The 72,089-nt window shown below is 45.5% G+C and overlaps 1 protein-coding gene and 1 long non-coding RNA gene across 3 annotated transcripts; one reads left to right on the top strand and one right to left on the bottom strand.

Moving 5' to 3' along the window:
* The first annotated feature begins 34,889 nt into the window (after positions 1–34,889).
* Positions 34,890–55,321, top strand: LOC123154189 (uncharacterized). Of its 2 annotated transcripts, none has more exons than XM_044572973.1 (7): positions 34,890–35,145; positions 35,540–35,855; positions 36,659–36,744; positions 53,723–53,869; positions 54,413–54,536; positions 54,669–54,958; positions 55,050–55,321. In XM_044572973.1, the coding sequence occupies exons 2-7, from the start codon at positions 35,660–35,662 to the stop codon at positions 55,140–55,142; spliced, it is 936 nt and encodes a 311-aa protein (XP_044428908.1). In that variant the 5' UTR covers positions 34,890–35,145; positions 35,540–35,659; the 3' UTR covers positions 55,143–55,321. The 2 variants fall into 2 exon arrangements, with proteins under 2 accessions (XP_044428908.1, XP_044428907.1); XM_044572972.1 differs by having other exon boundaries at positions 35,009–35,242.
* A 1,472-nt stretch (positions 55,322–56,793) lies between these two features.
* LOC123154190 (uncharacterized) lies at positions 56,794–60,408 on the bottom strand. Its single transcript, XR_006476714.1, has 2 exons — positions 59,439–60,408; positions 56,794–59,195 (listed from the first exon to the last, which is right to left on the bottom strand). It is a non-coding gene; the product is annotated as an uncharacterized lncRNA (long non-coding RNA).
* Between the last annotated feature and the right edge of the window lie 11,681 nt (positions 60,409–72,089).

Raw genomic sequence — 72,089 nt, 5'->3', positions numbered from 1 at the left:
ATTGGTGATGGAGGATGGTTGATGATGACGATGGCAATGGATTCCCCTCTCCGGAGCCCCGAACGGACTCCAGATCAGCCCTCCCGAGAGGCTTTAGGACTTGGCGGCGGCTCCATATCCTAAAACGCGATGAATCCTTCTCTCTGATTTTTTTCTCCCCGAAACCAAATATATAGAGTTGGAGTTGAGGTCGGAGGAGCTCCAGGGGGCCCACGAGGTAGGGGGCGCGCCCCCCACCCTTGTGAACAGGTGGTGGGCCCCCTGGCCTTCATCTTTTGCAAGTATTTTTTATTATTTTCGAAAAGTTGTTTCGTGAAGTTTCAGGTCATTCCGAGAACTTTTGTTTCTGCACATAAATAACACCATGGTAATTCTGCTGAAAACAGCGTTAGTCCGGGTTAATTCCATTCAAATCATGCAAGTTAGAGTACAAAACAAGGGCAAAAGTGTTTGGAAAAGTAGATACGACGGAGACGTATCACTTTTCATAATAAACATTTGAACTTCGTTGTTACTTATATTTGAATTTCTAAGTATTGTTTAGAAATGGTTAAACATACAAAACAAAATTTGAACTCTAACTTCTAAGTATTGTTTAGAAATGGTTAAACATACAAAACAAAATTATGGTTTTTTCCATTTTTCTAGATGTCACTATGTTACATCTTTTGAACTTTTGATTTTTTTTGTCGCGACATTCTATTCATTTTTTGCTTTTGGTGAAATGGCCTAGGCGGTCCCTTTTTCCCATTTGATGAATTTCTTCTGTGTGTGGTACACGTGAACTTCGAAATTTCTAAAACATGAACTTCGCGTGCTATTGAAAATCAAAAAAATTATGCACAAAAAAACACATACACCTCACGTGCTACATGCACGACCAACACATACACTTCCTAGAAATGGAAATAATTTAAGACAAAAAAACCTAGGACAACAGCAGCAACTAATCTTTCTCAGAAATCTTTTTCCTCTTGCACATAAGCTGAACTGCAGTAGCAGCGCACCAACAACAGTTCGACAGTGCCTGAGAGGACGCTACGGACAGCAGCTCGCTGCTGGGAGAAGGTTTGTCGCTGCGGGGGAAGAGGGAGGTCGGGAGGAACAGGACGGTGACCAGAGTTTTTCAGCAAACAAACACCAGAGGAGGCAGATGGGCTGAGAGGCTCAGTATCAGCATTCTGTACAGGAGATGGTAAAGGCGACGTGCTGCTGCTGGTGGCTGGCGACGCAGTAGTTCGGCAGCACTCTGGTCGGAGGGCCGCGTGCAAGATCCGTCTCCCAACCGCCTCTCTCCTCTCTGCCGGATGTGGCCACCAAGCAGCAGGTCGTGCCCTCCTCTTGCTGCAGGTCGAGCACTCCTCGAGGTGCAGGTGGACGACAAGAGAGAGAGGAGCAGTCCACGGCGATGGTTGGGCGCAGTCCACGGCAACCACAGCGCCCGCGGAGGTCATCCCTAGCCTGGTCCGACCGGGATCTTGCCAGATTCAAGTGTGCAGGCGGTCACGGGGGTGGCAGTTGCGGCGGTGGCATGCTGGATGTGGCAGCCACGGCGATGCGAGGGTTGGTGGAGACGGTGACGCGCAGGGTCCGGGGCGGCGCCGACGAGCTGGGGTGCGTGGTGGCGGCGGCGCGTGGGGTCAGGGGCGGCGGCGGCGCGTGGGGTCAAGGGCGGCGGCGTCGCGTTGGGTCAGGGGCTGCGACGCGCGGGCTTAGTAGCGGCGGTGGTGCGAGGGATAAGGGGGGCGGCAGCGGCGCGTCGGGTCAGCGGCGGCGGCGGCGGTGCGAGGGTTCGGGGGCGGGCCCGCTATCGCTTGGGAGGGGGTTCGGGATCCAGGGGAGGGCGAGAGGTGCGGGAGGTGGGACAGTTGGTTGGGATTTTTTTCTTCTACGTGATCTCAGGAACAGCTAATCCGGCCCTTATAGGGCGCGCCGTGATCCAAATAGCTATTCTAATCCCGGGATTAGAATAGTGCTACTCTCTCTCTCTCTCTCTATATATATATATATATATATATATATATACACACACACACACACACACACACACACATAAACACTATTCGGATCACGGGATCAGAATAATATTCTGACCACAACATGAACTTCCCGAGTAATGTGCCTGACCTTCCCCGAGTACTAGGTTGAACTTCAGCTAAAAGGTGTCCAAATGGGGCTTGCGATACACCGTTGGAAAGCTATGGACATCAGTATCATGACCCAAGTTAAATTTTTGGCAAAATGTAAGCGGTTTAAGAGCAATTTTGAAAACCGTTTTTTTCTTCATACAAAAAACGTGAACCGTATTTTCGATCGCATTTTTAAACCGTTTATTAGAATGAGGCAAATAATATGGCATTGGAAAGCTGCTGAAAAACCGCTCCTTCCACATGTTGAAAGTTTTCTCTAATTCCCTACGGTTAAACATTAATTCGGAAAATCATAGAATTTCGCAAATGGAACACCCGAGTTTGTATTTTCGATGCCATTTCTAAACGGCTAATCCAATTGAGGCAAATAATATGGCGTTGTAAAGCTTATGAAAATGCGCTACTTATTCATGTTAAAAGTTTTTCCTAATTTTGAACGGTTTAAAAGTAATTTAGAAAACGGTACAAGTTCCACCGAGTTCGTATTTTCGAGCTAATTTTTTAACCGTATGTCCAAATGCAGCAAATGATATGGCGTTGGAAATCTTGAAGAAATGCGAAACTTTTTTGTATATATTGTTTCTCCTAATTCATTACGGTTTTATGTCAGTTTTGAAGATGGCTAAAAACGTATTTTTGTCGTAATTTCTACAAACTTTATCGGAATGGGGCAAATAATATACCGGTGAAAAGCTACGGAAAATTTGAAACTTTTTCATGTTGATGGTTTTCTGTGATTCCTTGCCGTTTTCAAGTAATTTCAAAAATGGCGAGATCGTTCATTTTGCCTTTATCGCGAAAGAGATTCTTCGAAAATGCACCGCGTGAAGAACCTGAACTTCTCAACATGTCTACTTGAACTTCACTCTGTTTTTCATGTGCTTTTTTGCCCGTAGCTCTCCATCCACTGCTCGTAGCTCTCCATCCACTCACCGGAATTGATCAAGTGATATACCGATGGAAAGTTGTTGTAAACACGCAACTTTCCTGTGTTGATCATTTTTTCATACTCGCTACGGTTTTAATAGTTTTTCATTTGAAATTCATTCAGTGTAGTAGTTGAACTTCCTGCTGTTGTCACGTTGAACTTCTGTGACGTATTTTCGTTTGTAATTTTCTCATCCATTCGTTAGTGTTGCACAAATGATATTTCTTTTGTTCAAACCTCTCTCACAATAATTTTTTTAACTTCCTTTGACCGAGGACTTGAACTTATAACAACAACAAAATTGGACCTTGCCTTTTAATTCATTTGTCTCATATTAAACACACACCATGCAGTACATGAACTTTTTCCATTTTTATAATTTGAATTTTGTATTTTCTTTTTTAAAATCAAATTGCTCCCAAATAATAACTGAACTTCTTTGTGGATTGAGAGAATTATTTTAAAGCGCAAAAAACAATTTTTTTTTGTGTTTTTGAACATGGAAATACAAGGTGAACCTCTCTCGCAAAAAAATTTGAACTTCCTCGGACAGAGCACTTGAACTTCAAGCAACATTTTTTTAGCCTTTGATTTTTCATTCTTTTTCTTTCATACAAAATGCACACTATGTAGTACGTGAACTTCTGGCAGTTATCAACCTGAGCTTCTCTCGGTTACGTGAAAATATCTGAGTTTTTTATGAATACTAATCTGAATTTCTTAATCATTTTTTAATAAATTCTCAAGCGCTCTATTTTTAAAAGTTGAACTTATTGTTATTTTATTTTTGAAGTTCTTGTGTCCATTCTTTAATAACGAGGTAAATCTGAGTTTTCTATAATCATCGAACTTATTCATCTTTTTAATATGGACTTCCTGGTTTTTTCTTAATCTTTTGTATGAAATTTTAAAGCGCACTATTTTTAAAAGTTGAACTTCTTGTTATTTAATTTTTGAACTTCTTATTTCCATTCTTCAATAACAAGGAAAATATGAGTTTTCTATAATCACCGAACTTCTCCATCTTTTTAAATTGGACTTCCTGGTTTATTTCTTTTAGTAACGAAAAAAAATCCTACTTTTTGATAGACATCGAGCCGTTCTATTTTTAAATTTTAACTTCTAGGTTTATTTTAAGAGAGAAAATATTTGTTATAAAATTGTTTGAGATGCTTTTTTAATGACCTTCTTTGGGTTTGTAACAAGCATTGAACCAGTTGCACCGCACCAATGACATTAAAACTCAGATTTTAGTGACGATTTTAAAAGTTTTTCATCTGAAATTCATTCAGTATAGTAGGTGAACTTCCTGCTGTTTTCATGTTGAACTTTTGTGACGTATTTTCGTTTGTACTTTTCTAATCCATTCGTCAGTGTTGCACAAATGATATTCCTTTTGTACAAACCTCTCTCACAATAATTTTTTGAGGACTTGAACTTATAACAATAAAAGATTTGGACATTGCCTTTTTATCCTTTTTTTAATACAAAATGCACACGGTGTAGTACGTGAATTTCAAGCAATTATCAATCTAAACTTCTCCCGATTATGTAAAAATATCTGAGTTTTTTATAGACATTGAACCGCTCTACCCTTTTTTTGAACTTCATTGTGTATTTTTTAGAAATGTGAAAAATTAGAGGTTTTTTTAGAAACATCAAACTTCTTCGTTATTTGAAATTGAACTTATTGGTTTCATTCTTTAGTAACTAGAAAAATCCATTTTTTCAAATAAATATCAAACTGCTCCGCCTTTTTCAATTGAACTTCTTAGTTTTATTCACTAGTAACGTGAAATTTTGTGTTTTTTATATAAATTGAACTACTCCGTTTTTTTTTCTAAATTGAACTTCTTGGTTTTAATCTTTAGCATTGGGGAAAATCTGAATTTTTATAAACATTAAACAACGTCAATTTTTTAAATTTTGGACTTCTTGGTGTTATTCATTAGTAACGGGAAAAGTACTATGTATGTAACAAATATTGAATTGCTCAATTATTTAAATTTGAATTTCTAGGTCTTATTTTTAAAAGAAGGAAAATTTTGTTTTTATAAACTTTTTGAACTGCTCGATTTTTTCAATTTGACCTTCTTGATATTGTAATAAACATTGAACTTCCCGAATTTAAATTTGAACCTCTAGGTGTTTTTGTATAACAGCAAAATTCCATTTTCTCTATAAATTTTGGAAACGATGAAATCAAGCGTTCTGTTTTCATCGCCAAAACAGAGTGTTCAGAGGTGCACTGCGTGCAGAAGTTGAACTTCTGGGCATGTCAATTTGAACTTCACTCTTTTTTTCGTGTGTCGTTTTTTGCCCGTAACTCCACACCCACCCACCGGAATTGAGCAAATGATATACCGATGGAAAGCTGTTGAAAACACACAACTTTCCCATGTTGGTCATTTTTTCATACGCGCGATGGTTCACAAGATTTTTTTGAATACTCCCTCCGGTCCTTTTTACTCTGCATATTAGGTTCGACCGAAGTCAATCTCATCCAACTTTGACCAAGTTTATACAAAAAATTATAGACATTCACATAACAACACCAATATCATTAGATTCATCTTGGAATATATTTTCATATTATATTTATTACATATTATAGATGCTAATAATTTTTAATATAAATTTGGTCAAACTTAGCAAAGTTTAACTTTCGGCAAATCCAATGTGCAGAGTAAAAAGGACCGCAGGGAGTATGTAAAAATATGTTTAGTAACGAGGAAATCCATGGGGTGAATCTATACAAACAAGTAGGTGTCTCTTTTTTCTTTTCCCATTATTTTCAAACTCTCCGGTTTATTGAATTTGAACTTCTAGAGTTAACATTTTATGGGTGAGGCTCTGTTAACAATTATTGCTCTAACGCTCTACGCCATTTAACACACAAACTTTTGTGATGGTTTTTCGATAGTTATATTTATACTTTTCATTTTTCCTTTATTTTTTTAAACATCTCATGTTCTTTTGCATAGCAAATCATTTGTTTTGGTAAATTAACTTCAATATCCTTTTTTTCAAGCATCCCAAACTTATGTGAATTCCTAAATTGATATTTATATTTATACTGTTAGTAGTGCAGGCACAGGAGAAGTAGAACTTTCTCCCCCACTCTATGTAGCATTATCACAACCGTAGAAAAAACAAGTTTCTAGCTACCAGAGGGCCTTGCAAAAAAAGGTTACAGTCCTACAATATTTGCATAAAATAGAAACATTGGCCTGCATCCATTCTAAGTTGCAGAACAGTCTGAACTTCTGTATTTTTATGACTGAATTTTCTGGGAGATACACACTAAAAAATATAAATGCTCCAATATAGTACAACTTGATCATACAAAAAACTGGGACATTGTAATGCTAATTACAATCATTTGCTAGTATCATTGTTTAATAAAAAGTAGTGCATAAAGCTAGTAGGTCGGAAGGCCGAGGCTAATTTTTTTCACACAGCTCACACTTACGATGGAAGAAGAGAAGAGGAACTTGACAAAACCTTTGTTCAGAAGAAAAGTCAAGTTTGACTAGAGAAGAAATGGAAGAAATGGGACACCGTTGAAGTAGTATTACTGTTTCCCACGAATGAAAAACGAAAGTAGTAGAAGTAGTGTTACTACATGGAGGATGCAGGGTGCAGCGGGGGATAAGGATGCAGAAATTTTATCCTTTCGCTTCTCTAGACTCAACACCATTTCCTTGTTTTTGTTTCTCTCCTTTTCCAGTCTACATGTTGGCAAAGCCTCCACCACTGCGCTATGCTATCCAGCGTAACCACCACAATCACAGCATCTCAATATTTCTTCGGGGCGGAGCAAGAGTTCATGTTCAGAGATGTTTGACCTCTAGACGATTGCATGCAGGCAATTAAATTCAAGTATGTGTTGCAATTCAGGTCTAGAGATGAAAACTGTGCTTGTATCGCACAAGAGGAAGGCCAGAGAATTGCACAAAGGAGGAGACCTGTCCAGAGGGCACCCTGTTGTGCTCGTCACCGTTCTGATGCAGAACAGGTCGTCGGGATGGGAGCCCACCCCCATCTCTTGGATCGGAGGCCGCTCTCTGTAGCAGCCCTTTGCAGTAGCCGCCCCAAGGATGAACCTTCCTCGGGAAGGTCGTAGTGGGCCTCACCAGGAGGTCGATTCGGCCGGAGACGCAGGGGCGGGGCTACTTGTGTGGAGGTTGGTGACGACGATGGATGGGCCGACGACCAGCATCTGTGGCCTGCCATGGAACTCCCTATTTAAAGTGAAAATCTAGTTATTCCCGTAGCACCCATGGCCCGTCATGGAACTCCTGATCATGCATTGCAGTGGTTGGTAGTAGGAGGAGGTGTAGGAAGAGCTGAGTAGCACATAGATGGTGTCCCATGAAGGATCTACACAAGCGAGCGGGTGAGGAGGCACTGCTCACGGAGACGACGTTGGACTGCAGGACGGTTGTTGTTGGACGTTGCAGGGGCGCAGTGCTAGGAAGCAGAGGCCACTGTAGGGGATCATGGACAGGGGATTGGGAGAGTGGGGCTCGCCGGCCCTAGGTGGATCCGCGCGCGTGGATGGTCGTGGTAACTGGAACCGCGCCGGCGCCGCGAGGAGGCAGTAGTGGTTACCGGATCCTCGGTGGCGGCTTGCGGGAGCAGGCGATGGTGGCCGGATCTAAGGTGTTGGCGAGCAGGGTAGGTGGCGACGGAGTCTCCTGTTGCGGACAAGCGGCAGAGGCGTCGCCGGTCGACGGCGGTTGGTGGCGGCGGCAGTCGGCGGCGGTTAGTGGCGAGGCCGTGGCGGTGTCTCCGGTCGGCGGTTGGGGGCGGGATGGTGGCGCGTCGCCAGTTGGGGGTGGATGCGTGTGTTGTGCGGGGAGTAGGGGATCGGGGTGGGTAGTTTTAGGATCGGACCTTTTTTTTGTTTCAGCTAGTTCTGGAGGATCCTGTCGGCTTCTATACAGGGCGTGTCATGATCCAAATAGTTATTCTAATCCTGATATTAGAATAGTGTTATTATATATATATATATATATATAAACACTATTCTGATCACGGGATCAGAATAATATTCTGATCACAACATGAAGTTTCCGAGTAACGCGTCTGACCTTCCCGAATACTAGGTTGAACTTCAGCTAAAAGGTGTTTAAATGGGGCTTGCGATAAACCGTTGGAAAGCTATGGACATCAGTATCATGACCCAAGTTAAATTTTTGGCAAAATGTAAGCGGTTTAAGAGCAGTTTTGAAAAACATTTTTTCTTCATACAAAAAACGTGAATCATATTTTCGATCGCATTTTTAAACCGTTTATCGGAATGAGGCAAATAATATGGCGTTGGAAAGCTGCTGAAAAACCGCTCCTTCCACATGTTGAAAGTTTTCTCTAATTCCCTACGGTTAAACATTAATTCGGAAAATCGTAGAATTTCGCAAATGGAACACCTGAGTTTGTATTTTCGATGCCATTTCTAAAAAGCTAATCCAATTGAGGCAAATAATATGGCGTTGGAAAGCTTATGAAAATGCGCTACTTATTCATGTTAAAAGTTTTTTTTCTAATTTTGATCGGTTTAAAAGTAATTTAGAAAACGGTACAGGTTCCACCGAGTTCGTATTTTAGAGCTAATTTTTTAACCGTACGTCCAAATGCAGCAAATGATATGGGTTGGAAAGCTTGAAGAAATGCGAAACTTTTTTGTATATACTGTTTCTCCTACTTCATTACAGTTTTATGTTAGTTTTGAAAATGGCTAAAAACGTACTTTTGCCGTAATTTCTACAAACTTTATCGGAATTGGGCAAATAATATACCGCTAAAAAGCTATGGAAAATTCGAAACTTTTTCATGTTGATGGTTTTCTGTGATTCCTTGCCGTTTTCAAATAATTTCGAAAATGGCGAGATCGTTCGTTCTGCCTTTATCGTGAAACAGATTCTTCGAAAATGCACCGCGTGAAGAACCTGAACTTCTCGACATGTCTATTTGAACTTCACTCTGTTTTTGATGTGCTTTTTTTGCTCATACCTCTCCATCCACTGCTTGTAGCTCTCCATCCACTCACCGGAATTGAGCAAGTGATATACCGATGGAAAGCTGTTGTAAACACGCAACTTTCCCGTGTTGATCGTTTTTTCATACTCACGACAATTTTAAAAGTTTTTCATCTCAAATTCATTCACTATAGTAGTCGAACTTCGTGTTTTTTCACGTTGAACTTCTGTGACGTATTTTCGTTTTTAATTTTCCCATCCATTTCGTCAGTGTGACACAAATGATATTCTCTTTATACAAACCTCTCTCACAATATTTTTTTTAACTTTCTTCGACCGAGGACTTGAATTTACACAAATGATATTCCTGTTGTTTTCAAATAAATTAGAGAAATGACGAGATCATGATTTATGCCTTCATTGCGAATGGAAACACACTGCGTGAAGTAGTTGAACTTCTCGGGCATGTTTGTTTTAACCCTCACTCTGTTTTTGACATGTTGTTTTTTGCACTACATGAAGTAGTTGAACTTCTCGGGCATGTCTATTTGAACTTCACTCTGTTTCACTTTATTGTATTTTTCTTATATGAAATACACATCATGTAGTACATGAACTTTCGGTTGTTATCACTTTGAACTTCTCTCTGGTTTGAGAGAATTATTTTAAAACACAAAAAACAACATATTTTTTATGTATTTTGGACATCTAAATACACGTCGAGCACTTGAGCTTCTAGCAACCTTTTTTCGTTTATGAGTTGTTTTTAAAAGTGCAAAAAATGGCGTTGTGTTTTTTATTTTTTGAACAGGTAAATCCTAGGTTTTAATAAACTCCAAACTTCTCTGTTATTTCAATATGAACTTCACCTTTTTATATTTTGAGTAAAGAATTGTATTCGATTTTTATACGGGAAAAATTAAACATGGAAATATAAGGTGAACCTCTCTCACAAGATTTTTGAACTTCCCCGGACAGAACACTTGAACTTCTTTCAACAAACCTTTTAAACTTTTATTTTTCTATACTTTTAGTCTCACCGGAAATGCATTCCTTGCAGTAATTGAACTTCTCGTTGTTTCACTATGAACTTCTGCCACATTTTTGTGTATACGTCGAATTACACGCAATTGAAGGCTGGACGTCATTTTTGCCATTTTTAAAACATGTAATTGGAGGTCGGACATCCCGTTATGAACCGTGCATGGAGGTGCACGTGAACTTCTTGCAACAAATCTGAGTTTTTTTTATATACTTCGAACTTCTCTGCTATTTTAATTTCAACCTCTTAGTCATATTCTTAGAAAGGAAATATGTTTTTAAATAAGCATCACACATTCTTTTTAAAAATTGAACTTCATTGTTTTATTTTTCATAGAAACGGTAATAATTTGAGTTTCCCATATACATCGAATTACTCCTCTTTTTTAGTTTGAACTTCATCATTTTTATTCTTTAGTAACAATGAAAATCTGAGTTTTTTTATAAATATCGAACTTCTCTATTTTTGTAATTTGGACTTCTTGGTTTATTCTTTCAGTGACGGCAAAATCTTAGTTTAGTTCCGTATTTAAATTTGAACTTCTAGAGTTTTTTTAGAAATGCTGATAATCCTGTTTTTTATGATTTTTTGATCTGCTCTATGTTTAAAATTCAAACTTCTTATTTTTTATTACAAGCGGTGAAATATTTGTTTCAAATTGCTCTCTTATTTTTGTACTATTGTATTTTTTTTGTCTGAACTTCTTATGTTCTTCCCGTCAACAGATTCAAATTTTCCATTTTTTATACATTGAAATATTGCTTTATTTTATTTTGAACTTCTTGATTCCATTTTTTAATAACGAGGAAAATCATAGCTTATATAATTATCAAACTTCTCTATATTTTTAATTTGGACTTCTTGGTTTTATTTCTTGGTAGTAGAAAAAAATTCTAGTCTTGTAATAAACATCAAACCACTTTAATAACAGAACATTTCGTAGGATTTTTGCAAAGAGTAAAATCTAAGTTTTTATAAACATCATACCACTCCATTTTTTAAATTTGGACTTCTTGGTTTTAGAGAATAAGTAAAGTTTGAACTACTCATTTTATTAAAGTTGAACTTCTGAGTTTTCTTTTTTGTTATGATTGGGGAAAATAAAAACTAAACATTTTTCGCACACATCTAACCATTTTTGTATTTGATAAATTTTTTACATGAGACCATCCGAATTTATTCATGTACAAACTTTATTTTTGCATTTCATATTTTGACCTTTTTGGAAATATCTTATATGAACATTCTGTGGGCATTTTTAACGCACTTATGGACGTGCACTTTTCAAGAACTATTCATTTTGGACTCTCACGCACGATGAAATATAACTACAATGATGTGGGTGTTTTTATTTAATTTTAGAGGGTGCTTGGATACAAGGGACTATTTTTAGTCTGACTAAAAATAGTCTCTTTTAGAGGCTAAAGTTCCAAGCACCCCTGACTAAAGAGAGGCTAGGACTAGTCTTGAGGCTAAAATCTTTTAGTCATGGGAAACCTACTAAAATATGTATTAGCTCTCTCTCTCCTCATTTAATTCCTCTCCTTAGTTCTGGATTGGAGGGTTTGGAGGATAATAAATGCTCAATAACTAGATTTTAGTCTCTTTAGTACTTGGATCCAAGCATGGGTGAGACTAGCAAGTTTTAGTCCCACTACTTTTAGTCATGGGACTAAAACGTATCCAAGCATGCTCTTAATGCTTTGAAATATCTTTTTCTTTTAGGTAAAATAAGAAACAACAATTTAACGTGGCTCACAGTTGCTTTTTTTACTTTGTATATCTTGGATGTATTTCTAGAACAAAAATCATAGTTGCTTTAACTTTTAATAATATTCCTTCGCCTTTTTCTTGATGGGAGACGTACTTACATACATTTTGTTTTGAACAAACAATTCATGAACTACCTCAAACTTGACCTTCTCGAACACAATTTCTTGGCCTTATGAAAATAAATAAAAAATAGAAAAATACATGGTTGTACAAGCATAAAAAATAGATTGATTTCTTTGTATTCTCTTTTATATGCCTATAGAAATACTCATCATACCCTAGGGGCGATGCACATGTTTCTAAGATCGCAGAAACGCCGAAAAATAAAAATTGGTCGGTCCATCTAACCCCTCCGAGCGGCCCACCCTCCCTCCCGCACCACCTCTCCCCCGATCCTCCCGACCACCTCTGTAACGATGACATAACGAGGATGGAAAATGATATATCTATAGGAAGACCATCTGCAGAAAAGCCACATCGTAATCTTTAACCATGGACAACAAGTTCAAACACAAAATCAAGGACTATAGTAGCTAAACTCTCGCAGAAATCTCTCTCTAGCATTCTAGTTGAACTTGAACAGTAGCGCACCAACATTAGCTAGAGGGCGAGGCAGGACACAACAACAGCAGCTAGCAGCGACCAGCAAATGGAGGCTGGGTCGTGACGGTGGCACTGAGATGGAGGAGGTGCAGGGCATGGCAGGCAAAAATAGCTATGATTGAATAGTCTTAATTAGGTAGGTAGGCGTTACAAGAAAAAATAGCAAGTACATCAAGTTTTAGTGCATCTTTCACACACAGATGTGCAACAAAATTGGCATTCCTTCTTATATAGATGAACTTGAACCCCTGGAAACTTGTGAGATATGAATGCATCTCTCGAAAGCCATTGACCGCCTCAGAAAAAGACTTGGAATCCTTTGACATCATGCATCAAACTTGGCCTTCAGTCCTAATAATATTATTTCATAATCCTTTCTCAATCACGATCAACATGGTTGTCCCTGCGAGCCAACTATCAACTTTAATATTATGAAAATACTAGATTTTGGCAAATGTGTATGAGCTACTGAAGAAATTGAAGATAGTTGCAAACAATATACGAGCTACAACCTAACAATTTGCAAGCACTTGAGTGAAGGCAACACCTTTGTTCTTCTTGAACTTCTCACTTTTCTTATTCTGAACTTGATGTTGTTATTTATTTTTGCAACTGCCAGTGCCGGGAGGCCGGCTTCCTCCGTCAGGTAGCCGCGTCCACCTCCTCACAGGATAGCGAGCAGGGGAGGAAGGAGAGATAGACCTGGCAGCAAGCGGGGGAGGGGTCGGAGTAGCGCTACGTCAGGGATGCAGGGTGAACTTGAACCTGAAGTACAGAACACACATGAAAAACACTCTTAAGTAATCCAAGCCATATCAATTAGCAAGCAAGGACTAAGCTAGAAAGGAAAACGAACACACAAAACTAGTACTGGTGCACTAAGACATTTTAGCCAACTTTTTGCGTGCACACACAAAAACTAGAGAAGTGGAGAGTGAAGAAGCAGAGAGGAGGCACAATGGGTAGGGAACCTGCAGTGCTGCATCCGCATTCAGGGATGGGCCGGGGATGAAGGAGCTTGCTGGAGCAGCACCCAGCACCCCGTGCACGCAAAATTGGAGCTGGTTGAGATGATATGCGTCCTGGAAGAGTCGCCCTACTGTTGTGGCACGACTTGGTGTTAGACTATGTATAGCTTCTGTACCTATGTACGTATATGGTACATATTGTAACACAACCATTATATATAATGAGATAAGCCACCCCTAGAGGGTTGTGCTGGTTCCCCAAAACTTATTGTCTTACATGGTATCACGCTAGGTTACGATCGCTTCCGCTTCTAAACCCTAATACCCGCACCGCCGCCGCAGCCGCCGCCGCCTTCACCGCCGCCGCCGCGCCACCGATCGCGCCGCCGCCATGTCGAGCGCCGCCACCACCGGTTCCACTGCTGCGGGCTTCCTCCCGGCCTCTCTTGCGGCTCTGCTCAACCTCCCGCTCGATGCCGTCTCTGTTCCGGCTCCGATCGGGACAAGGAGCATCGGCTCCGTCTTCTCCACGCCGCCGGCGCCCTCGCTTGGGCGTGACCTCGTGGTCCACACCGCGGCGCTGCCGTCCGCTGCGGACTCCGCAGGCGTCGTCCCGCCGCTCCTGCCGCAAGCGGATCACACTGCCCCGCTGGCGGGGTTGGCGGCGTCCGCCCCGGCCGCGGGCCTTGCGGCGTCCGCACCGGCCGCGAGCTTTGCGGCGCCCGCCCTGGCTGCGGTCCCGCCTCCTCCCGCATCGGCTTCGGTGCCTCCGGCTGCCTCCATGGTGTTTGCACCCCAGGCAGCCTCCTCGATGGGATTGTCTTCGCCGCCGCCGTTTCACTTCGGTCATCTCATCACCATCAAGCTCTCCGCCGACAACTACATCTTCTGGCCTGCGCAGGTTCTCCCGCTCTTGGGGAGTCACTACCTGCTAGGCTACATCGACGGATCGCTTCCCTGCCCACCCGCGCTAGTAGACAGCGTGCACGGTCCGGTCTACAATCCGGCCCATCGCGTCTGGACGGGGCAGGACCAGGCGAACCTCTCCTCCATCCAGGGGTCGCTCTCGCCGGCAGTTGTCGGCCTTGTTGTCTTCGCGAAGACGTCTCATGAGGCCTGGACCATCCTTGAGCGCACCTTTGCAGCGCAGTCCCAGGCTCGTGTCTCTGCACTCCGTCGTCAGCTTGGAGAGTGTCAGAAGCCTAACTCCACTGCCACTGAGTTCTACAACAAGGTCAAGGGCCTCGCCGACACATTGGCCTCCATTGGACAGCCCCTCACCGACTCCGAGTTCAACTCGTTTATTGTCAATGGTCTTGATGAGGAGTATGATGCCTTAGTCGAGATCATCAACGAGCGGGGCAACTCGACACCCATGCCGGCACACGAGGTTTTCTCTCGGCTCCTTCTCACTGAGCAACAGGTCGAGACTCGCCGCACCAGGGGCACTGGCTCCCTCTCGGCCAACGCCGCCACCAAGGGTGGCCGCTCTTCTTCATCACCCCGGTCTCCCTTGGGGCTGCCACCGTCGCCCGCCTTGGCCCCCCCACCTACTGCGACCTTACCGGGGGCTGGCGGTCCACGTGTGTGTCAGCTTTGTGGCCGCGATGGGCACTGGGCCTCCAAGTGTCATAAGCGCTTCCAGCGAAGCTTCCTTGGTCTTGGCAATGACGGCAAAGATACACGCAACAATGCCCGTCAGGTCACCATGGCTGATCGTCCCGCGCCGCAGAAGCAACAGGGACACACTCAGTCCTACTCCATCGATCCACACTGGTACATGGATTCTGGGGCGACAGAGCATCTAACCAGCGAGATGGGGAAGCTTCACACTCGTGAACCCTATCATGGCTCCGACAAGATCCACACCGCCAATGGAGCAGGTATGCACATCTCTCATATTGGTCAAGCATCTCTTCTCACTAGACATGCCAATAGGAGTCTTCAGCTTCGCAATGTTCTTCGAGTTCCATCTGTGACCCGTAATCTTCTTTCAGTTCCTAAACTCACACGTGATAATAATGTGCTTTGTGAATTTCACCCTTTTGATCTTTTTATTAAGGATCGGGGCACGAGGGACATTCTTCTTAGTGGGCGGTTGTGCCAGGGCCTCTACCGTCTGGAGCATCCTGGTGTCGCTCGTGTTTTCAGTGGAGTTCGGGTCTCTCCGTCACAGTGGCATGCTCGTCTTGGTCACCTGGCCACACCTATTGTCCGTCATATTTTGCGTCGTCATGAGCTTCCTAGTTTGTCTAGTAATAAAGATGTAGCAGTGTGTGATGCTTGTCAGCAGGGGAAGAGTCATCAACTTCCTTTTTCGGAGTCCAGTCGTGAGGTGAAACATCCTTTAGAACTTGTGTTTTCAGATGTATGGGGTCCTGCTCAGACTTCTGTCAGTGGTCATAATTACTATATCAGTTTCGTTGATGCTTATAGTCGCTTTACCTGGCTTTACCTTATTAAACGCAAATCTGATGTGTTTGATATTTTTGTTCAGTTTCAAAAACATGTTGAACGTCTTCTCAAGCACAAAATTGTTCATGTCCAGTCAGACTGGGGGGGGGGCGAGTATCGCAACCTCAACTCTTTCTTTCAGTCGCTTGGGATAGCTCATCGTTTAGCATGTCCACATACACATCAGCAGAATGGTTCAGTCGAACGTAAGCATCGTCATATTGTTGAAGCTGGTCTTACTCTTTTGGCCCATGCATCTGTTCCGTTTCGGTTTTGGAGTGATGCTTTCACCACTGCATGCTTTCTCATCAACCGTACTCCTACTCGTGTTTCAAACATGAAGACTCCCATTGAGGTTCTCCTTAATGAACAACCTGATTATACCTTTCTCAAGGTATTTGGGTGTGCTTGCTGGCCGCATCTTCGTCCATATAACAAGCGCAAGCTTGAGTTTCGTTCTAAGAAGTGTGTTTTTCTTGGCTATAGCTCTCTTCATAAAGGTTACAAATGTCTTCATGTTCCCACTAATCATGTCTATACACCTCGGGACGTCGTGTTTGATGAGCATGTTTTTCCCTTTGCCAACCTTCCTGTGTCCACTATCGAACCACCATCCCTGCATTCATCCTCTGTTGCTTCTGACCAATTTGATGATGTTGCATACTCTCCTTTGCTGTTACCTAACCATGGTGCAGGAACCGGACGTGGAGCTCGTTTGGAGCTGTTGGAGGATTCACCATCATCATCGTCGTCTTCTGGTGGGCACGTCGATCGCCCTATGTTGCATGGCATCGATTCGCGTGCCCATGCATGGTCACCCGACGAGCCCGTCGCGCCGAGCATCTCCACTGCTCGGTCCGTTTCGCCAGCGGCCGCCGAGTCGCCCGCGGCTCGGCCCGTCACGCCGTCTTCGCCTGCGGCTCGGCCCGTCACGCCGTCTTCGCCCGCGGCTCGGGTCCTCACGTCGCCTTCATCAGCGGATCGGCCCGCGACATCGGCCGCGCCACGGCCCACTATGCCGAGCTCGCCATCGGCCCGGTCTGTGATGCCGGAGTCGCCAGCTGCTTCGTCTGCTCTGCCGGTTTCGCCGGTGGGTCGGCCTTCTTCGCCAACCGAGTCCGAGGCTACCGTGACTGGCTCCTCGTCACCGGCTGACTCGTCAACGTCGCCGTCCTCCAGCCCGTTGCAGGCTGCTCCGTCGACCTCGGTGGTTCCTGTGTCCCGACCACATACACGCAGTCGCAGTGGCATTTTCAAACCTAAGGAACGTAAGGATGGTACGGTTGCTTGGTTGGCTGCTTGTTTGGCTGCTGCTGTTGCGGATCCATCTTCTGAGCCTCGCTCATATCAGGCTGCCCTGCGCATTCCACATTGGCGAGAGGCTATGGAGCAGGAGTTTCATGCTCTTCTTCGTAACAAGACATGGACTCTCGTTCCTCCACCACCACGGGTAAATGTTATTGACTCAAAATGGGTATTCAAAGTGAAGAAGCATTCAGATGGATCTATTGAGCGTTACAAAGCGCGACTTGTTGCTCGCGGTTTTCGGCAGCATCATGGTCTTGACTATGAGGACACCTTCAGTCCTGTCGTCAAGCCTACCACTATTCGGCTTCTTCTCTCCATTGCTGTTTCTCGTGGTTGGTCACTTCGTCAACTTGATGTGCAGAATGCTTTTCTACATGGATTTTTGGAGGAAGAGGTTTATATGAAACAGCCGCCTGGTTTCTCTGATCCTGATCGTCCTGACTATATCTGTCGTCTTTCCAAAGCACTATATGGTTTGAAGCAAGCTCCTCGTGCCTGGCATGCCCGTCTTGCCTCTGCCCTTCGTGCTCATGGGTTTGTGCCGTCTACTGCTGACACTTCGTTATTTCTTCTACAGAAGCCAGAAGTCACTATGTATCTTTTGGTATATGTTGATGATATTATCCTTGTCAGCTCTTCTCAGTATGCTGCTGATGCTCTTGTCTGCTCTCTTGGTGCTGATTTTGCGGTCAAAGATCTTGGGAAGCTTCACTACTTTCTTGGAGTTGAGGTCACTTCTCGTGCTACTGGTCTTGTCCTTACGCAGAAGAAGTACTCCTTGGAGTTGTTACAGAGAGCTGGCATGCTGAAGTGCAAACCGACCACCACACCCATGTCGTCTACCGACAAGATAACAGCTGTTGATGGTGAGCTTTTGTCTCCTGCGGATGCCACAGAGTACAGGAGCATTGTTTGTGGACTTCAGTACTTGACGATCACGAGACCAGATATCTCTTATGCTGTTAACAGGGTTTGTCAGTATCTTCAGGCTCCCAGAGATACTCATTGGGCTGCTGTTAAACGCATTCTTCGTTATGTTCAGTTCACCCTGACATTTGGTATGCATATTCGGCCGACTTCCTCTCGGGTCCTTTCGGCCTTCTCTGATGCAGATTGGGCTGGTAGCCCAGATGACAGGCGATCCACGGGGGGTTATGCAGTATTCTTTGGCTCTAATTTGATCGCCTGGAGTGCTCGGAAACAGGCTACTGTGTCACGTAGCAGTACTGAAGCTGAGTACAAGGCTGTGGCTAATGCTACTGCAGAGATTATTTGGGTGCAGTCTTTGCTTCAGGAGTTGGGTTTGTCTCAACCACAGCCTCCTATTCTTTGGTGTGATAACATCGGTGCTACATACCTTTCTGCAATCCAGTATTTCATGCCCGAATGAAACACATTGAAGTTGACTATCACTTTGTACGGGAACGTGTATCACAGAAGCAACTCCAGATCAAGTTTATCTCATCTAAGGATCAACTTGCAGACATCTTCACTAAGCCTTTACCGCTGCCACAATTTGAGGCTTGTAGGCGCAATCTTACCCTTCTCAGTTCTTTAGAAAGTGGCTAAGATTGAGGGAGGGTGTTAGACTATGTATAGCTTCTGTACCTATGTACGTATATGGTACATATTGTAACACAACCATTATATATAATGAGATAAGCCACCCCTAGAGGGTTGTGCTGGTTCCCCAAAACTTATTGTCTTACACTTGGACTGCAGCGACCCACACAATTTTTGTTGATGCATACACAAGGGAGGAGATGAGCTTCGATTAGCGTCAATTAGCGCGCACACATCTCGCGAGCACAGCGACCCCAATCCCGGGAGTGGTGGCCCGACAGCGGTGAACAGCTAGTGCTTTGCAGGCCGGGTCCCCGCGGCGGCACACTATGGGGTTCTTGCGGGAGGATGCAAGGCCGGTCCCCTCCTCACAAGGTAGTGCCCTGCCAGGAGCCATGGCTGTGACAGGGATGAGCAAGATGTTGAGATCCATCTTACCTCACACGACAGTGGCGAATGACTGCAACTGGAGTCATTGGACTGCAATGGTGGGGTTGAGCTGGAGGATGCAATGGCGGCGGCGACATGCACATCAGTGCCGAGCAAAATAGTGTGCCCATTTTTGTTTGCCTGCATTAGAAAATGTTTTGCAAGAGATTCCAGATGCTACAACTAGTTCTCATTAAATTGGAGGATACAAAATCAAATTCCCAATACAAATACATTTTTAATCTGGAACTAACAGAGGTTACAACAGAGAACAATCCCTGGTTTCTCAAATTGGAATTCATGCCCTTTTTATGTCATCGTTACAAACTGGACTTCTCTTTTTTCTAATAAGAACACACACTATAAAGGAAAAATAGAAATTTCTTTTGCCATCCTTGGTGGAGCACATAACGACAGGTGCAACAAGTTCAGAGTGTGCAAGTAGAAAGGAAGAGGTTCAGAGAAAAAGACTGAAACTTGGTCATGCTGCGGAGGCATCCTGTAGTCCATACTTGTCTGGAGCAGCAGTAATGAGAACGCAACTAGAGAAGGCCAACGGAAATTTTGCAAATAACACTCCTCGCCACATCACATAATTTGATCTCCTCCAGTACCTGCTACTACTGCTGCTCCTTGTTGGATTTGGGCACGGCCAACCTGACGACCAACAACAACAGTAGCACAGGTGGGTCTAATTTTCCATTAACAACCACTGTCGTACGCTGGCCATTGGAGGACAAGTCGTGGCTATGCACGAGAGATGCAGAGGGACCAAGGGGAGCGTGGAGTGGATGAGGTAGGAGGGGCTGAGAACAGCATCATCGACAGCGGGGCTGACTAAGGCGACCTGCAGAGGCGTCGGACGGCGCGCGATGACCAGCTCAGAGGCGGTGCATGGGAGAAGGCAGGCTGCAGGGGTGGCGCACGGTGCCTGGTGCGCAAGTGACCCGAGAAAGGAGGCGGGATATAGGGCTAACCCACGGTGAGGTGGGAGGAGCTGGAAGTCCAGATCAGGGTCTCGGCGTGGTTCGCCATGGGGATCCATGGTGATGTATGGCGACTCGCTTGGGGGAGGGAGGTTGGAGTGTCGACATCATCCAGGAAAGGCGAGTGGTGGAATGAGGCGGGGCACGAGCTCGGGAACGGCGGTGGCGGGCGAGCTCAAGAATGGCTACGGTGGCGCACTAGCTCAGGAACGGCGGCGCGCGCGAGCACAGGTGCCGACGAAGCGTGGAGGTGTGTGGATCCTGGTGGCGGCGTTGGTGAGAAGTTGGCGGCGTGGGGAGGTGGGTCGCGGCGGCGGTGGTGCGCAGGCGGCGGCGCAGGGATGTGGCGGGGCGACGCACGGGGCTGCTTGGGCGCGGCGGCGAGGATCTGGGAGGTCGCCGCGGCAGCGGGGGATCTGGGGAGATAAGACGAGGTGTTTTTTTGTTTTGGGAAGTTCGGGAGGGCCCTGTCGGGCCCAGTGCGTTGTGATCCGAATAGTTATTCTAATCACAGGATTAGAGTAGTGTTACTATATATATATGTTGTTCTGTATGCAATCCCAACACACAACACACACGTCTTATTAGTAGCAATCGTCTATATTATTATCGGTCTTCGCACACATTTTTGATTACAGACCTGCTTGCCGCGTATCACACACATCTTGTTAAATCAAACCATTTTTGTTCTCTTGGCTCAACACAAACAGTTCATCCGAGTGAACTGTTTGCCCTCTATCGCACACACCTTGATCTGGCTGATCGTTTCTTTTGTTCTGCCTAATCACAAACAGTTCATCCGAGTGAACTATATGCCATATATCACACACACATTCATCTGGCCGCCCATTTATGTTGTTTCGACTCATCACAAACAGTTTCATTGTACTGGACCATATGCCCTGCATGGCACACGCAACTAAAATCCAAATCGTGTTTGATGTTTCCGCCATCGCAAACATTTTGCATCTTTTTTACGGTTCTTTTACATCACCGTTTGCGATTATTGCATTGCACACAGTTTTGTCGAAGGGTCTCTGATTGGAGTGTCGCGTTAGCAGCATCCCGCAGTAGTGATGGTGGCCGCCAGGATGACGAAGATGACCACCGGTGGTGATTTCCCCCTCCGACAGAGTGCCGGAACAAGGTTTAGATTGGTTTTTTGTGGTTACAGAGGCTTGCTGCAGCGGAACTTCTGATCTAGAGTTATTTTTGGGGGTTCTAGAATATTTGGAGATTTAGAGGGCAAAGAGGCGGTGCGGGAGGTCACCGAGGGGGGCACAACCCCCTGGGCGCGTCTGGGTTCCTGGACGCGCCCAGGTGGGTGATACGTCTCCAACGTATCTATAATTTTTGATCGTTCCATGCTATTATATTATCAACCTTGGATGTTTTATATGCATTTATATGCTATTTTATATAATTTTTGGGACTAACCTATTAACCTAGAGCCCGGTGCCAGTTTCTGTTTTTCCTTGTTTTTGAGTTTTACAAAAAAGGAATACCAAATGGAGTCCAATTGACGTGCCAATTTTTGATGATTTTTTATGGACCTAAAGAAGACACGGGAGTAAAAGAGTTGGGCCAGAAGAGTCCCGGGGCGTCCATGAGGTGGGGGGCGCCCCCCCCCCCAGGCACGTGGGCCTGCCTTGTGGACGACTCGGGAACCTTCTTGACATGAGACCGACGCCAAAAATTCCTATAAATACAGAAACCTCCAGAAAATAACCTAGATCGGGAGTTCCATCGCCAAAAGCCTCCATAGCCACCGAAAACCAATCTAGACCCGTTCTGGCACCCTGCCGGAGGGGGGAATCCCTCTCTGGTGGCCATCTTCATCATCCTGACGCTCTCCATGATGAGGAGAGAGTAGTTCACCCTCGGGGCTGAGGGTATGTACCAGTAGCTATGTGTTTGATCTCTCTCTCTCTCATGTTCTTGAGTTGGCACGATCTTGATGTATCACGAGCTTTGCTATTATAGTTGGATCTTATGATGTTTCTCCCCCTCTACTCTCTTGTAATGGATTGAGTTTTCCCTTTGAAGTTATCTTATCGGATTGAGTCTTTAAGGATTTGAGAACACTTGATGTATGTCTTGCATGTGCTTATCTGTGGTGACAATGGGATATCACGTGATCCACTTGATGTATGTTTTGGTGACCAACTTGCGAATTCCGTGACCTCGTGAACTTATGCATAGGAGTTGGCACACGTTTTCTTCTTGACTCTCCGATAGAAACTTTGGGGCACTCTTTGAAGTTCTTTGTGTTGGTTGAATAGATGAATATGAGATTGTGTGATGCATATCGTATAATCATACCCACAGATACTTGAGGTGACATTGGAGTATCTAGGTGACATTAGGGTTTTGGTTGATTTGTGTTTTAAGGTGTTATTCTAGTACTAACTCTAGGATAGATTGAATAGAAAGAATATCTTCATGTTATTTTACTACGGACTCTTGAATAGATCGATCAGAAAGAATAACTTTGAGGTGGTTTCGTACCCTACAATGATCTCTTCGTTTGTTCTCCGCTACTAGTGACTTTGGAGTGACTCTTTGTTGCATGTTGAGGGATAGTTATATGATCCAATTATGTTATTATTGTTGAGAGAACTTGCACTAGTGAAAGTATGAACCCTAGGCCTTGTTTCAACACATTGCAATAACGTTTGTGCTCACTTTAACCACTTGCTACCTTGCTATTTTTATATTTTCATATTACAAAAACCATTATCTACTATCCATATTGCACTTGTATCACCATCTCTTCGCCGAACTAGTGCACCTATACAATTTACCATTTTATTGGGTGTGTTGGGGACACAAGAGACTCTTTGTTATTTGGTTGCAGGGTTGCTTGAAAGAGACCATCTTCATCCTACGCCTCCCACGGATTGATAAACCTTAGGCCATCCACTTGAGGGAAATTTGCTACTGTCCTACAAACCTCTGTACTTGGAGGCCCAACAACATCTACAAGAAGAAGGTTGTGTAGTAGACATCAGTGGGTTGTACCCACCTCGGGCCTCCCCTTTGGTACTTCTTTGGTCCATCCCGGGTCTTTTGGTCCAAAAAAATTCTCCAAAAAATTTCGCCGCGTCTGGACTCTGTTTGATATTGATTTCCTGCGAAGTAAAAAAACAAGCAAAAAATAACAACTGGCACTGGGCACTATGTCAATAGGTTAGTCCCAAAATATGATATAAAGTTGTTATAAAATAATTGTAAAACATCCAAGAATGATAATATAATGGCATGAATACTTCATAAATTATAGATAAGTTGGAGTCAGTGTCCCATACCAGAGGTGGCTAACACAAAGACATTAAGGTTCTCATTGTTTGATGGCGGAACGAAGGCATTAGGTTATATGGACAACTGTGCTCCTAGAATAATTGTGTTCCCCTCAAGATATCTGCACTTGTCACATCATAGGTCAATCGGTTGCACAACCATCTATATACTTCATGTGTGGCCTGGGAGTTGGATGTCTCCAACTACACCAATGGATATGACATCTCCCATCTCTAGGTTACCGAAGGTAAATAAGCAACACACATAATTATACAACACATATCAAATAACCACCTACTAACCGACCGACTCATAGACAATAATTACTCAAATAACATCACATATAAGGAGGTTCAAGAGTTGTTACAACCCATCACGGAGATTGTGATGGAGGAGGAGGAAGGGATGGTGATGGTGGTGATGATGACGACAACGCATGTGGTGATGGTGATGACGGCTGCGTGTGGGGGGGGCATGGCCGCGCCTCACCATGGTGGCTCCCTTCCGATCTCCTCCAAGGTTGCAACAATGATGTTCTTGAGGTGGATGGTGGTTGGACTTGGAGATGAGAATGATGAATGACAACTTGATTGATGTCTTCTTTGGTGGCTAGGGTTGAAGGATAATATATAATGGCTCTCCTATAGCCTCCTCCCTTGATGTGACTCTTCTCCTTTGATCCAAGGGCTCTAGATGAGCCTTATCCTGTTCCAATCCCTTCAATAAGAGCGAAGGATCCTGTGGGAACAATTGGGGACGAAATTGGTGAAGAGTCTCGTCTGGAAGGGCAACTTTCGGAGCTATCTGCATCTCAAACGACTGCCGAAACGACCATGTGCGGTCGCATGAAAGGCCGTCTTCTATTATGTATTCCTCCGGTAGAACTATCGCCATTTCTTCATACGAACTTGGAATTTGACGTTCTTGGGATCGTTGGATTCATATGAATGATGTTGATCCATCTCTGGTTTTAGATCTTGATTTGGAGCACTTTAAAAAAAAGACTTTTTCCATCTTCGAAATTGCTAAGTCTGGGCCCTAGGTGTCCACCGTTTGAGTTCCTTTCATCGTGCTAAGTACTTGGGAAGTCCATCACACCTACAAGACACACAAAGACAAAGAAAACTAATAAAAACTAACAAAGAATAAATATTACGCAATGCTCGCGGTGAAAAGGACAAAACCTGGAAATCATGCATATGGACATATAATTAGCTCAGTGGAACATGATATGACTTGATATACAGAGATAATGTGCAGGGTTCCCAAGCCCACCAAATGGATGCTTGGGTACATCGAGCTACGATGTCTATACCGCATCATAGCCCACCCCTAATGTCAGTGTGACACACGGCCTCCAACACATATCCTACAAACACCAGAAACTAGTTACAACTCCTGGACAGAGATCAAGGTGGTTAATAAGTCGAGAGAGCTTGGAGTGCCCGGAGCCCAATGTGTGGTAGTAACTATTCTTGGATCACAAACGCGGAACTTAGTTCCTGAGGATGGTCCCGATGAGACAACACACCATGTACTCCTACATGGCCTCTCATCGCTACCTTTGCCAAATCATGTTCACACACTTAGCTCTCACACAGTAGGACATGAACAAAACCATTCCAATTCATCACCCAAATGGATCAGACCCGACACAACTCTAAGCATAACATGCATACCAAGCAAGCATGGATGAGTAGTCACAACATGGCTCAAACAATTCCTACTCATTCTAGAAGGTTTCAACTATTTACTGTGTCAAAGACAGGTCATGCAGAGGAATGGGTTCAACTACCACAACATGTAACAGTTGAATCATTGTAGTCCTAATGCAGTAAAAGAGAGCAAGAGGGAGAGAGTGAGATTGTACTAGAATTCTCAAAGGGGTTTTGTTGCTTGACACTTCTGAAGATAGTGCTACTCTTCATCAGTGCCAACGATCACAATGTCGGAAACATCGGCTACCGAGAAGGAACAACATCGACTAGCAAAGAAGGAACACAAATCAATGCAATGCACATTCACATGAATGACATGTCATGTTAAGGTACTCAATTCACCTAATGCAATATTTAGCCAAGTTAATTGAAGTAGAATTCAAACAAAATCAATTCCAACTCCAAATGTTATTTCATAAATTGCCCTAACCATAATTTGTCCTATTCAGTGAGGTTAACTTGTTCAAACATGCATGATCATGGCATAAACATATTCTTCATATTTTTCTGATCATTTTCATATATAACTTATTTCATTTGGAGTTACGGTTGAATTTCTATGATTTTTAGAAGTTCTGAACAATTTTTTGAAATAAATAAATCATTTAGATTTATCTAAAATCCAGCAAAGCATTTATGATGTCAGCATTGTGTCACTATGGCCAGTCCAGGTTAAAACTAACCAGTGGGTCCCACTGGTCAGTGACACACGGGTTAATTAGGTTTAATTATAAACCTAACTAAGATTAGCAGGGCTTGGGGCCCACTTGTTAGTGAAAGGGGTGGTTAATTAGTGCTAACTAAGTGTGCCATGTCGGCGACTTAACGCCAGCGACCACGGTACATGGCGGAGACTCGCCGGAATTCCTCCTCCGGCGACCATTTATCGCGTGGGTGGGTTCTGCGTGAAGCTGAAGCTTGCACGCGTCTGGCTGTGCAAGCGGGAGGAGCTGGGGTGGACCAGTCTCATCGGAATCGAGCTTGTGGCGACGAGTGACGTTCGGACAAGCATGTGGCAGGTGGCTAGGGGGCAAAGTGAGGGGCTAGGAGGCACCCTGGGAGTGCCCTGAGCACTCCGGTGCGACGGGTTTTAGCGAAGGAGCTCATGAGTGCGAGGCTCATCGAGCACAACGGCGACCGGAGCTCGCAGGGCGTGGGAGCTAGCTAGAGTGCGAGTTAGACCTTGAGGAGAGAGGGAAAATACGAAGGAGCTCACTAGGAGTCTATTGGAGGGCTCAACGGGCTCGGGGGCGACCAGACAACGACAGAGCATTACCGGCGATCTGGGGAGACGAAGGTTCAAGACGATGACATAGTCAGTTCTCGTGGGCGTCCGACGTCTCTTGACTCAATGGAGAGGATCAGGAGGTCGTTGCGGGGCTTAGAGACACGTCGGCAAGGCGAGGCAACTACGGTGGGTGTGTCGAACGACGTTAGTGGTGAGGTGAAGGAAATATGCCCTAGAGGCAATAATAAAGTTATTATTTATTTCCTTATATCATGATAAATGTTTATTATTCATGCTAGAATTGTATTAACCGGAAACACAATACTTGTGTGAATACATAGACAAACAAAGTGTCACTAGTATGCCTTTACTTAACTAGCTTGTTAATCGAAGATGGTTATGTTTCCTAACCATAGACATGAGTTGTCATTTGATTAACGAGATCACATCATTAGGAGAATGATGTTATTGACATGACCCATTCCATTAGCTTAGCACCCGATCGTTTAGTATGTTGCTATTGCTTTCTTCATGACTTATACATGTTCCTATGACTATGAGATTATGCAACTCCAGTTTACCGGAGGAACACTTTGTGTGCTACCAAACGTCACAACGTAACTGGGTGATTATAAAGGTGCTCTACAGGTGTCTCCAAAGGTACATGTTGGGTTGGCGTATTTCGAGATTAGGATTTGTCACTCCGATTGTCGGAGAGGTATCTCTGGGCCCTCTCGGTAATACACATCACTTAAGCCTTGCAAGCAATGCAACTAATAAGTTAGTTGCAAGATGATGTATTATAGAACGAGTAAAGAGACTTGCCAGTAACGAGATTGAACTAGGTATTAAGATACCGACGATCGAATCTCGGGCAAGTAACATACCGATGACAAAGGGAACAAACGTATGTTGTTATGCGGTCTGACCGATAAAGATCTTCGTAGAATATGTCGGAGCCAATATGAGCATCCAGGTTTCGCTATTGGTTATTGACTGGAGACGTGTCTCGATCATGTCTACATTGTTCTCGAACCCGTAGGGTCCGCACGCTTAACGTTACGATGACAGTTTCATTATGAGTTTATATATTGATGTACCGAAGGTTGTTCGGAGTCCCGGATGTGATCACGGACTTGACGAGGAGTCTCGAAATGGTCGAGACATAAAGATCGATATATTGGACGACTATATTTGGACACCGGAAAGGTTCCGGGTGAGATTGGGACAATACCGGATCACCGGGAGGTTATCGGAACCCCCCGTGAGGTATATGGGCCTTATTGGGCCTTATTGGAAAGGAGGGGAAAGGAGCAAGGGAGGGGGCGCGCCCTCCCAAGCCCAATCCGAATTGGGAGGGGGGCTGGCCCCCCCTTTCCTTCCTCCCTCCTTCCTCTTCCTTCCCTCTCCTACTCCTAATAGGAAAAAGGGGATTCCTACTCCGTGTGGGAGTTGGACTCCCCCTTAGGGCGCACCACCCTCCTTGGTCGGCCCCCTCCTCCACTCCTTTATATATGGGGGCAGGGGGCACCCCAGAGACACAACAATTGATCATTGATCTCTTAGCCGTGTGCGGTACCCCCCTCCACCATAATCCTCGATAATATTGCAGCGGTGCTTAGGCGAAGCCCTGCGACGGTAGAACATCAAGATCGTCACCACGCCATCGTGTTAACGGAACTCATCCCCGACACTTTGCTGGATCGGAGTCCGGGGATCGTCATCGAGCTGAACATGTGCTAGAACTCGGAGGTGCCGTAGTTTCGGTGCTTGATCGGTCGGGCCGTGAAGATGTAGGACTACATCAACCGCGTTGTGCTAACGCTTCCGCTTCCGGTCTACGAGGGTACATAGATAACACTCTTCCATCTCGTTGCTATGCATCACCATGATCTTGCGTGTGCGTATGAATTTTTTTGAAATTACTACATTCCCCAACAGTGGCATCCGAGCCTAGGTTTTATGCGTTGATGTTGTGCACGAGTAGAACACAAGTGAGTTGTGGGCGATATAAGTCATACTGCTTACCAGCATGTCATACTTTGGTTCGGCGGTATTGTTGGATGAAGCGGCCCGGACTGACATTACGTGTACGCTTACGCGAGACTGGTTCTACCGACGTGCTTTGCACACAGGTGGCTGGCGGGTGTCAGTTTCTCCAACTTTAGTTGAACCGAATGTGGCTACGCCCGGTCCTTGCGAAGGTTAAAACAGCACCAACTTGACAAACTATCGTTGTGGTTTTGATGCGTAGGTAAGAACGGTTCTTGCTAAGCCCGTAGCAGCCATGTAAAACTTGCAACAACAAAGTAGAGGACGTCTAACTTGTTTTTGCAGGGCATGTTGTGATGTGATATGGTCAAGACATGATGCTAAATTTTATTGTATGAGATGATCATGTTTTGTAACTGAGTTATCGGCAACTGGCAGGAGCCATATGGTTGTCGCTTTATTGTATGCAATGCAATCGCGCTGTAATGCTTTACTTTATCACTAAGCGGTAGCGATAGTCGTGGAAGCATAAGATTGGCGAGACGACAACGATGCTACGATGGAGATCAAGGTGTCGCGCCGGTGACGATGGTGATCATGACGATGCTTCGGAGATGGAGATCACAAGCACAAGATGATGATGGCCATATCATATCACTTACATTGATTGCATGTGATGTTTATCTTTTATACATCTTATCTTGCTTTGATTGGCGGTAGTATTATAAGATGATCTCTCACTAAATTTCAAGATAAAAGTGTTCTCCCTGAGTATGCACCGTTGCCAAAGTTCGTCGTGCCCAGACACCACGTGATGATCGGGTGTGATAAGCTCTACGTCCATCTACAACGGGTGCAAGCCAGTTTTGCACACGCAGAATACTCTGGTTAAACTTGACGAGCCCATCATATGCAGATATGGCCTCGGAACACTGAGACTGAAAGGTCGAGCATGAATCATATAGTAGATATGATCAACATAGTGATGTTCACCATTGAAAACTACTCCATTTCACGTGATGATTTGTTATGGTTTAGTTGATTTGGATCACGTGATCACTTAGAAGATTAGAGGGATGTCTTTCTAAGTGGGAGTTCTTAAGTAATATGATTAATTGAACTTAAATTTATCATGAACTTAGTAAGTGATAGTATCTTGCTTGTTTATGTTTGATTGTAGATAGATGGCCCGTGCTGTTGTTCCGTTGAATTTTAATGCGTTCCTTGAGAAAGCAAAGTTGAAAGATGATGGTAGCAATTATACGGACTGGGTCCGTAACTTGAGAATTATCCTCATTGCTGCATAGAAGAATTACGTCCTGGAAGCACCGCTGGGTGCCAGGCCTGCCGCTGGAGCAACACCAAATGTTATGAACATCTGACAGAGCAAAGCTGATGACTACTCGATAGTTCGGTGTGCCATGCTTTATGGCTTAGAATCAGGACTTCAACGATGTTTTTAACGTCATGGAGCATATGAGATGTTCCAGGAGTTGAAGTTAATATTTCAAGCAAATGCCCGGATTGAGAGATATGAAGTCTCCAATAAGTTCTATAGCTGCAAGATGGAGGAGAACAGTTTTGTCAGTGAGCATATACTCAAAATGTCTGGGTATAATAATCACTTAATTCAACTGGGAGTTAATCTTCTGGATGATTGCGTCATTGACAGAATTCTCCAATCACTTCCACCTAGCTACAAGAGCTTCGTGATGAACTATAATATGCAAGGGGTGAATAAGACAATTCCTGAGCTCTTCGCAATGCTAAAAGCTGCGGAGGTAGAAATCAAGAAGGAGCATCAAGTGTTGATGGTCAACAAGACCACTAGTTTCAAGAAAAAGGGCAAGGGGAAGAAGAAGGGGAACTTCAAGAAGAACAACAAGCAAGTTGCTGCTCAGGAGAAGAAACCCAAGTCTGGACCTAAGCCTGAAACTGAGTGCTTCTACTGCAAGCAGACTGGTCACTGGAAGTGGAACTGCCCCAAGTATTTGGCGGATAAGAAGGATGGCAAGGTGAACAAAGGTATATGTGATATACATGTTATTGATGTGTACCTTACTAGAGCTCGCAGTAGCACCTGGGTATTTGATACTGGTTTTGTTGCTAATGTTTGCAACTCGAAATAGGGACTACGGATTAAGCGAACACTGGCGAAGGACGAGGTGACGATGCGCGTGGGAAATGGTTCCAAAGTCGATGTGATCGCGGTCGGCACGCTACCTCTACATCTACCATCGGGATTAGTATTAGACCTAAATAATTGTTATTTGGTGCCAGCGTGGAGCATGAACATTATATATGGATCTTGTTTGATGCGAGACGGTTATTCATTTAAATCAGAGAATAATGGTTGTTCTATTTATATGAGTAATATCTTTTATGGTCATGCACCCTTAAAGAGTGGTCTATTTTTGATGAATCTCGATAGTAGTGATACACATATTCATAATGTTGAAGCCAAAAGATGCAGAGTTGATAATGATAGTGCAACTTATTTGTGGCACCGCTGTTTAGGTCATATCAATGTAAAGCGCATGAAGAAACTCCATACTGATGGACTTTTGGAACCACTTGATTATGAATCACTTGGTACTTGCGAACCGTGCCTCATGGGCAAGATGACTAAAACGCCGTTCTCCGGTACTATGGAGAGAGCAACAGATTTGTTGGAAATCATACATACAGATGTATGTGGTCTAATGAATGTTGGAGCTCGTGGCGGATACCGTTATTTTCTCACCTTCACAGATGATTTAAGCAGATATGGGTATATCTACTTAATGAAACATAAGTCTGAAACATTTGAAAAGTTCAAAGAATTTCAGAGTGAAGTTGAAAATCATCGTAACAAGAAAATAAAGTTTCTACGATCTGATCGTGGAGGAGAATATTTGAGTTACGAGTTTGGTTTACATTTTGAAACAATGCGGAATAGTTTCGCAACTCACGCCACCCGGAACACCACATCGTAATGGTGTGTCCGAACATCGTAATTGTACTTTACTTGATATGGTGTGATCTATGATGTCTCTTACAGATTTACCGCTATCGTTTTGGGGTTATGCTTTAGAGACGGCCACATTCACGTTAAATAGGGCACCATAAAAATCCGTTGAGACGACACCTTATGAACTATGGTTTGGCAAGAAACCAAAGTTGTCGTTTCTGAAAGTTTGGGGCTGCGATGCTTATGTGAAAAAGCTTCAACCTAATAAGCTCGAACCCAAATCGGAGAAATGTGTCTTCATAGGATACCCGAAGGAGACTGTTGGGTACACCTTCTATCACAGATCCGAAGGCAAGACATTTGTTGCTAAGAATGGATCCTTTCTAGAGAAGGAGTTTCTCTCGAAAGAAGTGAGTGGGAGGAAAGTAGAACTTGATGAGGTAACTGTACCTGCTCCCTTATTGGAAAGTAGTACATCACAGAAACCAGTTTCTATGACACCTACAATAATTAGTGAGGAAGCTAATGATGATGATCATGAAACTTCAGAACAAGTTACTACTGAACCTCGTAGATCAACCAGAGTAAGATCCGCACCAGAGTGGTACGGTAATCCTGTTCTGAAAGTCATGCTACTAGATCATGATGAACCTACAAACTATGAAGAAGCGATGGTGAGCCCAGATTCCGCAAAATGGCTTAAAGCCATGGAATCTGAGATGGGATCCATGTATGAGAATAAAGTATGGACTTTGGTTGACTTGCCCAATGATCGGCAAGCAATTGAGAATAAATAGATCTTCAAGAAGAAGACTGACGCTGACGGTAATGTTACTGTCTACAAAGCTCGACTTGTCACAAAAGGTTTTCGACAAGTTCAAGGGATTGACGACGATGAGACCTTCTCACTCGTAGCGATGCTTAAGTCTGTCCGAATCATGTTAGCAATTTCCGCATTTTATGATTATGAAATTTGGCAGATGGATGTCGAAACTGCATTCCTGAATGGATTTCTGGAAGAAGAGTTGTATATGATGTAGCCGGAAGGTTTTGTCGATCCAAAGGGAGCTAACAAAGTGTGCAAGCTCCAGCGATCCATTTATGGACTGGTGCAAGCATCTCGGAGTTGGAATAAAGGTGCTAACAAAGTGTGCAAGCTTCAGCGATCCATTTACCGGAGGAATACTTTGTGTGCTACCAAACATCACAATGTAACTGGGTGATTATAAAGGTGCTCTACAGGTGTCTCCAAAGGTACATGTTGGGTTGGCATATTTCGAGATTAGGATTTGCCACTCCGATTGTCGGAGAGGTATCTCTGGGCCCTCTCGGTAATACACATCACTTAAGCCTTGCAAGCAATGCAACTAATAAGTTAGTTGCAAGATGATGTATTATAGAACGAGTAAAGAGACTTGCCGGTAACGAGATTGAACTAGGTATTAAGATACCGACTATCGAATCTCGGGCAAGTAACATACCGATGACAAAGGGAACAAACGTATGTTGTTATGCGGTCTGACCGATAAAGATCTTCGTAGAATATGTAGGAGCCAATATGAGCATCCAGGTTCCGCTATTGGTTATTGACCGGAGACGTGTCTCGGTCATGTCTACATTATTCTCGAACCCGTAGGGTCCGCACGCTTAACGTTACGATGACAGTTTCATTATGAGTTTATATATTGATGTACTAAAGGTTGTTCGGAGTCCGGGATGTGATCACGGACTTGACGAGGAGTCTCAAAATGGTTGAGACATAAAGATCGATATATTGGACAACTATATTTGGACACCGGAAAGGTTCCGGGTGAGATTATTGGGACAATACCGGATCACTGGGAGGTTATCGGAACCCCCCGGGTGGTATATGGGCCTTATTGGGCCTTAGTGGAAAGGAGGGGAAAGGAGCAAGGGAGGGGGCGCGCCCTCCCAAGCCCAATCCGAATTGGGAGGGGGGCCGGCCCCCCTTTCCTTCCTCCCTCCTTCCTCTTACTTCCCTCTCCTACTCCTAATAGGAAAAAGGGGAGTCCTACTCCCTGTGGGAGTTGGACTCCCCCTTAGGGCGCGCCACCCTCCTTGGCCGCCCCCTCCTCCACTCCTTTATATGTGGGGGCAGGAGGGCACCCCAGAGACACAACAATTGATCATTGATCTCTTAGCCGTGTGCGGTGCCCCCTTCCACCATAATCCTCGATAATATTGTAGCGGTGCTTAGGCGAAGCCCTGCGACAGTAGAACATCAAGATCGTCACCACGCCGTCGTGCTGACGGAACTCATCCCCGACACTTTGCTGGATCGGAGTCCGGGGATCGTCATCGAGCTGAACGTGTGCTAGAACTCGGAGGTGCCGTAGTTTCGGTGCTTGATCGGTCGGGCCGTGAAGACGTACGACTACATCAATCGCGTTGTGCTAACGCTTCCGCTTCCGATCTACGAGGGTATGTATATAACACTCTTTCCTCTCGTTGCTATGCATCACCATGATCTTGCGTGTGCGTAGGAATTTTTTTAAAATTACTACGTTCCCCAACATGAGGGTGGCGCTCGAGCATGAGGGGGGGGGGGGGTGGTGCAGAGCTGAGAGAGGGAGGGGGTGAGGCGGGGGTCCGGGGTGGTACGTGGCGTGTCGGTTCGAGACGCCATCGGGAAGGGCAGGCAGGCAGGGAGGAGGAGGTGGCCACGGGCGCCGTGTGTGCGCTCGGCGAGCACTGCGTGCAGCGCCTTCTGGCGAGAGGAGGGAGATGACTGGCAAGTTGGGCCAGGCCGGGTGCCACAGTGTTGGGTCGGCTAGGTTGGGAAGGCAAGCCACTCTCTTTTCTTTTCCACTATCTGTTTTCTATTTGCTATTTTGTTTCGTATTCAAATTACAAATCAAAACACTTTGGTTAATTCTATAAATTTTTGTGGGGAATATTTGAATTATTTTCAAACCACACAACAAATTCCAGAATATTTGAAACAACCAATATTTAATGGTAAATTTTAGCCTTTAACTCAAATACAATATGATTTAAATTCAGTGCCCAAATTATTGCTTAAAAATGATCATTATTTTTAGTCTGGATCAAAACCATTGCCAAAAATATCAAATATCAATGAAGAGCATTTTGGGTTCATTGAATGCAATATTTTTTATTGGACCTATTTGAATTTCAAAGTGCTAGGATTTGGTCACCTTCGTTTCAAGTTTTAAGGAAAAATTAACATGATGCATGGATGCAATGAATCTACTTACAATCTCTTATTCGAGGGTTGTAACAGATTTCAAGGCTGTTTTGTGTGGGGTGATGTTCCAACCGATGCTGCTTCAACGATTTTTAGATCTCGTCTCAAAAGGAGAGTGACTATTGCGGTTTTCAAAAGTTCAAAGCCTGATATGGCGAAAGCATTCGCAAGTTTCATCTTTCTTTACTGTTGGTTCAGTTCAATTTTAATTGTCGGTGGACAGTGTACAATTAGATGAAGAAGAAGATTAGTATGTTTGTTAATATAATTTTATTTTGTAGGGGTCATCCTACGCCCTGGCTTTTGTGATATTAATCAGATCTAAAATGCCCAATCTTTATTATTTAGAAAAAAAAAGAATAAAATAAAAGAAAAGTTATTTGATATCTTCTCAGGGAGGTGCTTCGTAGAAAATTCCACCGCTTTGTGCACTACGACCTTCAAGTTTGGTACTATCGCGTCCGCTTCCTTGCTGTTTCTCACGGAGAATCTTACCCCTTCCAAGCCTTCCCGTGAGAGGAAAGCTGCAAACGCCGGATTTAGGTAGGGCTTCTTCTTCTTGTTCCGTTTGCGCTGACGATTTATCGCATCGTTTGTTCATCTCTTGGGTCTTCTTGATCTGGAATTCGGCTTTCTCGTGGTGAGTTTTTCTTGACCCTTTACATTTTTCTCGGTATTCTGTTCGACTAGATCGGTGGGGGATTTTGCTTGGGGTCTCGGCCTTTGCCCAAATTAGTGCTTGAGATTTGAGATGTTGCCATGCGTCTCGGTGAGACGCACTTTGGTAGGGATTTATTGGATTTTTGGGGGTCGATTTTCAGGCACACTCTTTGGAATACAATTAGATTTCCACGAGTTTGTACCGAATTAGTGGTTCCACCGGGAATTGCCATAAGCTGTTCCCATTCTGATTATAATTTTCTTTGTGTAATTTCAGACTCCGTATGCCAATGCTACCTGTTTTGTGAGGTTGTATGCAAACGCTACCTAGCTATTGAAACTATCGACGGACATTATTGTACTGGCTAAAATCTAGACTAGAGGACATCTGCGGCGGATGGACAGTAGCGAGGAAGAGACGATCATGAGTGATTCAGACCCTCTCCTCGATAGGAAAGATCAGTCAGGCTCATTGCCCCAGCTCTCGCCACCACAGCCGGCAACCGTGACCGTGCTGGAGATTGAGGATGAGGAGACCGATGGTTCTTATGCCGCATGCTGCCGCATTTGCCTTGAGGCCGAGTCGGAGATAGGTAACAATCTTATGCATTGGAGATGCTATTTTGTTGTGTTGATGATCATCCTATGTATAGGGGATACAGTTTTTGTTGTGTCAATTTGATTGCTTTAGTTCAATTTGGTAATGATTTTTGTCTATGTCTAGTTTGCTTCTTGTCTGACTGCAGCAAGTAGAAGAAAGTGTGTGGTTACATGTACTCAGTTGTTTGGCATCTTTCAACTAATCCAAAATCTCTTTGTGATCTTTGCTCTGTAATGGAACCCAATAGGCAAAGCTTAGGTCATAGGATGTGTGCCAGTAGATTAGGGTAGCATTGAATTGTACACCTAATTAATACTTAATTTAATATAAGTTGTTAAACAGTTAACTAGACTAAACTTTTTTTTATCATAGTACTTGATAAATTAAGCGGGCGAGCGGCGGGAATCGAACCCGCAGTGCTAGCAGTTTTTGTTTTGTTTTGTTTTGCAGCACTTGCTTTAATTGAAGGTTTGCATCATAAATAGGACAAGAGAAGGTCCATGATCACATTGCGATGTCTGAAGCCTAAAGCTAACACTAAACGAACTGGTTCAAGTTCTAGCAGGAATAAGTATAATTTTTGCACGATTATGTTTTAGTAGACCTAATAGTGTAATTTGTTTCAACTGTTTAGTCTTCAGGCTGTACATTAGGCCAACAGGCCAATACTGCTTTTTATAGTTAGGGTTGTAGTTATTATATGGAAAACACATACTGGTTGGGTGCTACAGTTTGTCCATTTCAGGTCAACAATTTCTAAGCTTCCATATTTTACGTGACTCCATTTTTATGCAGGTGATGAGCTAATATCACCTTGCATGTGCAAGGGAACTCAGCAGTTTGTTCACCGTTCATGCCTAGACCATTGGAGGTCTGTGAAGGTACTGTCCCTTCTAGAGTTGCGTTTTCCATATGATTTTCAGATGGAATTGGTTCCTATCTATCTTACAATATACTAGTAACATTTGCACGTGCAATGCCCTAATTATCAGGAAATATACTAATCAAACTTTAGGTTATAGAGTTGATTTAGTTGAAGAGTCTTGGTCATCGACGGTTCCATTTCGAGGAGTCCAACAAGCAACCCCCCGAGCCCTCGTGCACCTAGACCGCGTCCTCTGCACGGGGAATGTCACCTTCGATGCCTCGCCTCCATCGTTTCCGATCACAGCCCCTTGCTGCTTGATTGCAAACTGGTGCCGCCGGGCCATCGACGGTTCCATTTCAAGGAGCTCTGGACGCGGTTGGACGGGTTGCACGATATCGTGGCGGCCGCCTGGCACTCTATCCACGATGACGACCCCTTCCGGCGGCTCATGCGACGCATGCAATTTACCGCGCGCAAGCTTACTAGCTAGAGCTTGAGGACAATCGACAATGTCCGCCTCAAGCTCGCGATCTCCAGGGAGCTCCCCAGGCTGGACACGGCGCAGGAGTGCTGGCTCCTGTCCCCGCATGATGACTGGCTCCGGCGGCAGATCAAGGCTTCATATCTTGGCCTCGCCTCCCTTGAGCACACCATAGCCCAACAGCGCGCTCGTCTTGCGTCCCTCAAGGACAGTGATGCCAACACATCTTTCTTCCACCGGCAATGCACGTGCTGGTGACAGAAGAATCGGATCCACATCCTCACTGTGGACGGCGCCTCGATCTCTGTCCCCTGCGACATGGTGGCCTCGGCATACACACAGTTCGACGTCCTGCTCGGCTGCGAGACGCCTCGCGAGTGCGGTCTCGACCTCTTCGCGCTAATCACGCCCACAAACCTCGACGACCTCGACGCCCCTTTCGACGCCGAGGAAATTTGACAGGCGGTGAAACACCTCCCCTCATGGAAAGCTCCCGGCCCGGACGACTTCACCGCCAAATTCTTGTGCGCGTGTTGGTCCATCGTCCGACAGGATTTCGTCGACGTCTTCCAGCGGCTTTACGAGATGCGTGGTCGGGGCTTTTGCTCCCTCAACCAGGCGCTCCTCACCTTGCTCCCGACGCGCAGACGCTAGTGGCCTAGCCGACTTTAGGCCCATAAGCCTAATTCACCTCGTCGCCAAAATCTTTGCCAAGGTCCTGTCGCTCCGCCTCGCGCCAAAGCTCTATAGCCTCGTCAGCACGTGCCAGAACACATTCATCCCCAGCCGCAGCCCGCACGACAATTTCGTCCTCGTGCACTAGTCGTGTGCCTTCTGCACCAGCTCGGCGCCCCTCGCGTCCTCCGGAAGTTGGACTTGGCTCGCGCTTTTGACACCATTAGTTGGCCGTTCCTCTTCGATGTCCTCCGCCAGTACGACTTCGGCTCCCGCTTCTTGGACTAGCTGGCCATCTTGCTCCCCTCGGCTAGTACGAAGGTGCTCATCAACAAAGACCCCGGCCCCACCATCTGGCACAGGTGTGGCCTCCGCCAGGGCGACCCCGTGTCGCCACAACTCTTCGTCCTCGCCGTTGACACGCTGGGCCGCCTCCTCCGCCGCGCGACGGGATTGGGCGTCCTGCAGTGGCTGCACCCCCGGCCCTGGTCCCCTCTGTCTCCTCTATGCCAATGACGTGATCCTCTACTGCTACCCCACCATTGGCGACATCACGGCCGTCAAGAGCATCCTACTGCTCTTCACCGCGCATCAGGCCTCTAGGTCAACTTCTCGAAAAGCTCCGCTACCCTGATCCGGTGCTCTGCCGATGATGCCGCGCCCGCTGTCAACCTACTGGGCTGCCCCTAGCCGAGTTCCTGATCACGTATTTGGGCATCCCCCTGACGCCACACCGCCCCACGGTCGCACAATTGCAGCTCGTCGTCGACAAAACGGCCGGCATGCTACCCACCTGGAAGGCGCATCTCATGAACAAGGCCGGCCGCCTCGCGTTAGTCAAGGCCATCCTGAGCGAGATCCCGATCCACCAGCTCCTCGCTCTAGCGCCCCCAACAAGACCATCAAGGCACTCGAGAAGATTCAGCGAGGCTTCTTGTGGGCCGGGCACGCGGAAGCAAATGGCAGGCACTGCCATGTTTATTGGCAATGCGTTGCTAGCCCGCTCTCGCTTGGCGGCCTCGGCGTGCGTGATCTCGCTCGGACCAGCCTCGCGCTCCACACCCGATGGTTGTGGTTCAGCCGCACGGACAACACCAGAGCGTGGGCTGGCCTCGACCTGCAGTTCACCGCTGAGGAGCATGCATTCTTCTTCGCATCCACCACCATGCAAATCGGGAATGGCATGCAGGCCTTCTTCTGGGAAGACCGATGGATCGATGGGCGCTCCGTTGGCGAGATCGCTCCGCTCCTATATGCATGCATTCCCAAGCGCCGTTGCAAGCTCAGGACCGTCGCCCATGGATTATAGGCCAATTGATGGGCGCGGGACATACATGGCACGATTGGCATCCATGAGATCGGGCAATACTTACAGCTCTGGCACACAATCAGCCGCACGACCCTCTCTGCCGAGCCAGACCGCCTCTCCTGAAAGTGGAACCCCCGCGACGTCTACTCCACCAAATCGGCCTACATCGCCACCTTCAATGGCTCCACGGGCTGCGTCCCATGGAAGCGCACCTGGAAGAACTGGGCGCCCCCGCGCGTCCGATTCTTCCATTGGCTCGCCCACCTGGACCGGTGTTGGACGGCCGACCGCCTCGCCCGCCGCGGCCTACAGCACCCCGTGCGATGCCCCCTCTGTGACCAGGACCCTGAGACCATACACCACCTCATCCTCGCTTGCCCCTTCGCCCAGCAGATCTGGTACGAGGTGCTGCACTGGCTCCGACTCTCCTGTGCCCCGCCCGACAGCGAGACTTCTCTCAATGACTGGTGGCACACGGCGCGGCAGCACACTCCCAAACCCATGCGCAAGGGCCTCGCCTCCGCGACCCTCCTCGTCCCAGGGATGATTTGGAAGTACCGTAACGATTGTGTCTTCAACCGAGGATGGCCCTCGGCGAATGACCTGCTCACGAAGATCAAGGACAGGCCGCCCTCTGGGCCAGAGCCGGCGCTCTAGGGCTTCGTGCCATCGTACCACAAAGTTGGGACGTTCACTGATGTGCTATTGGGCACTGTAACTGCCTCCTAGGAGGATTGTAACTGAAACTCTCTTTCTTTCCAAAGCAATGAAATGCAAGCTCTCTTGCGTTTTCTCGAAAAAAAAGTCTTGGTCATGGAGTCTGTTAAGTTATAGAGTATGTAGTCGGACTAGAGTGGCCAGGAAAGAAGTTCTCATCGTGTGCATTTGTCATGTCTTAGTTATTACATGGTGAATGAGCTACATATACTCTCTCTGTCAAAACACTTCACATAATAGTTTTGTCTTAAGTTATATTTGTGAAATATGACCAAGCTTTTTTCTTTTGAACCGGGCATAACCCCTTTCCATTACTTAACATAACGGAAATACAGCGTCTGATTTTTAAAGGAAGCTGGAAAGGGGAAAGCGAGTTCAAGACACCGCTGGGAAACCCACCGTGAGCACTCGTCATCGAGCAGCTCACTATAGGGCGAAAACCCAGTACCATCTAAAACCAACTATCCTAACCAGCACGAACCAAGGTACCAGCATAAAGTCTCCAAAAGGGGGAAAGCTCACATGATGAGCAGACAGCAAAAGCCCACGCAGGGGCAAAGATCAAAGTCTAACATAACAGTTGGGGAGGTAGGATGCTATTGATGAAGATAGTACAGCAGCAACTCATCAGTCCATCGCTGGTTCAGCTGGGGTGGCACAGATCCTCATGATGGTAGCCGCATTGGTCTTGAGCATCTTGGCGCCGTGCTCCATTGCCTCGCGATCAACTCCATCCATCAGACCTGCCCAATAATTCAGATATCCACATGCAGAAAAAACCACATCAAAAGGAGTTTTTAGCTTCTTATGTTCGAATGGGGCCCGATTACGACGGTTCCACATAGCCCAGCATATCGCAGCAAGGCCAAAGGTATAGAACTTAGATCCATCCGGTAAGAAGACATAGCACCAGGAGAAATATTGCCACAAATTGTCAGGACATAAACCCGTGCCCAGGACACACCCAACAGTTCTCCAGACTACCCTGGCAACTGGGCAGGTGAAGAAAAGGTGTTGCGAGGTTTCTCTATCTGTGCAGAAGGAACATTTCGGGTTTCCAGCCCAGTTTCATCTTTTCATAACATCTCGTGTCAGCACAACATCCTGGAATAATTGCCATAAGAATATCTGAATCTTAAGAGGAAGTTTAGCTTTCCATATCCATCTATAGTCACAACCAGCTAGATGCTTTTCGAAGTATGCGTACACAGATTTAGTTGTGAAGCGCTTACTCTTCCCAAGGTTCCAGCTCACTTGATCCGGCTCATTAGAGAGTACCCAGGATTCAACCGCCCGCTTGACTTCCCCCCACTGATCCATCAGTGGAGGGTGTAGACGTCTCCTGAAGAAATCTATGCTAACATTGTTTTTGAACTTGGCAACTGTAATCTCCTGCTCATTACATATGCTGTAAAGCTCGGGGAATCTATCCCGTAAGGGAGAGTTATTATCAATAGGATCACCCTCTTCCAGTTAGATAATATTCCTTAACTTTCATAATGGCTTTCCAGATCGGCGAGTCTCCAAATCTACTTCTCACCGAAGTTATAGTATCTTTTTTTCAAGTACCTGGTTCGAATTACATCCTGCCACAACCCTTGCTGTGTCTTGAGTTTCCACCACCATTTAGTAAGTAAGCTAATATTATGCTTACGGAGATCTTTCACCCCCAAACCCCCTTTGTTCTTCGATCTACAGATTCTGGTCCATTCCACAAGATGATAACGTTTCCTGCCGTTGGTTTCTTGCCAGAAAAACTTTTTGCGATGTTTATCAAGTTTGTAGATCACCATCTTAGGAAGCAAAAACATAGCCATGTAGTAATAAACAATGCTAGAAAGGGAGGAATTTAGGAGTACAAGTCTTCCTCCCGAGGATGCAGCGTTCCCAATCCATGTTTCACAACATTTGAGGAATTTGTCATCTACAAAACTCCAGTCCAGGCTACGCAAGGTGGAGTAGCTTACCGACACTCCCAAGTATTTCATCGGGAAGTGCCCAATTTGACAGTTGAAAAGATCAGCATAGGAAGCTAGTACATTATCATCTCCTCCCACACACAGGATTTCACTCTTAAGGAAGTTTATCTTTAGACCAGACATGAGTTCAAAAATATATAAGAGGTGCTTCAAGTTAACAGCAGCCTCCTCATCATGTTCAAAACAGATGACTGTGTCGTCAGCATATTGGAGGATGGCTATGCCATTCTCAATGAGGTCCGGAGCTAGTCCAGTAATCATTTTTTCCTTTTGAGCATTGCGAATCGTCTTAGACAGAGCTTCCACAGCGAGGTTAAATAAAAATGGGGAATGAGGTCGCCTTGGTGAACGCCTTTGTAGCTCTGAAAGTAAGGTCCCATCTCATTATTTAGCTTAATGCTGACTGTACCATTACTGAGGATTTTTTTCACCCAGCCACACCAAGTAGTCCCAAACCCTCGATTACTATGGCATCGAGGAGGAAATCCCAGTTTATCTTGTCATAGGCTTTTTCAACATCTAGCTTAAGTACCACACCAATCTTTTTCTTTTGATGAGTGTGGTGTAGCACCTCATGGAGTGAGGATCCCATCCATGATATTCCTGTGCTTAATGAAAGCATTCTGGTGTTTGCTGATAAGCTTGTCAGCAAAAATAGCTACTCTGTTATCCATCACCTTAGTGATCAATTTATAAGGGCATCGAAGGAGACAATATGACCAAGTTTATAGGATAAGAAATATCACATTCACAGTATCAAATCAATATCATTAAATCCATAATCTAATATATTTTATTGTATTTATTTGGTATTGAAGATCAAAGTGAGTGCATATAAAAATGAGAAATGAGATAACGACAACAAAAACAACATTAAGCATATAAGCACATGTATACCAATAATTAAAACTGCTGTGTGCTCTGCTTATACATCTCTGGAAGTGCTATGAGATACCACTATCAAATCTCTTCTATGTTCACAAGACATCTCGGTACATGCCCACGGACTGAACAAAAAACTGTTGGTGCTCCGTCTCACAATCATTGTGACATGTACGGCTTCATGTGCACATACACCTTGAAAGGTAAAGAATGTAGATTCTGTTTCCCAAAAATCAAGAAGACAATGATCCCAAAAATGGAAGGTCCAGAAAGTGAATATATATATTTAAATAGTCCTTTTTAGATAAAGTTGTGTTCTTGTAGATAATTTGCTCACTGCAACTCAGAACTGTGTATAGCGAATCTCGGAGCACATCAATGATCTGTCCACATGTTCCCAACTTCCCATTCGAAAAGTAGAAAATAACACCACATATCCCCAATCATGGAAAAAGGAAAAACACATGTTCTTTGCTGGAAACTATTGTGCAATGTAGACCAAATTCGTCCGCTGGGCAGATTTTTTTCCCCACAAGTTTCATTTGAGTGTAGGTACAAATAATAGGAATTCAATTTCTCACTATCTTCTTTTGTATGTTCAGTTCAGTGAAGTAGAAGGAACAATTATTAGGGGATTAAAAATGAAAACACCCTTATTGGGATGTTCATCTAAAAAAAACAGAAGTATGCACCAATGTGGTTGTAAGCTGCATTTCTGACAATTAAAAGTGCACCTTGTCGAAAATGTTTTATCTTAACCAAGCTAAAAATTCGGTGAAGTGGTATAGAAATAGCTATCGCACAATACTACTTGCTCCATCTCTAATTGGACCAAACATATGCATGTCTTCAGAGGCACATCGGTATGCCTTCTCACTGGTATGTGATTCGTTTGGCCTAGTACTTCGCTTACGAAAGCCATGCTCATTAATGCTATACTCACCAAATGCTCTACTCTTTGTTCCCCCATCAGACATTTTCAAGGGAGAAAAAACATAACACAAACAATTACACATCTAACCATGTTTAAATTCACAGATGCACCAAAGACTAAAGCAAAGCTCAATGAACGCTAAACCATTTTTTTCTTCCAAAAAAGGTATTGTTCCACAACTAACGTCGGCATGAAGAATTGAAGATAGAATGATGACATGTGTTTACAACATAGGAATCGTAGGTATCCTTCTGGAAAGCAACCCTGGTACTGATGCTACCTTTGTCCCCACCACGAGGGCTCGCTCGCGATCAGCTGCAAATGTCGTGCATGGTTCACAGATTGAGAGAACCCTATGGACATATCGGTTGCCAGATTACATCAACGACAAGCAATTTTTGCCTGCAAAAGTTGGGTTTACCAAGAGGCTTGGGCAAACATGATTTTTTCCCCTAAATAAATAGAAGAGAGCTCCTTCGATTTCATCGATTTGAAACTACGGTTTTACAAACTACGAAAGCAGGAAAAATGAAGCAGTGGAAGGCGCTGGGCAAACCCGATTATGCGTGCCAATCACGAACACAACAAATCAATATGCAAATAATGAGGAAAAATATACAGCGATAATCATCTATCTTGTCTTTTGAATGCCCGATTCTTTAATATATTTCAATTTTGAACCAAATCAGGCAACTGGCAAAATGCGTTTGGCGCTGTGGGACCACCTCGATCTGCTTGTCGAAGGGATTGCTCAGCGCATCAGGGCATAGGAGGGTGGTCGTGAGGTCTGGCCTAGAGAACGAGGAGAACGATAGTGATGTTCTGGTGCCAGCGAGCTCACCGGGAGTGACTTTCTGACCCTTCTCGACAAACGGATCTGGATGGGCGTGGCAGAGGATGTGAAAGGGCACAACAGGGTGGTGCCACCAGTAGGGGGAGGAGGCAGTGGTGGCAGTGAGGTTGAGGGCTACGCGCTCTGACAGTACTCGCTGCGCTTTAATGTGGGGAGCGTGGCGAACTTTGAACTCGAGGCGACATATGGGCTCACCCTGGACGGTGATCCGCAAGCGATGTGTCGGCATTTGTGGTGTGAGGGGAGAAAGGAGCGTGAAAGGAATTGAGAAAATTATGGGAGGTCTTTAGGTATCTTGCTTGTTAGGCTGACATCATTTGACTGTGGAGATGTGAAACTAGAACCAATGGCAGTGGTGGGTAATTAGGACGTTAAACATGGTGTGGTGCTCACCATTGGGACGATACGAATTGTTGGATTAACACAGATGTATGACCAAGATCAATTGGGTCTGTCCCTTTGGGTCTTCTTATTATATTGGTATAGATATAGATGCTCCGAGACACTATTATAGGTTCCGTAGTTTGCTTTCCACTGCTAGTGTAAGAATATTAGCATATCACATGCGATCAGGTTTTCTTCCTTTTTTTGAGGGAATGACAGTAGGAGAGGCTCCTGCTGTGTTAGGTGGGAGAGAAGAAGAAAACTACTTTAGGGGAGATCAGAAACAAAGAAAGAAATAAAGGTAGGGTGAGCACCCTTAGTCCTATGTTGGAGGAGGCTAAAATCCTCCTTAAATCTTCTCATCCAGCCCTCAATGCTTGGAGCAATTCTTCTGAAATGCTTGTTGTTTCTTTCCTTCCACAGACTCCAAGCAGCCACTAGAAATATGTCAAAGAAGAGCGGGCGCCCCCAAGTTTCTTTACCATGTTGAAGCAGTTGGAGGCGGCAGGTGAATGAGGGCCAGTCAATGCCAAGTTTTTGCCAGCAAGATCTGCTAAACGGCGAGTAAAAATCATGTGATCAAGTGTCTCCTCAATTGGAGTGCCACATAGCAAACAACTGTGGTCATTGCCAATGTCAAAGTGGCGTCGCTTCAACATGTTATGTGTGTTCAATCTATCGTTCATGAGAAGCCATCCAAAAACCTTGATCCGCATGATGCAGTGAGAACGCCAGAGCAGAGAGAATGTTGGGTGGGCGTTCGCGTCTCTAAAATAGAACTTGTAGTAATCAGTGGGCCGGTAATCTGCCTTGCCCCAGGTGTAGTGCCAGATGTCATTCGTTGACGTGGTCGGGTGCATGTGTGAGGAGACCAGTTGGATGTCACGCACCTCGTCCAAGGCCTGTGGGGAGGGGGCAGATGAAAGGTTTCCGACAGTGCCGTGCTCTCCAAGAAACTTTTGACTGACTCGTCTTCGTGCATGGCATAGGAGAATGCATGGGGATGGGAAGATTCTAGAACGTCACTTGCCCAAAGATCTTTCCAAATAAGAGTAGTCGTACCTGAGACTACCCAGACTTGCGTGATGCCTCGAAAGGTGGGTGTAAGTTTCAGAATGTCGCGCCACCAGAAGGATCCAACCAGGTTTGTTGCGTGAGGTATTTTGTTCGTATAATACGTGTCCCAAATAAGATGAACCCAGGGGACGTCGAGCTTGTTGTAGAACTTGTGCAGGAATTTCATAAGCAGTGCATCATTCTGTATTTCGATGTTAATAACCCAAGTCCTCCATGCCTTTTGGGCTTGCAAACCATATCCCAGGCCGCAAGAGAGTTGCATTTGTCACCCTGCTCAGTTTTCTTGGTCCAAAGGCATCTTCGGATTTTATCAAGCATCTCAACCAGTTTTGGGGGAAATTTGAGTGTGCACATGGCATAGATGAGGAGGGACGCGACAGTTGCATTAAGCCAAGAGAGTTTACCCCCGTAGGACATCATGGAGATCGTTGATGTAAGACGGCGTTCTGCACTGCAAACAAGTGGCATAAGGTCCAGGACGGTGGGCTTGGTCGTGCCAAGGGGTAGTCCAAGGTAGGTGAAAGGCAGAGACCCAACCGAACAGCCAAATAAACGTGCGAGGGCAAGGGCTGATTCCTGGGAGAGATTGATCGGGATGAGCGTGGATTTATGGAAGTTGATCCGGAGGCCGATGGAGGACGCGTAGTCCGTGAGGATCTCTTTTACGATAGCTGCTTGACGAGGGCATGCATGCATGGCCAAAATTGTATTGTCCGCATATTGTATCACCGGGTAGTCCATTTGTCCCGTGAAAGGGAATGACAGTTGGATCTTGCCTTGTCTATACACATCGTTGATGGCGGCTTGGAGGAGGTCGGCTGCGATCACAAAGATCAGGGGGGACAACGGGTCACCTTGTCACACCTCGGTGCGACAGTGAAACTGACGGCCCGGGACACCATTTAGTAAAACCGATGAGCGCCCCGTGGAGAAAATGCATTTTATCCAAGATAGCCACTTGTCATTGAAACCCATCTGCTTCATAATGTTTAACATGGGTGCGTGCTCAATCGTGTCAAAGGCTTTGGTGAAATCAAGTTTGAGCAGAATAATCTCCCTCGTAGAGGCGTGACATTGATGGATATATTGGAAGGTCCACGCCAAGCAATCCTGTATCGTTCACCCTTTGATGAAACCATACTGGTTAGTGTGAATGATTTTTAAAATGACATGTTGAAGGCGGTTGGCGAGAAGCTTGGTGATCAGCTTAAGGCAGCAACTGAGCAGCGTGATCGGTCTGTAGTCATTCACATTCTCCGGTGAGTTGGTTTTTGGGATTAGGGTTATCAGGCCATCGTTTATACTTGTGAGGTTCAATTCACCTTGATGAAATTTGTCACAAAGGTTATAGAAGTCTTGTTTGATGATAGGCCAACACGCTTTGAGAAAAACTCCACTAAAACCATCAGGGCCGGGCGCTCGATCAGTCGGCATTTCTTTGATTACTGCATCGATCTCATCGTGTGCAATTGTTCAGTTAACTGGTCCAGATCATGATGGCGCTGAACAATGTTTGAAAGGTTGAACTTCATTTCTGTCAGTCGCGAGGTGCCCAAACGATCAGTGTAAGTTTGAAACAGGAGTGCCTCTTTGCCCGAATGATTATCAACAAGAGCTCCATCATCTTTTCTGAAGCTGGTGATGTTACGGCGATATCTTTCAGTGGCAACTGCCTGGAAGAATTTCGTATTTTCATCGCCGAACTTGATCCACCGAATGGTGCAGCGCTTTTTCCAGGATTGATTTTGGTAGTTAAGAAGGCGCAGCAGGTGCCAAATCGTCAGCGAGCAGATTACCTGTGCGTGCAGTCGAAGTGGACGCAGGTTCAGGAGCTGCATTGAGGATTTCAGTAAGTTCAGTAGCAGGGACAACACATCGATTGCTTCCAATCTCCTAAAGGACATGCACTGGGGTGGGTGGTGCATCATCAGAATGCGTCTCTTGGGCGGAGGAGGAAGAGCCAATCGAAGGCATCAGCCGTGGCATCACCCGAGAGATGGTAGGGCGAGCATCAGTCACTTGGTTGATGTTGAAGCCATTGTATTTATTGGACCGGTTGCTACGACGGACTTTAGCAGTGGAAATGTGAGCAGGAGCACGAGCATTACGGCCATGAGTCACCACAGGGCCAGCAGGTTCAATGATGGAGCTAACTGCAGCGAGACCAAGCGTGCCCTGGGCAATCCTGGGGTTGCGATCAGTCGACCGAGGTGGACTAAAACTGGTGTGCCCGAGAGGCTGAGCAGCTAGCAGAGATGTAGCTTCGGTTGGAGCAGGCTCAGGAGAATTTTGCTGCTTGGCAAAGATAACTGCTGATGATTGTTAAAGATTTCTTCTAGCACTACTGAAGAAGCTGGAGGGAGAGGCAGCTGAGCAAGAGTGATGCCATTGTCAACAGCAGAGACCAAGACAGAAACCTCCAAGTTGGGGGATTGCATACCGTAACCATTGCTCCAAGGTCCAATTGTGGCGATTGTTGGGCGTAGGGCATGGAAGATGAAGGTGTTGAGTTGCTGCCTGGGTATCGGATCCGACAGGAGGAGGTTGATCAGTTCAGAGCCTTGTGCAGACAGGCCGAATTGTATGCCCTGGTTATGCAGACTGACAGAAACTGTGACTGAATCGTGTGCTTCAGATTGTTGGGTGGTAGGTGCAGCGACAGGTAGCAGAAGCAGAGCATCTCCAACAGAAACAGAGCTATCATCATCAGAAGAAAAGGTATCTTCCATAGCATTATCAGAAATGTTGTCTTCTGGGACAAGACCATGCTGCACTGTTAGACCTTGAGCAACCAACCAGGCTTGGTAATTGACCAGGTGTGGGGGGAGGGGCGGCAATGGAGGAGCCGGAGGAATTGGCCATGCCCCCCCCCAACCAGCATTGTTCTGGTGAGGCCCATTGCCATGGTTCGCGTTGTCAGCAGGAGGAGCACCGTTCTGAACCAACCAGTTATGGACCTGCTGTTGGTAGAGCTGCTCAGCGGTCAGTTCAGGTCCAAACTGCGGATGTGGATTGCTGTCAGGTGGGGGTGGTTCTTCGCCAGCAGGGAGAACCTCAGGCAGCAGGCCATTCCAATAGTTGCTCCTCAAGATGGTGATCTGCACGGTCCAGCAATCCCTCGCACCACCCAATTGCTAGACTACAAAACTCTTTGAAATCAGGCGAAGGCGCAGAAAGTGGGCCTTGAGCAAGATGAACCTCCTGTCCTGCCTTGGATTATACCAGCTGACGAGAGAGCCGTAGCCACCCAGGGCTTTGGTGATGTAGTAGTTTGTTTGGTAATCGTAGGGAAATCCGAAAAACATGAGCCAGACCTCGGGGCCAAAAGAGGTGGTGCGACGATTGAGGGCTTCATTGTGCGGCACAAAAGTGATTAGGAGATCCTCATCTTCAAGCTCAAGAGGGGTATTAACCGCAGCGTCCCTCATGAATGAATCCACAAATCCGAATATGCCAATGCCGAAAGGATGATCGCTAGATTCAGTGGTAAAAAGTTGGGACTCATGAAGCAGACCTTGAACCATGGTGCGGATGGCCGTGTGGAGATGCAGGGGGGCATAGTGGCTGGCTTCTGCGACGACGAGGAAGTCGTGGTTGAGCGGCGGAATGGGTCCGACGACCATGCCGCTGCGCACAAGACGATCTGCCGGACCGGGCTCGACGGCGAAGCCCGGTGGGAGGAACGGCACTGGGTTGAGCGGGTAGTTCGCCATGATCGGGGCGACGACGGAGGGCAGTGGTGGTGGCTGGTGAAGTGACGTGACTAGTCTATCTCTTCTTTTAGTTACGAGATATGATCTTGGAGGACAAGTCTAGGTTGATTTGTACTGTGTATATATGTCCCCAACATACATGAATACGATGGGCTGTATATTCTCCAAATCTTCCCAGTCCACATGGTATCCTCAACCATGTCACCACCACCCTTGATTTCGTCAAGTTGAATTTCTCCATTTGTTAGACCTTCAACCTCACCTAACGCAAGCTTGGCCTCACCAACCATGTCAACGGCTCCGTTGATGGCGCCATGATGCTCGGTGACGTTAAGTGGACTTAGATCGACTGCTGACACAGCCGAGCACGTGTGAACCGCCATCACCTCCCTCTTCCTCGACAATCACCTCCAACGCTCCGTCTTCACTAAACGAGAGTTCCACAATCTCGTCGAAGGTGATTTGTTCATCACCGCATTCTCCGGTCGTTTCAAGTGTCTTGCTGAGACACTGCGTGATTCGGGCTCTCCCGTTGTCGACCAGGACATGCTGCTCGCCTTCATCAATGGGCTCAATGGCAACTTCGACCACTATCAACTTGACCAACCTCACCTTTGCTTGTGCCCGCGGCACCCTACTCTAGTAAGAACCTCGCCTCGCCCATGGCGCTCACCATGTGTAGTGGCCCTTGTCGCTAATCGCTCTTGCCACGTGCCCATTGCTTCGCCTGCTTCCTATCCCGTCGCGCCTTCCTCTTGTGATTGCGGCAAGTGAGGGAAGAAGAAACCATCCCAAACTACGTTCAGCTCCAACCCGGCGGCTCCTGACACGCGAGCCGCTCCAACGCCAGCGTGGATCACCGATACCTACCCACCATCTGACATGTTCCAGGCATGGCCACCCAACAGGCACGTACCAGGTGCCGTTCTACTCGGGCCTTGTCCCGGCTTCTCTTTGCCACATGGCCATGACACGCAGCTAGGACAGCAGGGCTTTGCCTTCGCTCCTCCCTACTAGGGTTACGGTCCTTCACCACCACAAGCCCAACAAACGGCATGGGACCAGACACAATTTCACGCCGCCCTCAACAACCTCTCCCTTCAAGGCGGCGGGTCCAACTGGTCCCTTGGCACCTCGCATATGGCAAACAACCTCGGTATCCTCTCTCACTCCACACTCTTTTCCACCCCTAGCTTCATCGTTGCTAATGCCGACTCCCTTCTGATCACCCATACCGGTACCACCTCCCTTCCCATTTGTTCTTTTCTACTTCACCTTCACAATGTCGTCATCACTCATAATCTTATTAAAAGTTGATTTTTGTTTGTTACTTCACTCCTCAGAATCCTGCCACCGTTAAAATTTGACAAATATGTTTTTTCTATTATGGACTTGCATACACGATCAGTGATTCTCCGATGTGATTGCCTGGACGAACTTTATGCCCTCGTGTACGGGCCTTAGTCTCTTCTTGCTAGCACCTCCGAGCTTTGACTTCAACGACTTGGGCATCCAGGACATGACGCCCTCTCAAAAACGATTTGTCTTTCGAGTTCTCTTATAATAAGATCCCGTCTATGAGATATCATGCTTGTAGATTGGGGAAGCACGTTCATTCACCCTTTAAACAATCAGATTCTCAAGCTAGTTTTCCCTCTGCTCTTATGTGCTGTGTGATGTATGGACTTCACTTATAAAGAGTGTTCTCGGTTTCCAATATTTTTTTCTCAAGAAAACGCAAAAGAATTTGTGTTTCATTTCATTGAACAGGAAGACATCAGGGGTACAACCTCCAGAAAGGAGGGACATGCAGTGAATTCGCCTGCTGGGTCGGCTGTTTCGGCTGTCATCACAGTGAATTTGCTTGCCCCGCAGCGGATTCCCCTGTCCCGCCCACTGGTTGGCCGCTTCGCCCAACTCGGCTGCCATGGCAGCAACCGACCCTGGCTTGGGCAGCAGCGCCTCTGCGCCAACCACGACAACCTCCAGCTCTGCTGTCAAGCTCGTTGCCTCGTCACCTTCGCCGTCTGCACCCCCCATGCTGATTGCACCGACGCGTGATCTGGGGTTGTGGTCCTTCGACGTGTTCGTGCACACCATAGCCATGCGTGCTCGTCATGGGGTTATTTAGCCGAACTGCCGCCGCCACCGGTGAAGCCTCTTATCTCCCTGTCTCTGCTACCCTCCCCTGCTCGTGCTGCAATCCGCAACCCCACATGGTGTGCTGCGATACATGATGAGTTCAATGCATTGCAGGCTAACTGCACATAGATACTCGTGCCTCGTCCTTGTGGCGCCAACATCGCCACCGGCAAGTGGGTATATCTGCACAAGCTTAATAGATGGCTCTTTGGATTGCTACAAAGCTCACAGGGTTGTATGTGGCTTCACACAACATGCTGGTGTGGACTTTGGTGAGACCTTCGGTCCCGTGTGCGTCTTGCCATTGGCCGGTATACCAGCTTGACGTCTCCAGTGCCTTTCTGAACCGGGTACAAGCTTAAACCCAAGGCCTCGGCTGCCTCTGGAGATCTCTTGTCTGATGCTACCTTCTACCGAAGTATTGCAAGAGCTCTTCAATACCTCACCTTGACACGACGGGACATTGCATATATTGTTCAGAAAATTTGTTTGCACATGCATGCTCCACGAGATGCTCACTGGGGGGTGATCAAGAGATTGCTTCGCAATCTTCGTAGCACTACATCTCACGTCTTCAGCTTACTGGTAGCTCCTCCACCGCCATTGCCGCCTAGCGCGGTGCTGATCGGGCCGGCTGCCCGGATACTCGCCACTCTACATCTTTTTTTTTTGCGTCTATGTCAGCGACTCTTTGGTGTCATGGTCCTCCAAATGACAACCCATGGTTTAACATTCTAGTGCCGAAGAAGAATATCGAGCGGTCCCCAATGCCATGGCGGAGTGTTGTTGGCTTTGTCAACTACTTGGTGAGCTCCACTGCACCATCGACAAGGCCTCCGTGATGTTTTGTGACAGTGTCTATGCTGTCTACTTGTCAGCTAACCCAATTCATCATCGCCGCACAAGCATGTTGAGTTGGATATCCATTTGTCCGCGAAAAGGTGCCCCTTGGACAATTTCACGTTGTTCATGTTCCGACCACTCACATGCGATCACGTAGGATCGTTTCCTTCCTAACTCTCCTGGTCTATCTCTTTTTTTAATTGCGAGATATGAACTTGGAGGACAAATCTAGGCCTGTCTGTACTGTGTATATATGTCCCCAACATACATGAATACGATTAGCTGCACATTCTCTAAATGTTCCGAATCTACAGCCAGCATTATGCTATATGTGTAAACCACCATATCGAGACACCAGTTGGATATAGAAAAAGTTTCACCTAGAGAACATGAGAAAATACACGCAGTGTCATATTGGTACGTGGAGTACTACTACAGCAACAGAACCTTTTGTCCCAACCAAGTTGGAGTAGGCTAGAGATGAAACCTAACAGAAACCTGTGAGAACCCAGAAGAGAAAAGAGAAAGTACAAGTAAACAAAGTAAATGTACCGTATATTGGAGGAGAAAATTGCAAGCTAGAGTTTCTTTTTCTCTGGCGGTAGTAATGTGATCAGAACCTGCCACCTAGCCTCATTAATCTTGTTTCAAGTGGCAGTTTCTGAGATTGCAAAGATGTTATCAGCTTTAGACTTGTATTGGCAACGCGATATCCATTAGGAGTCAAGCTGCATCTCTGCAAACTATTCTCATTCAGCTTAATTTGGAGGGTTAGGTTGAAATCGTGCTGCTCGAAGGCTTAGCACATCACTGTTGGAATATTTTATTAGAATCTTTAGGTTCAACTTGTACTTTATTGAGCTTTATGATTCCCCTTGTATTAAGGATTTCCTAAGTCCTAACTAGATGCTATGCCTTCTAATTTTTTTTTCTGTTGATATATTCATTATGGTTGGGAAATGTAGTTAAATGCTGCTCCCATTTTTCCTGCTTACTTTGTAGGAAGGATTTGCATTCTCACACTGCACAACATGCAAAGCTCAGTTCCATCTTCGAGTGGAAACTCTGGAAGATAACTCATGGCGCAAAATAAAGTTCCGGCTCTTCGTGGCAAGAGATGTTATACTTGGTTTTCTTGCAGTTCAAATTGTAAGCTCTAAGACTTGAAAATATTTCTTTTTTAATGCCTTTTCTTCACTAAATGAAATCCAATATCTTTGTTTCTAAAGATGCTCTTATTTAGTACTGTTGCACAACTGGGAATACTTATACATAATAAGTCTGTACAATATAATTCAGAAAATGCCCCCCTGAGGCATTCAGAGTTACATTTTCCTACTTCAGTTAAACTATGAAAACACCAATCTATTGAATCTGGAATAGTAGTTGCATTATTCAAAATTTGCATATTTAGATCTTGAGTAAATTTGACGGAACTGCAGGTTTCATGTACAAATGATCACGAAATACAAGTTGATACCACATGTTTAATGTACAAACTAACACAAAATACAAATTATTTTTTTGAACGGAATGATTCTTATCATTGGCATTTCGCTCTCCAAGCAATGCCAATGCACTTTTTATTTTCAGAATACACATACTGATGTACTATTAAAATATTAGGGCATTTTTTCAGTACAAATTCAGGCAGGGGAAATAATTATTTGCATATATTTTCATTTTCTGCAGACTATTGCTATCATTAGTGCAATTGCATACTTTCTAGACAGGGACGGAAGTTTCCGGAATAGTTTCAGTGATGGTTGGGATCGTATCTTGTCAAAGCATCCAATACCGTTCTACTACTGCATAGGTATTGGAATAACACCTTTCTGTCATAATGATGCATATGTACCATTTATATTAGTCAGCAAAACTTTTGGTTACAGCAACATAAAACTGCTGTTATTGAATTAACCTAACGTTTTATCTGTTGATGTTCAAGGGGTTGTGGTTTTCTTTGTGCTGCTTGGATTTTTCGGGTTGATAGTGCACTGCTCGTCCTTGAACGACAACCAAGATCCGTGCTTAGTTGGGTGCCGGAACTGCTGCTATGGTTGGGGCATCCTGGACTGTCTCCCTGCTTCTTTGGAGGCCTGCTTTGCCCTGGTGGTGCTCTTCATCGTCGTGTTCGCTATCCTTGGGATTGCATACGGTTTCCTCGCGGCGACTATGGCCGTCCAGAGGATCTGGCAGAGACATTATCACATCCTGACCAAAAGAGAGCTCACAAAGGCAAGAGGCCGCCTCACATTGGTCGAGCTATTTCCCGGGGCAGCATCATTCTTTCAGATTATGAATTCGTTTCATTCTTTTTCGCATGCAGGAATACGTAGTGGAAGATCTGCACGGCAGCTACTCGGCCCCGAAGCTTGAGCCAGAGCATGAGGAGCGGCTGAAAATACTGAAGCTACTGTAGATGGCCCATCCCCATCAAGACCACTGTAAATCCCGCCTGTATTGCTGTGGGCCGAAAGAGTGTTGGTGAGTTGGATCGTCTGTGAAAGAAAATGGTGACGCGATTGAAACTTGTAGCTTTCTGAATCGAAATCCCCCCGCCCCTTTTTTTTAACAAATGAATAAAATTTGGTCCATGCACTGCACCTGGTTCTGATCTCGGGAGGCCTTTGATGAAGACATAGGCAAACTGCGACGCGCTCGGCACGTGGAGAACATGAACTCACCGAGGGAAACATGCTCGTGGACGAAGTGAAGATCGATTTTCACATGCTTGGTGCGGTGGTGCTGAACGAGATTGCTTGACATATACATGGCGTTCATGTTGTCACACGTGGCTATACATGGCGTTCACGTTGTCACATGTGGTGCGGCGGCGGCCGACGAATCTTGGTGAGAAGTTGCCGAAGCCACACAGCCTCAACGACGGGCGTTGGCAATGCCCTTGTACTCCACCTTGGTGCTCGATCGCAAGACAATGTTCTGGCATTTCGATGACCAGCTGACGTGGTTGGAGCTGAGGAACACGTGGCGCAGCGGCGGCCGACAAATCTCGGTGAGAAGTTGCCGAAGCACGGCGACGGCCGACGAATCTTGGTGAGAAGTTGTCGAAGCCACACAACCTCAACGATGGGCGTTGGCAATGCCCTTGTACTCCACCTCAGCGCTCGATTGCGAGACAATGTTCTGGCATTTCGACGACTAGCTGACGTGGTTGGAGCCGAGGAACACTGCAAAGCCAAACGTAGATTTGTGGGTGTCTGGGCACCCAGCCCAATCTGCGTCCTAGTATGACGTCAAATTGCCATGGGACGTCCGAAATAACTGACAGGCCAAGGCGTGTGGTCCCATGAACATAGCGAAGAACCCGCTTCACCATCTGGTAGTGGGCTTCCCCGTGACCAGACAACATCGTTAAACAACAGGAGATATATCAGGGCGACCGAGGGTGAGGTACTGGAGAGCCCCGGCGAGACTACGATAGTGAGGATCATGTAAAGGACACCATCTGTAGAGGATAATTTTGCATTGATGTCGATGGGCGTAGAGACCAACTTGCAGTTTAACATCGCCGTGACGATCTAAAATGTCTAGGGCATACTGTTCTTGAGAAAGGTGGAGACCGGTACTGTTGTGATGCATTGATCCCAAGAAAGTGGTGGAGAGAATCCATATCGGTCATGGCGAATTCACGGTGCAGCAAGGTGGTGATGGATTTCAGAAAGGTGGAAGAGCTGATGGTGAGAATTATGTCATCTACTTGTAGCAGGAGCTATGTGGTGTTGCGGACACGATGGAGCAAAAACAACAGTTGGTGCAGTCCAATGTCCCCTTGTGTTTTGGATATTGTTGTCAGAAACATTGAGGGACTGAATTTTGTTAGTGCACATAGAAAGAAAGTAGTCCCTGGAGTTTCGAGAAGATTGCTATAATCTTCAGAGAAGTTTGCTGTAAACTTCCGAGAGTGTTATCTGAGCTGCAAAGAAGATTGATGAGCTTTGAGGAGTTTGCAACCGAGAAGAATGCGTGTCGGAGTTGGCCTAAAAATGTTGCTGACGTGAAGCAATTTATACGCGAGGTGTCCAATAGAAAATGATTGAAGCAGAGAAGAATGAAGACAAAGTAAAAACATAGCATTTATTCCATTGTTTCATTTCCTTCTTTTGAGTCATAGGACCACTGTATGATTAAGAGGGGTTCAAGTATCTCCGGACTTTTGTCTATTATGATGCTTAACCGAAACTTATCCCATGTGAGTCGATAGAAATCTCTTCGTGCGTCGAGATATTTACTCGCGAGCTAGATGTTCTTCTAGGCTGCAAGAGAAGTGCGTCGAGATATTTACTCGCGAGCTAGATATTCTTCTAGGCTGCAAGAGAAATACTCTGGTAGAGGAGTCAGCTTTACTTGTTCCTCAAGTAAAATTGTCGGGTGCATTTGAAATCCGACTGTTGGAAACGTGTTGGTTGGCTATTGGATTGGCTCCAAGCCCTTATAGCATTTCCTCTCCAGGATTGTTATGGCTATAAATAGCCAGCCCGCACCAACCGAGATGATTGGATGCTGTCAGGGCTGGTTTTTCAGGACATAAAATCCCAGCAAATGACCCTTATGTCATCATCAACCCCAGGATTACTGTTGCTGGTGGACATTTCCTTGATACAGAATTCCAACCAGTTTAGAAGAATTTGGGTACAAGACCATATAAAGGCCCATTGAGTATAACAATGATCTCTAGTGGTGGATGACGAAAGCGACTCGTCGATCTCCAACGTTGATGGAACTCCATTCCCACAGGAACAACTGGCCTGGCTAACTTCTATCTCACGTGGCTGCTATCTCCATTTTCTAGGTTGCGGGGTGTCTTCGTAGTACTCCTCTCTGAATCGTAAATCTGGTCAAGATAATAGCCAGGGACAAGCCAGTGAGTACGTTTGAATGTACTCGCAAACATCATGAACAAAAAATATAATAAAAGCAGGAAAAATGCATTCAACTAATTTTAAGTATATTCTACCATGCCATGATAAGAATTTAATGCTATCATGTGAAGTATTATATATGCACAATTAATAAAGGTTGTCAACTAATATCAATAGGGTATAAGTAAATCATAATGTTGCATAGAAATTTAAATTCGGGCCTCAGGAGGTAGAACCGTTCCGAAGGAACCCAAAAGAAAAAGGTAAAAGAATACCATAGTTAGGCGTCTTCGCGACGCCACGCAAGGGGCTTTACTTCAAATGAAATCAAAGACAAAGGGAATTCTAGGCGGTAGAACCGTCCAGTGAATTCCAAAAAGAAAATCATATATGTGCCGGTCGGGCGTCTTAAGCGATGCTCAAAAGGTCTTGAAAATAAATGCCACAGTCGGGTGTCTGAAGCGACGCCTGATAAAGGGATTATAAGAAAATAAAAACACGAGTATCCAGGTGGTAAAACCTTCCCAAAGATACTCAACATTTAATATAAGAGAAAGGGTTAGTCTATAATAACATTAGTGATCACAATCTTCCATCGTAAATCTAGTCAATTTCTGATGTAGTTCCTTTTCCTCTCAAGATCAATACTAAGACCGACACTTGACCCATTTCAGACTGTAGTCTTTAACCGTGGACACGGCTATTCAGATAGGTTTTATACTGTGCAGAGGTTGTACTCTTTACCCACAAGTAAAGGATTTCTTTAGCCAGCACCGAGGCGCTGACTAATTCCCATTACAATCTTTGGGTTAAAAACACACCTAACCAGCACACACCAGCTTAACTTTCCTGATGTCAGGAATCACCCAAAGCATCACTCAAGAAAAACTCTAAGATGGAGAGGTCACAACCTTGCATGGGATCACAATTTATACCGTGCGCTAACTAAGAGGTGCTTCCTCTCGGCCTCAGCCGCATACACCCATGGCCCTGACCCGATGACTGGCATTATTCCTAGAACCGGGAAACCCTCATCGCGGCCCTCTGTATGGTGTGTGCGGAAAAGGGGTTAACAACTTACTGAACCATACCCTACCTGTGGGAGGGACATGTAGTAGCACGAATCAAGTATGGGGGTTACCGGAGCAAGACTCGATCTACGGTCTACTCAGGAGGTTTATATTTTCCTGCAATGATTAGCACAATATATCTCCTTAGTGGTACCCAACAGGGTCACCATCTGGCATGTCCCAACATGCCCTCACTGATCATTCTCGTCACAACGAGATTTCTGCCTTACGACCACTTTCACTGGTGACAATATTTTTTCCTGTAGGTTAGTCAGAACAGGCATAGGAATGCGTGGCACCATTATTTCATGTTTAGGTGAAGTAAAATACTAACAAGGAATCACATATGCATGATGATCTATGTGCAAATTTCATATGAGGTAACATAGGCATGTTTCAAAAATTCTAGCAAGCAATCAACCAAGCAATCATCATATCAAGTGTTCAAAATGCTTGCCTTGGTGATGTAGAAGAGTTGGGTGCACTCCAAAAGTTTGTAAAAATAATCTTCCCTCCATTTTCCTATTTTTGAAATAATGAAGTTACCACATAATTCCAAAACAGTACATAAAAGTTATTTTTTTTGAAATAAATACTAAAATAAACTAGATGAAATTTGAAGGAGAACAAAAAAAGAATCAATTTATTTGGAGTCATGGTTTAAGGACTAGAGACAGTCAAAGTTGGGTCAAATTTCTGTTTTTAAATAAAAAAATAAAAAAAACGCTTCGGCAACGAATACGCTTACGAGACAGGGAGGCATACTTTCCGAAATATGCCATCACTTAGGATGGCTCAGGCACGCCCTAGTCACTGACGCGCGGGGACCTTCGGTCGGGTTTGGCCCTGGTCAAACCGGCCTTCTCCCTCCTCTGGCCGAGCGGAGGAGGGGCTCTTGACGACCCTCGCCGGTGATTGGGGGCATGGCGACGGAAGAAGACCGCACCATCATTCTTAGGGACTCGTAGCGGTCAGGTGGAGGTGCGCAACAGTCTCTGGGAGGGACGTAGCCGCCAGCGGCGAGCTCTCCCGAGATGTTCCGGCGGAGCCAAATCGGGGATTTTGCCTACGACACTTCCCGAGAAAAAATGACGAGTGGGGTGGGTTAGAGGGACCACAAAGATTCTAATGGTAGAGATAAAGAGAGGGAGGAGTCCCTAGTTGCGTCAGAATCGACCGGAGGTTGGCGGCGGCCGAAACAGTCGGAGTTGAAGCGGACGACCACTCCTGTCGGTTTGGTGCTTGGGGAGGCTCGTGAAGGGAAAGGGAGGGTTGGTGCTGCTATCATGAGGGGGCCTGAGGTGGCTTTTATAGCCTAGCCAAGTCAGTTCATCCGGGGCTGCTCCGACCGACCTTGACGGCGGCCTTTAATGGCAACGGAGGACGGTGGCGAGGTCGTTGGGGTCGACGGGATGGTCGGCGGGGTTAGGCGAGGACGGTGGCAGTGCTTAGATAGGCTCGGGCGGGCTGGAGAGTCAGGAGGGGTCGGTTTCGTCACTTCCCGAAATGGGACACGGCGGCGGAGGCCATTGATGGCGAAGCGCGGTCGGTGGCGAGGTTGGTGGTGGATGGTTGGGTTTGGTGGTGGACGGTGGAGCTCAGGTGGGTGGCAGTTAGTGCGAGGGTGAGTTGTCTGGCTCGGAAACGAGCCACGCGTCATGGTGGTGGCGTGCCCAAGACGAAGGCAGTCTGTGGCTGGTGTTGGCCGGTGCTAGCGGCTAGGGGAGGGTGTCGGCAGGCCTTGGGGTCGTTTTGATGAACCAGGGGATAGCTAGGGCGAGCGAGGGAACCAGTAGAGGGGAGGCAGGGGCTCGGGCGCCGTCGAGTGCAGTTCACGCGCTCTGGCCGCGCTCTCCGGACGCAAGCAGAGTGTTCGACCAAATGCCAGGGTAGGCTACAGTGGTCCAATCAAGCTAAATCTTGTTAGGGTGCTGCAAGTGGGGATTACAGAGATTATGGATAAGGTGGTTTGATCAAATGAGTAAGTGCTCAATGCAAGTTTATGAGCTTGCAAATTTGTGTCATGCACATGAGGTGTTCGACAGAATGCCAGAGGCATTTAGAAATATTTCATGGAAGTGAAACTTGGCAGGATGGGGTCTCTTTGGATGATAGAGATGATGGTGTAGTTGGTTTGAGAAAAAGGAAAACTTGCTAGTGCAACTTATATTGAAATGCACTTCTGGACCCAAACTCGGAGGAATAATTTGGTGGACTTCCAAGATGCAAATGGGGCTGATCTTCTGGACCTAAGGGTTTAGCTGGAAGGACTATATGATGGCAAAATTTCAGAATTATTAGAGCTAGGAAAATTAGGGTTATAGTTGAAAGGGATATAATTGAAAAGAGGATGTTTCACTCAAAATTTTCGAAATACCACGTTAGGTTTTTGCATAAAAGTGATATATAGGCATCACCTGACCTCTCATAATTTTTGTGGAATTTTGAAAGAATTATTTAAAAGGTTCTTAGTGTAACAAAAGCATTTCAGAGATTGAAAAATGCTATTAAAAGAATTATTTTGTGGCAAATTTTATTCTAAAAATATTTCCTACTGTTATTTAAAATATAGATGGAATGACGTAAGAAAACAACCAAAGACACCATATTAAAAAAATCTATATGGAGAGAATTATGTTTTTAAAATAGGAAATAGAAAAGGTTCCGAAGTAAATAAAAGACCTAATATAATTCAAAATTTTTATTTCTAGCCAAATTTTACTTAATAAAATTATGGTTAAATTTTGGGGTGTACAAACTCTAAACCCCCTTAAGAAAATCTCGTCCTCGAGATTTGTTAAGAGCGGAGGAACTAAGTGCAAATCAGAACTAACAAATAATCATACAGAAGGTAATAACACAAAAGGTGCATCGTGCAAGCAAGCACTACACACTGCTACAAACATACACGTGATCGTCTATGACACGATGGTGGGATCTACATAGCAACAAGGTTACTAAGTATTCGACAACTATTCTGGTGGACTCAGTCCACTTCGTCGACATCCAGTCGGGCGTGTCTCACAGATGTCAAGGCTTCTCCATGGGCTTCAACATAGGAGTTGACTAGAGTAGAATGAGGAACTACAGGGTTGGGGTAGCGGTGATGACCCACGCGAGATCTAGTGGTTACAGTCCCGTTGGAGAAAATCCCCAAGAGATGACGGAGTTCCTCCGGGGACATGAATGCATTGCCCGGGTGGATAACATGGGCAGACCTGGAGGGCTCGATTGGTCTCCCAAATAACACTATCGGGGTGTCGGTGGCGGGTGCAACTTCTGTTCTCACCGGGGTCAGCAGAGCAAGTGTCTTGTGGGTCGCAATCAGATCAAGGGTGACCTGATCGAAGAGTGCCTCTTGCACTCTCAGGTAGCGCACTAGATGCACAAGAGCAGGATCCGACTCTTGGTCTCTGTTGGTGACTTGGGTCAGGCTACCATAGCCATCATGACTAGGGTGGTAGAGGAAAGGAGAGATGTTAACCCTCAGCGATTGGTGCCAGAGTTGAACTAGCCTATCGGGCTGCATGCTGGATGGCTTGGGGCTTGTTGGAAGTCGTCCTTTCGGTAACCGATATGGGTGTTGTAATGTGGTACCCCTCCCATGGATGTGCATTGTGGCCCAGAAGTGATGGATGTCATCACTTGTGTGTTCCTGGTACACAACATATCCCGGGGGTTCATCTATGCCAAAAGCATGACGAGTGAGATTGGCGAGGATGGCTACAAAATCTCCCAGCTCGGATGCGGTGGTCTCATCACGGACGATGGGACCAGGCATCTTGGGGTGTTGGATATCTGGTTGTGAGTGAAGGATGTGATGTGCTGAGCTGAGGCAATGCTTGCTTTATAAGCCAGCAGAGTCTTCCATCACATGCTTTTGGATGGGATAACTCAGGTGTCGGCTACAGGCACACGGCCTATGGGTTAGGTCAATAGGTTGGGCATCGACTGTCAAAAAGATTTCGGCTGGTTCATGCTATCAGATAGGATGGGTTTTACTATGGATTGGAAAGGACTTGGATGGTGTGGAAACTTAGGGATAGCGACCAGGCTAAGATAGAATTATCCAATGGTCAGCCATGCTTTGATACCAAGTTTGTCAGGGCCGGTTTTCCAGGACATAAAATCCTAGCAAATGACCCTTGTGTCATCACCAACCCCAGGTGTAGCGACCTGGCCTCAAACGGTCAAGTCTCTGTGCTCCAGTGTCATCCCTGGATCGGTAATGCTGACACACACAGTACTCGATGATTTATAACAGAGTAGCAATCACACACTTATTACATCAAATGTCTCAAAAGAGAACTTATTACAATAAATATGGCTTAATGCCATCTAATACGATAACAACGGAAGGCTTGGAAGATAAAGTGAGTCCATCAACTCCAACGGCATAGCTGAGCTGTACGGCAACGACCTAACGAACCTTACTCCTCGTCTGAAAAGTCTGCAACATAATACGTTGCAGCCCAAAAATGGGCCAGCACATGGAATATGATGGCAAAGTAACACAGTAGAGCAAGAACAGAATAATGCTATCACTACATGCATATTTGGCTGGTGGAAAGCTCTATGGTTATGGTTTTTGCGAAAAGCCAATTTTCCCCTACAACAAAGGAATATATTTTATTTAACTATCATGGTAGTTGAAACATCATTGAGAAGGTTCCTCCAACTCAATCCCAATTAAAGTAATTAACAACCCAACAATATTATTTTAGAGTGATGAGATACTTATGATACTCCAAGTACTAGATACTCAAGATGTCCATAACCGGGGACACGGCTAACCATGATTTGTTTATACACTCTGCAGAGGTTTGCGCACTTTTCCCCACAAGACTCAATCTCCTTCGTTGGATTTCTTGCACTACATGGTGTTTGAGAAACGGATGACCGAGACACAGTCTTTCAGAAGCATTAACCCCTTACTCCGGGCAGACCATACCAACCTACATCCCTCTACCTGCTGATCCACCTCTTCGGGAGCTTCACGCAACTTACTCAACTATGCTAGAGCCCATAATAGCTTGTGGCTGCACACGGAAGTTTCTAGCATGAAAATATCTCAGTTCCCTTTGAGCCTGGGTGGCGGACCATAGGATTATCACACGGGTACTCCGGGATATCCTAGGACAACACTGGATTCCCCAGGTGCCCAACAAACAATCCACCCAGATGTGTATTCAAGTTGCCACCTTAAGTTGAACCATTAATTAACAATCTCATATCTGTCATGGATTTCACTCACCCAAACCACGTCTACGAGCATAGCATAGCAATAAAAGCAATACATAGAAGTAACTCCCAAGGGTTTGAATATAATAGGGCAATAGGTTCTACCTCATCAACTACTTCCCAACCCACATGTTAATCACATCCTAACCATGCAATGTTTGAGAATTGGAACTAATGCATAAAAACTGGGTGATAAAGGGGTATGATCAAAGTGTTACTTGCCTTGCTGATGATCCGCAAAACCTAGGGACTCGTAGTAGTACGCTTCGCACTCCGGGTGTTCTATCGCAAACAAACAATAGAATACATAAGCAATCAAACAAAGAAACATGGGTAAATCTCAAACAAGAAGATCTAACCAGAAAGTTCAACTTAAGAACTCGGGTTTGCGAAAAGAATCAAATCAAACGAAGGAACGAAACTCAAACTGCGAAAGAAACAAGATCCGTTTACTAATCTGGACTATGGTCAAATTTTTACAGTAGCAAAAGCTTGTTCAGGTTGGTTAAACGGAAAGAGGGTTTCGAGACAAAGATCTAGGCGCTTGAATCGCCTGATTCCGATAAACGAGCGAAAAGATAAACTAAAACGAAAATCGGATCAGAAATCGCGATTGAAAATAATCGCGGAAAATCCGAGAAAAAGAAAACTGACGAACAGACTAACGAACGAGCGTTCGTTGTCTGCGGCTAACGAGTGAACACGTTTGTTAGAACGAACGTATGGACGAACGTCCGCAACATAACTAAACCGAGAAAAACCGGTGAACCGATCTAAAAAAAACGAACTAGGGTTTCTAAAAAAACCAAATCGATTTTCTTAAAAAAAACTGGCGGTGGCAACGGCGGCGTTACCTCCGGCGATGCTCCGGCGAGGCGGGGTGCGAGGGCGGCGGCGTGACGCGACAAAGGCGGCGGCGGGGGCGCTGCGGTCGGGGCTGGTGGCGGGGTTGGGTGGTGGAGGGGGGGTCGGGGGTGGCGTATTTAAGAGGAGGGGGGGGGGGTCTGCTTGGAGGAGGGGGCAAGGCGGCGGGGAGGCGGAGTCCTGGCCGGACACCAGGTCGGGCGGCGGCAGCGCGCAGTCTCCAGGTCAGAGACGGCGGCGCGGGGAGCAGGCCGGCTCGGCTGGGCTTCGACCCAGTCGGGCGTTGAAACGTTTTTTTAATAATTTCGCCGAAACCAAATAAATCCTAGAAAATAAAATAAAAAACTAAAAATGCCAAAACAAATTTTCGCTGTCTAAATAAAATATTTAGAATAAGATGAACATTTCTTGGCCCTAAAATGCAACTTTGAAAAACGTGCAATTTTTCTAATTAAAAAAATAGCAATAAACTCCGGATAAAATCAAATATTTGATTTTTATATTTTTCCTCCAATATTTCATTTATTTTGGAGAAGTCATATTATCTCCTCTCATATATTTTAATATGAAATATTTTCGGAGAGGAAAATAATTAAAACCAAAAATTCTCGTTTCAATATTTGATAAAACTCAAATATGAAAACAGGGAAATCCCCAACTCTCTCTGAGGGTTCTTGAGTTGCTTAGGATTTCGAGCATCGCGGAACGAGATGCAACAAAATATGATATGCAATGAATGATCTATGTATAACATTCCAAATTGAAAATTTGGGATGTTACAAACCTACCCCCCTTAAGATGAATCTCACCCTCGAGATTCGGGTTGGCTAGAAAATAGGTGTGGGTGGTCTTTGCGAAGATCATCCTCTCGTTCCCAGGTGGCTTCATCCTTGGTATGGTGGCTCCACTGAACTTTGCAAAACTTGATAACCTTGCTGTTGGTGACTTGGCTGGCAAATTCAAGAATCCTGACTGGCTTTTCCTCATAGGTCAAATCACTGTCCAACCGAATCGCCTCCAAGGGTACTGTATCTCTTAACGGTATATCGGCCATCTCAGCATGACACTTCTTCAGCTGTGAAACATGAAATACATCATGAACTCCTGACAGTCCTTCAGGTAACTCCAACTTGTAGGAAACTTCTCCCATACGTTCCAAAATTCGATACGGTCCTACAAATCTTGGGGCTAACTTTCCCTTAACTCCAAAATGTTTCACTCCTCGCAGGGGTGACACTCGCAGCTATGCTCTATCTCCAATTTCATAGGTTATTTCCTTGCGTTTCGAATCTGCATAACTCTTCTGTCTGGACTAAGCTATTTTCAGTCTATCTCGGATTAACTTAACTTTCTCTTCAGACTCTTTGATCAAATCTGGTCCAAACAACCGCCGGTCTCCGACTTCATCCCACATCAATGGTGCTCTGCACCTTCATCCGTACAGGGCTTCGAACGGTGCCATCTTTAAACTGGTTGGTAGCTATTGTTGTATGAGAACTCCGCGTAGGGAAAATTGTCATCCCAACTAGATCCATAATCTAGCGCATAGGCCCTCAACATATCCTCCAGAATCTGGTTGACTCTCTCGGTCTGTCCATCTGTCTGCGGGTGGAATGCTGTACTGAACTCCAACCTTGTCCCCAAAGTTTGGTGCAGCTGATGCCAAAACTTTGAAGTAATCTGTGTCCCTCTATCTGATACCATGGTCCTCGAACTCCATGCAGACATACGATCCTGGTCATATATATCTTGGCCAACTTTGCACTTGTATAGGTGGTTTTCACTGGGATAAAGTGAGCTACTTTGGTCAAGCGGTCAACTACTACCCATATAGAATCATATCCTGATTTGGTTCTGGGTAATCCGGTGATAAAATCCATGCCAAGTTTATCCCACTTCCATTCGGGTATCAGCATAGGCTGTAACAATCCTGCTGGCTTTTGATGCTCAGCCTTCACTCTCTGACATACATCACATACGGCTACATACTTGGCAATATCCTTCTTCATACCAGTCCACCAGAAACGTTCCTTCAAATCCAAATACATCTTGGTGTTTCTGGGGTGTATCGAGTATGGTGAGTCATGAGCCTCCTGAAGTATGAACTTCCTGATCTCTGTGTTATTGGGCACATAAACACGGTCCTCGAACCATAAGGTGTCGTGCTCATCCTCACGAAAACCTTTGGCCTTTCCTTCACTCATTCTCTATTTTATCTCGGCAACCTCTTTGTCATCCTTCTGAGCTTCTCGAATCTTTCATAACAATGTAGATTGAACCTCCATTGTTGCAACAAAACCTCTAGGAACAATCTCCAATCGAAGTTCCCTAAGATCCTCTGCTAACTCCTTCGGCAATCCCGTGCTCACTAGGGTATTAGCATAACTCTTCCGGCTCAAGGCATCTGCTACGACATTGGCCTTGCCTGGATGATAGTGAAGCTTCATGTCATAATCCTTTATAAGCTCCAACCATCTCCTCTGCCTAAGGTTCAGCTCCTTCTGTGTGAAAATGTACTTCAAACTCTTATGATCTGTGTACACATCACAACGATTTCCAATAAGGTAATGTCTCCACGTCTTCAACACATGCACTACGGCAACCAACTCCAAATCATGCGTGGCATAATTTAACTCATGCCGTTTCAATTGTCACAAGGCATACGAAACAACTCTTTCGTCCTGCATAAGCACACTTCCAAGTCCTAGGCGAGAGGCGTCGCAATACACTTGAAACTCCTTGCGTATATCCGACAGAATCAACACAGGGGCTGTAGTCAAACGTTTCTTTAACTCCTGAAAACTCGCTTCACATTCTTCTGTCCATTTAAATTTGGTATCCTTCTTCAATAACTCCGTCATTGGCTTCGCAATTTTGGAAAAATTCTCAATGAATCTTCGATAGTATCCTGCGAGTCCAAGAAATCTGCGGATCTCGCTAACTGAAGTGGGTGCCAACCATTCAGTGACTGACCGAACCTTGGTAGGATCTACTGCTACACCTTATCCTGATATAACATGTCCAAGGAATCCAACTTCCTTCAGCCAAAACTCGCATTTGCTGAACTTGGCATACAACTGATGTTCCTTGAGTTTCTCGAGAACTAAACGCAAATGCTCTTCGGCGCCTCCTCGTTCTTCGAATATACCATTATATCATCAATGAACACCACAACAAACTTATCCAAATATTCCATGAGCACTTTTGTTCATCATGCTCATGAAGTAGGCAGGGGCGTTAGTCAGTCCAAACGACATGACCGTATATTCATACAACCCGTACCATGTGGTGAATGTTGTCTTTGGTATGTCCTTCTCTCGTGTCTCCAGCTTGTGATATCTAGATCGCATATCGATTTTTGAAAACACCTTAGCTCCTTGCAGCTGGTCGAACAAATCATTGACCATCGGCAGTGGGTATTTGTTCTTGATCGTCACCTCATTTAACGCTCGTTAATCAACAACCATTCTTAGAGACTTATCCTTCTTCTCGACCAAAAGCACTGGGGCTCCCCATGGTGATGAGCTCCGTCGAATGTAACCTTTCTCCAATAACTCCTTGATATGTTTCTTAATCTCCTCCAGATCGTTTGCGGGCATCTGGTATGGTCTCTTCGATATAGGCCCGGTGCCTGGCAATAACTCTATCAAAAACTCGATATCTCGATCCGATGGCATGCCTGGTAACTCTTCTGGAAAAACATCCAGGTAATCCTTCACTACAGGCACTTCCTCCTGAACAACTCCTGTGAGGGTATTTAATTGGCTACTCCTTGGCGCATGCCTAGATTCATACTTGATCCTTTTTCCCTCACGGGTGGTGAGACAAATTGACTTACTAACACAGTCAATGCTTCCTCCATACTTTGACATCCAGTCCATGCCTAATATCACATCCAATCCTTGTGACTCCAAGATTATTAGGTCAGACGGAAAAACATGGCTACCAATGGTTAAGGGTATCTGGTCGCACCATCGACTAGCCATATACTCTGCTCCAGGTGAACTTACTAACAGATGGGTCCTAAGAGTTTGGGTTGGTAGTTTAAACTTATCCACGAATTCCCTTGATATGTATGAATGCGATGCACCAGTATAAAAAAGAACAAGGGCGGTAAAAGACTTAACCAAAAACTTACCAATAACCGCGTCTGGCTGCTCTTCAACCTCCTCCACGTTGACGTGGTTCACTTGTCCTTTGTTGAATGGACTGGGCTTCTTTCAGCGCTCCCATTGCCGTTTCCATTCTTTGCTTCAGGGCACTCCGTGGCATAGTGTCCAGTCTTCCCGCACTTGAAGCAAGTAACATGGCTTTGGTCTCTCTTTGCGGGTGTGGCTGGATTGGAGCGGTTCTGATTGTTGCTTGCTCCATTCCCATTCCCATTCCTTGGGCCAGTATGATTATGGTTACTTCCTCCATTATTGGTGTGGCCTCCATGGTTATGAACAATTCCTCCCGAGTTCGGGGTTAGGCGAGGCTTCTGCTGAGCTCCTGAATTATACCTTCCTTGTCCATACTTCCTCTTACGGCTCTCAATCTGCTGCTGCTTCGCTTCAATCATAAGAGCCTTATCTACCAACTCCTGGTAGTTGTTGAAAGTTGCCACCATCAACTGCATGCTCATCTCATCATTCAGCCCTTCCATAAACTTCTCCTGCTTTGCGGCATCTGTGGCCACATCATCAGGGGCATAACGAGATAACTTGCTAAACTCATCCGCGTACTGAGCCACAGTACGGCTCCCCTGTCGTAAGTTGCGAAACTCACGCTTCTTCATACTCATAGCTCCAGTTGAGACATGTGATGTACGGAAAGCTTGCTGAAACTGATCCCATGTAACAGTGGCTATAGGGTAGGTGACAGTGTAATTCTCCCACCATGAGGCTGCTGGTCCATCCAACTGATGTGCGGCAAAACGCACCCTAACAACTGCATCAGGGTATTCTACTGCTGGATCAACTGAGTGAGCTCCGATGGGAAGGTAAATCCGGGGTCACGTCTCGGAGGCATCTGATGGGTTTAGAGGGGAGAGATTAGAATAGAATGAGGTCTAATGTGAAAACACTACCCATATGCACATGAGACAAACACAAACATTTGACTCAATCAATCAAGCAAGGGCATACAATCGATCTAACTATCGTTACAAAAGTGCTCGGACTATACTATTTACATGGTGGAATACTACTACTGATGTGGTGGTCTACTAAAAATATTCTTCGGTTGAAGACTCCATGAAGTCTGCTCCAGCTTCGTCTTCATAGTCATCATCGCTATTGTCGGGGTCCGAGTCGGTGTCATCGATGATAATGTAGTCCTCCGGGCGAATCTCCTTGGGTTCTTTGTCTTCTCCTCCTGGTGCGGGGTCTCCCATGAATACTCCTAGCTTCCTTTCTAGATCGTCATTCTTCTCCACTAGTACGACGATTTCCTCCTCATAATCTTCACGAGTAGCCTTGAGTTCTTCCTCCAGTTTCGTGATCCTTGTCATCGCCTTCTTCAGGTCTATCATTCCTGCGCACATCTGGTTCTCCTAGCGACGAATGTGTTGGTTTAACTCCTGGATGAAAGTTGCAATTGATCTATCCTTCCTGGTACTGATCATTTCCCATTGCTCGTCTCGGCGCCCACAAATCTGATAGATAGTATCCTTAAGCTCCTTGTGATAAACTTCTCCAATGCGCCCCATGGTGATGTGAGCTGCCATACTCTTTCCTCGACTCCAGGTTGGTGCATCGAAGGAAAACTCTATGGGCTTAGTGACTGGCGTGAATGTCCTTCCTAGAACTTGAACTTGAATCATCCATCGCTCCTCTTCTGGTAAAGTGGCATTGTAAGTCCCGGTGAAGCTTGGTATTCCAATGTTCAGGTACCTAGTGACTTCCTTCAAGTGTCGTCTAAAAGGTGCTTCTTCATCCGGTTGTGCAAACTTGTTCCTTGCGTCCGCCATCCTAAAGAGTAGAAAATGGAGAGCAGTCAGAAATGAGAAGAGAATAGTGATCTAGGGCTTTATCTTAGTGGTCATGTCCTACACTCAGCGTGTGCTCTGATACCATCTTGTAGCGACCCGACCTCAAACGGTCAAGTCTCTGTGCTTCAGTGTCATCCCTAGATCGGTAATGCTAACACACACAGTACTTGAGGATTTATAACAGAGTAGCAATCACACACTTATCGAATGTCTCAAAAGAGAACTTATTACAATAAATATGACTTAAGGCCATCTAATACGATAACAACGGAAGGCTTGGAAGATAAAGTGAGTCCACCAACTCCAACGACATAGCTGAGCTGCACGACAACGACCTAATGAACCTTACTCCTCGTCTGAAAAGTCTGCAACATAATACGTTGCAGCCCGAACACGGGTCAGCACATGGAATATGCTGGCAAAGTAACACAGTAGAGCAAGAACAGAATAATGCTATCACTACATGCATATTTGGCTGGTGGAAAGCTCTATGGTTATGGTTTTTGCGAAAAGCCAATTTTTCCCTACAACAAAGGAATAGATTTTATTTAACTATCATGGTAGTTGAAACATCATTGAGAAGGTTCCTCCAACTCAATCCCAATTAAAGTAATTAACAACCCAACGATATTATTTTTGAGTGATGAGATACTTGTGATACTCCAAGTACTAGATACTCAAGATGTCCATAACCGAGGACACGGCTAACCATGATTAGTTTATACACTCTGCAGAGGTTTGCGCACTTTTCCCCACAAGACCCGATCTCCTCCGTTGGATTTCTCGCACTAATGGTGTTTGAGAAACGGATGACCGAGACACAGTCTTTCAGAAGCATTAACCCCTTACTCCGGGCAGACCATACCAACCTACATCCCTCTACCTACCGATCCACCTCTTCGGGAGCTTCACGCAACTTACTCAACTATGCTAGAGCCCAAAATAGCTTGTGGCTGCACATGGAAGTCTCTAGCATGAAAATATCTCATTTCCCTTTGAGCCTGTGTGGCGGACCATAGGATTATCACACGGGTACTCCGGGATATCCTAGGACAACACTGGATTCCCTAGGTGCCCACCAAACAATCCACCCAGATGTGTATTCAAGTTGCCACCTTAAGTTGAACCATTAATTAACAATCTCACATCTGTCATGGATTTCACTCACCCAAACCATGTCTACGAGCATAGCATAGCAATAAAAGCAATACATAGAAGTAACTCCCAAGGGTTTGAATATAATAGGGCAATAGGTTCTACCTCATCAACTACTTCCCAACCCACATGTTAATCACATCCTAACCATGCAATGTTTGAGGATTGGAACTAATGCATAAAAA

This window comes from Triticum aestivum, chromosome 7A (assembly GCF_018294505.1).
Source record: "Triticum aestivum cultivar Chinese Spring chromosome 7A, IWGSC CS RefSeq v2.1, whole genome shotgun sequence".
Lineage (NCBI taxonomy): Eukaryota > Viridiplantae > Streptophyta > Magnoliopsida > Poales > Poaceae > Triticum > Triticum aestivum.
Note: the sequence above shows the minus strand (reverse complement) of the source record. Positions and strands in the feature narration are given on the sequence as shown.

Excerpts from the sequence above, each read along its gene's own strand:
- LOC123154189 (XM_044572973.1), top strand. The coding sequence starts at position 35,660 with ATGGACAGTAGCGAGGAAGAGACGATCATGAGTGATTCAGACCCTCTC. Across the intron at positions 35,856-36,658 it reads TGAGGCCGAGTCGGAGATAG|GTGATGAGCTAATATCACCT; the intron begins GTAACAATCTTA and ends ATTTTTATGCAG. Across the intron at positions 54,537-54,668 it reads ACCGTTCTACTACTGCATAG|GGGTTGTGGTTTTCTTTGTG; the intron begins GTATTGGAATAA and ends TTGATGTTCAAG.